At 42.6% G+C, this 66682-nt stretch overlaps 1 protein-coding gene and 1 long non-coding RNA gene across 4 annotated transcripts; one reads left to right on the top strand and one right to left on the bottom strand.

Moving 5' to 3' along the window:
* Window positions 1-16000: 16000 nt before the first annotated feature.
* On the bottom strand, window positions 16001-62218 carry LOC125389388 (uncharacterized). 3 transcript variants are annotated; one of them, XR_015736958.1, is made up of 9 exons: window positions 62156-62209; window positions 57934-57964; window positions 56249-56286; window positions 51709-51788; window positions 46167-46268; window positions 34863-34962; window positions 34331-34376; window positions 33839-34026; window positions 16001-16124 (listed from the first exon to the last, which is right to left on the bottom strand). It is a non-coding gene; the product is annotated as an uncharacterized LOC125389388 (long non-coding RNA). The 3 variants fall into 3 exon arrangements; XR_015736957.1 differs by lacking the exon at window positions 46167-46268; XR_015736959.1 differs by lacking the exons at window positions 46167-46268; window positions 57934-57964 and having other exon boundaries at window positions 62156-62218.
* Window positions 62219-63810: 1592 nt separating this feature from the next.
* Window positions 63811-66378, top strand: Pabpc1l2b (poly(A) binding protein cytoplasmic 1 like 2B). The gene has a single exon (XM_087902697.1). The coding sequence runs from the start codon at window positions 64087-64089 to the stop codon at window positions 64774-64776; it is 690 nt and encodes a 229-aa protein (XP_087758823.1). The 5' UTR covers window positions 63811-64086; the 3' UTR covers window positions 64777-66378.
* Window positions 66379-66682: the final 304 nt, after the last annotated feature.

Genomic DNA, 66682 nt, shown 5'->3' with positions numbered 1-66682 from the left:
TATAAGTTGCCTTGAACACCTATTGCATTTTTCTGATTTTTGTCAATGCCCCTTTTTGTTTTACTGTTGCTCTGAGTTGGATATTTTCCCCACTGTGTGTTCCAATTATTTTTGACATGTCAGAAGCCTGGTTGTCTCCTACTTTTGACTGATCTGCTATAAAGCCATATGAACAACAACTGCCTTTTACTGAATTCGCTCTCAGTGGGTGTTCATTGCATGCTGCAGTTCCTGTACCACTTTCCTCTTTCTTTTGACTCTGACTAGGACTGTGATACTTTGTTGTCTAATGAAATTTCTGCTGTTGTCTTTAACCAGAGGGAGTCTAGTGCCTTTGAACTAAATGCAGTAGGTTGTGGGTTTCTGATGTCCCTTGTGTTCATTTCCTATCTATTGTTTGTCCAGGTCCCAAATCAGTTTTCCTTTGTCTGGCCTGGTGGCAGAGGAGCTGGTAACTGTTACCCTTTCTCCTGGGCCAGCTAAGCAAGCGCTAGGTGCTGTAGGTGTCAAGCACTGGAGTGCTCCGGCAAGTCCCAGCAGGGATGTGCTTCCCTTCCATTCCAGCATCCAGGTTAGCATGTTCACTGTCGGGAGGTCAGAGGTCAGCACAGATAAGCTCCAGCTGCCCCTCAGGCCTTGCTCGCGTTCCCATGATTGCCTGTCTTAGTTAGGGTTTCTATTGCCGTGAAAGACACCATGACCAAGGCAACTCTTCAAAGGAAAACATTTGATTGGGGTTGACTTACAGTTTCAGAGGCTTAGTTCATTATCATCATGGCAGGCCATGGTGGGGCATGCAGGTAGACATGGTGCTCTGAGAAAGAGCTGAGAATTCTACATCTTGATCTACAGCAGCAGAAGGAGGCTACATTACTCACTAGGTGTAGTTTGAGCATATGAGACCTCTAAGCCCACCCCCACAGTGACACACTTCCTCCAACAAGGCCACTCCTCCTCCAACAAGGCCACACCTCCTAATAGTGCCATTTCCTATAGGCCAAACATTCAAACACATGAGTCTATGGGGGCCGAAATCAAACCACCACACTGCCCCTGGGGGACTCACCCCTTCGTGGACCACCATGCTCCCCAACTCTGCAATGGTGGTCTTATCTATAGAGTCACACAGACCCTTATTCTCTGGCAAGTTTCTCCACCCTGGGACGAAAAGATCTTTCCACATCCATGTGGGCTCTAAGAGGAATGATTGCAGCCAGGGAGGGAGGGAGTGCCTTCTCCTACTCCTTCAACCTCTGTCCTTTCTCATCCTACAGGTAGGTACTACTCTTTTGTAGCCATGACGTTTGAACTCTTAAAAGTGCTTTTTCACTCTCTTGACTGCTCAGGCAATCTTATATTCCACATAACAGCATTGTCTCTGCCTCCAGATTGGACCCTCACCCGCAAGATAGTCATTAACAGAAAAATTTTCCACTAAACAAAACCCTGTGAAGTTTTATTTGGACATGCATTTTAAATTCCACTCAAAGGTGTTTCATTATCAATGATTCACATCGTTTCTCTTTGGGTGGCTTTTAATGTTAAAAACAAGAAAGAGAAGAAGAAGAAAGCAAGCCAAGGGAACATGCTGGAACCTCTGACTGTGCACTCATTAAAATTCTGCCAGCAGTACACGGTCTTCTCTGCCTTGGTCACTAAACACAGGACACTTGACGGGTTTCACCTATGTTCTGGACTGGAGCCCGGCCACCTCCACTGCAAAACTGTGCCTTCTTGATACTTCACCCCTGATAAAATCAACCATCACCCCAGCAAGATGTCTGCTGCTTACCTCTGTCCACAACCAGATGAGACTCTGTTCTGCAGTCCAAGAACAGGCAAAAGGCCAAGGCCAACGCACTTGCAATTGCAGAAGAGCCAGCATACAATGACCCACATGCTAGCCATGCTCATAGGGAAGGGATGGAGTCCCAGGTCGGTCTTGCTCTATGCATCACTCTATGTGCTGTTGCTGAGACTTAGGCACTCCAACCCCACACCATTGCCACATACAGCCCATGTTTGCGTGCTCTAGAAATTCAAGAGGCAAAAACAACAACAACCAAAACAAAAACATGTCACCAATGTGTCCTCAGTCAGAAATTGAAGTAGTGATGACTATTTTTTAAGTGGTCAAACCCAGTGAGACAAGCAGGTGGAAACAGAGACAGGTGTGACCCGACATATTGGCCAGCACAAGTACATGGATGGCCATCAAATGTGATAGAAGACTGGAAATGAGTTCACGACATTTACTGATGTTTTCAGGGAATAAGCACTCACCAAAGGTGTTCACATGCAGACGGGCATCCTGGCTCTGGTTGCCAGAAAAAAAATACAGGATGTCCAGGCAGACTTGAATCTCAGAGCAGCAGCAAAGACTTTTTAGTGTGTGCTTTTTCTGTGTGGAGAGGAAGACTTGTAGGAGGCAATTTCAAAATCCTGAATAAGTATTATTTAGGTGAAAATCAGTGAGCTGTTGACCTGTACAGTGTCTGCCCAGTGTACAACAGTTATCCCAGAGAAACAGTCCCATAATTGGAGATATGAAGGAGAATTGCTATTGCCATGTTATCTGTAATAACTGGTAAAGTGAAAATAATTAGTAAAATAAAATGTTCATGATAAGAATGTTTTTTTCTTTTTTTTCTTTTTTTTTGCCTACTACTCTATGTGGATCTACAGTGGATGGTGGGAGGTTGTGTGTGGGTCGTTCTGCAGGCCACCGGGGGCACTGACTGACGGTCACAGAACTACATGCAGTGCCGGGCCAGGAATCAAACTCGGGTCCTTGGGCAGAGCGGTCGGGCGCTCTGCCCCCTGAGCCGTCTCTCCGGCTGGGAGAAGAATGTTTTTAAACATTTCCATTGTGCTTAAACACCACATACCAATTAAAAGATCTAAGCATATATATTGAGAGAGATGAAGAAAATATATATTCATATATACATACATGTATATATACATTGACATGAAAATATATTATTTGGTTACCAATGTGGAGTAGTGATCATTGTGGCAGACATCTGTAATATCAACAAATGAGAGGGACTTGCAGGAGAATCAGGAGTAGTACAAAGCCAGAATCTTTTCCACAGTGATTTCCAGGCCAGCCTGGGTTAGATGTGACCCTGTCTCAAAAACAGTTTCCTGGAACAATTTTATATCGCTTCAGTAACAAAAAAGAGCAAGTATCAGATGACAACTGTTGTGTGTGAAAGTACATTAGTTAGTGTAAGTACACAAAGGTCAGGCTAAAGGGACACACTCTGATCTCTTAGGGTGAGCATTGAAGTATGCACTGATATTTTTGAGTCTTAGTGCAAGTATTATCTAAACTTACCAAATTACACATCTACATTGCTTTAGGTCTGGATTTGTGAAGATTGTTGACGTATTTATCCCGAAGCAGCAAATCAATCCTAGACTAGGCATTCTACCTTTGGGGAATGGGACTAGGTCTGACATGGGGAACTCACTGTGTAGACCAGGCTGGCCTCTACTTACTGTGATCGTCTACCACTGCCTATCATGCTGGGGTTGCAGGCATGTACACAAATACCTGGCTTTAATTAGTGTATCTCTAGATCATTCGTATTTATGCATGTTTCCCTCATTTCTTCTCTCTTCCACCATGACATAACAACAGGTTTATGCACATTGCTCTCCCACCTACTAGAAAATCTTCCATTGATATGTTCTCCACCTTTTTCTTCTGGGAAGCTTGAAATATTGAGGATTGTTAACCGATGCATTGTCCAGAGGTGATGGCATAGTATGGCTCTAATAAGCCCCAACATAAAATGACCATTATGAATAGAATTCTAAATCTTTTAAATTCGGCAATTAATTTTAGGAACACACGATTACCAAGTGCAAAGTCTTAAATCCAACTAACACCATCAAAACAGAAACAAAATAAAATCAAGAAAGAGGGAGAGATTGAGGATTTGAGTGGAAATATAAAGTCAGAAATAAAACTTGCAGACAGACCTGTGTGAGGGTAGTTTTGTGCTGAGATGATTCAAATTGAAGCGTCAGTTACGTCCTGTAAAACGCACAAGTGCAGGTGGGAAGTCTACAGGTAGCTGATTATTGCAAAATGCACTGGAGCTTGTAGCTAAAGCACAGATCAGAACAGAGATAACTTAAATCACTCCCAGAATCCCCCATGTTCCTTTCTAATCAGTACTCACTGCTTTCCCCAGGCATAGCTACCTTTCTTCTTTGTATCAGCATAGATTAGTTTTGCCCATTCTGTACCCGTTTACTTATTGAACCATTAGATGTTCTTTTACCTGACTTCTTTTTCTCAGTATAATGATTTTAAGATTCATCAACATCATGCAGATCCATAATACTTCCCTGTTTCTAACTGCTATCCAATTTACAGGTGAATATATTCCACCCTACTGCAGAGGGGATATTCTGGCCAGCTGCCAGGTCTCTGATTCCCTGTCCTAGAAGATGTTTAAGAAAATCAAGATAATTCACACACTTCATCTAGCACTAGGTTACATGATATGAATATTTACTGCTCACCAGGCACACTCAGCATGAGGTTAGCCGCTGAATATGGCAAATGCTGGGAAAACATTCGAGACAGGAAAACCCCGAGAGGTTTTGAATAGTGCTGAAGGAGCTATCAGTCTCTTGCAGCACATTACAGTCTTGGAAAAGGGAGGCAGGAAATCTGGGTTAGCAGATCGCGGGGGGAGCTAGCAAGGTGGGATATGGGACATGAGTTGTCAGAGGCAGGGCAAATCAGCCAGTTACAGTTCAAATATTGTATTGCTCGGATTCCTTTCATATGTGGGGAAGAGAAGTATGTTACAGCATGTAAGCATGAGAAACCAAACAGCCATGTGCAATTATATGGTGCCTGATCCATACTCACGGCAAAGAAGGTGGCATGATCACCAGAGCAGACAAGAGGTCTGACATTAGGAGATGTAGCTATAGTGTTGTGTACATGTTGATTAGCACAGGGCTACCCCTAAGCAGTAGCTTCTCCACAGGAGGTCCCAGGGACAAGATGGAGCCCTAATATTAATGGGGTTTGTAGTCCTAAGGTGGGAGTATGTATGTAAACCATGTGAGGCGTGCTTTACTACTTGTGATGTGGAGAACAGGGGAGAAGACGACTGTGACCCAGGAGCCTGGTATGTGGGTGTTGTCTGAGTCATAGTCATCCTTTGGGATTGATGGGTTGGCTGGATGTGACAATGGGCTTTGAAGGCTAGTCAAGCTCTGGAGCCAGATCCAGGAGATTGTTAAGTTCAAAAGGTCAGTCATGAAAACTAATATGAAGATGGGTCAGAGGAGGACTACAAACACAGGACCACATTATGTCTTGTTTGGCCTGATGGCTGTTCAGCCTGATAGTACAATGCGCCCTGTGTGTGATAGTGTAGAGGAATATCTGTACACTGCAGGTAGGGATACTGTGGGTGCAGTATTGTATAGGTGGGCTAGCAATTAGCCACAAAACCAGGCCCTAGATACTTATGTGCCCATAAGTCAGTGGGTACAACCAGGCCAGTGCTAGCTGACAATCCCCACACCAATGTTTTCAAGATTTTAGAGAGTTCTCTGTGTATTCGGTGTCTACCTGTAGTGATAGGCACCTTCTATCTTCTTGGCTCAGAGGCAGCCCAGATTTAGGACTGAGGGTGGTAAATAAGTAGCATCAGTTATGCTATTATAAAATATTAGTATCAGAGCCACCTTGGGGTCTTTTCTACCTCTCTGCAAGACATGCATGGTACTAGACTTTAGTCTATAAACAATATACAGTATATATACAAAACTATACTTCCTGGCAGAAAGGACTTGACAACAGATAGCCTTTAAGCCCATCATAACTGGTGAGGGTTTTAGAATAGTAACACCTGCTTCTGGAAAAATACTGTCAGATGTTGCTCTGTTCCAAGTAGGGTCAGGTATCCCAGTCTCCTATGTGTACTGGGTACAGATGTCATTCCTTTGTGGATCAGGCTAGCCCTGAAAGAGAATACAAACTGGAGTAGTCAGATCCTAGGATGCTAGGGCACCAGTGAGACTCCATGGCATGGAGCCCAAAAATGTCTCCACTCGAGGTTCAAATTTTGAGAATCTAAGAAATCCAACTGAGGTTTGTTTGGCTTGCCCAGTATTTAGCAGGGTCTCTTTTATTTATCAAAACTTACATTGTGAGTCAGGACATGGATGCCAGATGTTATCAATGCCACTTTCAGGGGCCTCTGATCATCACAAAGTCCCAGAGAGTCGTGGTGATGATTGTGTACACTGAAGTGGTCTGTTACTTCTGTTTACAACGACCTTACTTTTAATTAATTAATTAAAAATGAATACTTTTATTACCCGAGGAAGGATTTCCTCTGACTCACAGTTTCAAAAGGCTCAATTGATCATGGTTGGCTGTGTTTCTAGGTCCATGGTAAAGCACAGGATTGTGACAGCAGGATTAGGAGGCAGAGGAAACAATATCTAGTGGAAGACAGGAAGTAGTGACAATATGAGAGAAAGGGGACCAAGGATCATGTAGTGCAGGAGGTTCTTCTGTTCATGTGTGGCTTTCATTGGTTAATGAATAAAGGAACTGCCTTGGCCTAGTTGACAGGGCAGAACTTAGGTAGGCAGAGAAAACAGAACCGAATGCTGGGAGGAAGGAAAGCAGAATCAGGAGAAGCCATAGATCCTCCACCTCAGATGGATACCGATTAGAATCTTGCCAGTAAGCCACAGCCACAGCCACATGGAAATACATAGATTAATAGAAATGGGCTAAATCAACATGTAAAAGTTAGCCAATAAGAAGTTAGAGCTAATGGGCCAGGCAGTGTTTAAATGAATACAGTTTCCCTGTGGTTATTTCGGGTGTAAGGTAGCTGGACAGCAGGAACAAACAAGGGGCCCTCTCCATACAACAGTTGGTGCTTCAACGTGGTCAACTAACTCTATGTAAAACCTGAGAGGGCTTAAAAAGGAATTTTAGAAGAAAAAAATATAGAGAGAGAGTTTAACACAGCATTTTGCTGTTTGATGGCGGCGTGCCATAGCTCCTTTAAGAAAGAGTTTCCTGACTCAGCAGCTGCAGCAGAAAAACAGCCGCACGGTTTTATAACAGCAGCTTCCTGGGTTGTGCCACAAGCGTGAACTCCAGCTATGAAGCATTTAAATGACATTTGTGGGCCCGGGTGTTTCTGTGCCCACTAGTGTTGGGAGGAAAGTGGCAGAGACAATGCCTGTGGCTCAGCGTTCCCTGCCTGGGCAGGGAGCAGGATCAGATCTACAAGGCATGCACAAGCAAGAGAGCATGGTGGATTTCTGCTGCCATACACAGAAATGTTTCCAGGCTGTGCAGTGTTCAGCATGGCAGATTTGACTGTAACTCGGATAAAAGGGGTTTGTGTGCTGCATGCTTATTCTCAGGGTTGGACTGCTGAGTGTGGCTCCTGCCTGGCGGCCCCAGAGCTAACACTGGTGGTGTTTCCACTATTTTAAAATTGGAGAGAGGCAGAGCCAACATCCAGAGCAGCTGCAACCAAGATGCTTAGCATTTTAAAAGCTCTTCAAGACAGTAGAGAATTACAGACAATGCAATAAGGACAGATTCAGACATAAAAGACCTAAAAATAGGTCTCAGTGTTGTATAAATGTATATAGGTTTGAGAGAGAAAAAAAAAGAGTATAAAGAGCATAAAATAAAGTTAATGCTTTAAAAAAGGGTAAAGTCTTTAAAGAGACAGAATACAGATAGTGATAAATTAAAAGGAGTAAAGAAAAATAAGCCATGTAAAAAGGGAAAATTCACAAAGAGTCTGGATTCTGTATATTATTGTGTTTCTGTATATTACTGAATTTTTTGACGTGAAGGAGCTAAGTACAGAGAAACATTTCATGGTATGGGCTGCTAAGCTAAACCAGCAAGTATATTATAAAGGAATCATGACTTCCAAATTTGAGTCTAAGGATAAGTTGCTTTGGAAAAGAGGTTCTTCTTTTGTTTTCACAGAAGATGAGAAACTGTGGATGCCTCCAGGCAAATATAGTTTCATGGACCAAGGTTTCCTGAAAAGCTGCCATAAACACCCTCAAAAACTTACTTTGTTCAACTGCTGACTGAGATGAACCTAGCACACAGGATACACCATGAAAGACCTGATTAACAGTTCCCCCAATCAGCATGAAGCAGTATGGATAAAGCTACACCCATATTCCCAAATATTGTTTATAAATGTTCATTTACATTTAAAGGGATATATGATATAGATATGAATAATTTGCATTAGTATGGATCTTGTTTTATTGATATAAATTTAAGGTCAATCTTGTTATATGTATATTTCTTCTCTTGGTTGAGGTATTGTGATTGTGTAGTTCATTTAAAAAAATGTAATATGTAATTAAGACATATAAGTTGTTAATTGATAATCATCTATAATAGTCAAGCTTGTATCATGTTAGTTAGATTTTCTAGATGTATAGAGACATATTTCAGTTAGATAAGTATTCTTCAACTCTTTCAGAGACCTTCAGAATATGGCATTTAAATGTCTTAATAATTTAGGACATTTCATGACGGTGAGACTTGTCTACTCCTGGCAGCACCAATGGCGTCAAGAGGAAGATGGGCATCAAAGAGGCTCCTTAGCCATTTGGGCAAGAAACTGCTCTATCCTGAACTGCTGGACTGGACATGCAGTACCCATAGAAAATGACTGCTGAACTTGGTGAGATAATCTTTTAGGGTTCTGCGAGACATTCTGCAGGATACAGAAGAAAGTGACTAAATTGGCTTTGAAATTTCCTGCTTCATGGAAAAGTCTTCTGGATACTATGGGCCTGTAGGCTGAAGATGGATGCCCCAATGGTACTGAAGAACTTTAGGTGACTGTCCAGGCAGCAAGAAGTCTCTGTCATTTCTAGATTTTTGGAAGTTGCTTACAATGCACTTCCAGTTTACTTAGGTAATATTATATCCTTCTGAAGTCTTTGACAGAGTTGAAGAATAGATAGATAGTTATAGTTATAGTTCTCCTCAGTTATGATAAAGGATAAAGTAGATATAAATATTGTAACTGTAATTCTTTTTTGATACCTGTTTTGTTATATGTAATTTTACTATGTTAAAGTTAAAGCCTTCCTTTTTGTTTAAACAGAAAAGGGGAAATTGTTTAGCAGGTTCTTCTGTTCTTGTGTTTCTTTCATTGGTTAATGAATAAAGGAACTGCCTTAGCCTAGTTGATAGGGTGGAACTTAGGTAGGCAGAGAAAACAGAACTGAATGCTGGGAGGAAGGAAAGCAGAGTCAGGAGAAGCCATGGATCCTCCACTTCAGAGGGACACTGGTTAGAATCTTGCCGGTAAGGCACAGCCACAAGGCGATACATAGATTAATAGAAATGGACTAAATCAAGATGTAAGAGTTAGCCAATAAGAAGTTAAAGCTAATGGGCCAGGCAGTGTTTAAATTAATAGTTTATATGTGGTTATTTTGGGTGTAAGCTAGCCGGACAGAAGGGAAAACAAGGGGCCCTCTCCATACAACAATCGTGTCTCTCCAATGACCCACCCCAGTAACCTGGTTCCTTCAGCTAGATCTCTCCCAAAACTTTTAAAACCTCTTCACATAGCAACACCTCTGGGCACTAGCCTCTCAATACAGGAGCTTTTGGGGAGGAAGGCGGGCATTATGTCCAATCCATAACAGGTATTGTTATATACTCTTACTGACACGGCTTTTAATTACATGGTGCAAAAATCATGTCTTGTTTCGATTCAGATGGTTCCATAGAAATGCATGTAATTTGAGGCTCTGTAAAAATTAAGGTTAAAATTCGCTGGGCATTACAAAGGAACCAATGGACTACCAAGGTAGCAAAGGCCAAATGATCCTGGGTGGCAACTTAATTACCATGGCCCTGTTCATTATGTAGAGATGGTATCCTTGAAAAAGTCTGGGGAAGCTAGATCACTGTGTGATTGAAAGACTATTTTGGTTGGAAGACTATTTTGGAATTAATGTCCCCATGTTTGTCCCAGAAATAGGACTTGTGGATCATGGAAAAGCTCAATTATGGATGTACTCCAGTTCTGAAACAGGTTTTCCTGGATTAAAGAGGCTGAAACAACCTAAATGAGGGATATTCTAGTGTCAGAGGACTTGTTTGGATCTATTAATATCTCAGCTCCGAGAGCCTTTGTACTTAACCTTTTCAGAAACCCTTTTGGTTAAAAGGGTTTCTTTGTATTTGAGATCAGCATGCAGTGGAGTCCGGGATGGCCTTGTGGCTACCCAGCAAATACAGTTCATCCAGGCATTTCCTCCTTTGTTGTAGTAGGCTGCTTGTTTGTTCCCAGCTGCCCAGAACCAAAATAATCACTCAGAAACTATATCATTTAAATGACTGCTTGTCCTATTACCTCTAGCTTCTTATGGGGCTAGCTCGTAAATCTTAATTTAACCCATTTCCCTTATTTTATATTTTACCACGAGGCTCGTGGCCTACCAGCAAGGTTCCAGCTGACAGCTCGCATCTTTCCTCTCTGGTAGCTCCATGGCGTTCCCTGACTCTGCCTTATTTCACCCAGCATTCAGTTTAGTTTTCCCCGCCTACCTCTATTCTGCCCTGCCAGGCCCAAGACAGTTTCTTTACTAACCAATGGTATTCACGGCATACAGAGGAAATCCCACGTCACCCCTTTGTAGTGTTAGCTTTCCTCTGAACTTTGAGTCCTGCTCTTAAGAAATAGGTGCTGTATCTCTGCAGCTTAGCAGGCTTGCCTAAGGTTAAAAGGTCATTTACTCCAGAAGTAGCAGATTTCTTGAAACTACTGAAGTTTAGCACAACTGCAGTCTGTGTTCATCAAACCATGTTCAGCTGCCATGAACCCAAACATGGTATGACAGAATCATCTTCTCACAAGCCCATAAAGCCTAAATGTAAGAGGAGAAACTGGGTACTAGTCTGGAGAATATAGTGTTCTAGAAGACCCATTGCAGGAGGTCAGAAGGAATAGTCAAGAGGTCATTAACCAAGTGATCACACGAAATACAATCTGATTGAGTTTAGAATAGGACAACCACCATACAAAATTAGTGCTGAAAGGAATAATAACCTATGAGACCCTTACAATTCACTGACTGAGTGGGATATTTCATCAGCATTCCATGTTTGAATTGAGACAACCATTGATTCCATCCCTTTCCATTTTAAAAAAAAATAAACCGTTACTATAAAAATACTTCCAAATACAAAACACCACATACGAAAATAAACCAACCCCAAGGCCTATACAACTTAATGAGGAAAGCTGTGAAGCATGATATTACATCTAATACTTTCAGTAGCAAATATATATTATCCACTTACTCACACACACACACACACACACACACACACACACACACACACACAAATTCATGTGCACTGGCTAGTTTTATGTTAACTTGACACAATTGAAAGTCACTTTTTAACAGGGAACCTCAATGGAGAATATCCCCATTGGTTTTGCCTGTGATGCAGTTCCTTGATTGATGGTTAATGTGGGAGGGCCCAGCTTATTATGGACAGTGCCATCCGTGGGCTGATGGTCCTGGGCAGTATAAGAAGGCAGGCTGAGAAAACCATAGGAAGTAAGCTAGTAAACAGGACTCCCCAATGACCTCTGTATCAGCTCCTGTCTCCAGTTTTCTTCCCTGTTTATGTTCTTGCCCTAATTTTTACTGAACATGGACTGAAGATGTGGAAATGGAAGTGAATAAACCATTTCCTCCCTGAGTTGCTTATGGTCATGGTGTTTTATCACAGCAATATAAACCCTAACTAAGACACTATGACAGAATTGGGACTAGAAAAATAATTATCTTTATATCCCCTTTCCTATCTTGTGTCCATTCCCTGAATCCACTCCTTCTTCATCCCTTTATATTAAGCTTTCTTGTTCTTATTTCTTTGTGGTTTACAGTACCGTACATGTACACGTTGCTACAACAGGCTTCATGTTCTTTCCAGTTTTTTTAGACCTTTTGAAATGGATTTATAATAACAATATAGTCTTATGGCATACAATGTAATAATTTGTCATATGTATGTACTTTATGATGATCAAATCACAGAAAAACTAAAATTTCCATGTTCTATACACGTAGCATTTTTATAGTGGGACCCTATAAACTTTGCTCTTGCAGTTGTTTGTAAGGGGTGAACTGCATTCACACTAGTGTGTGGTTGGGAGGCAAAGCCTTTCCTAAGCAACTGTATTTAAGTACCGGGTGCGTAGCCTCATCCATCCCCCTCCTCTCTTGCTCTTGGATCATAGCTTTGTGGGTGAGCTTGGTATTATCAGTCAGTGTCATACAGCCAATGGACAAATCAAAAAGGAAAATCAAATGGACAGTGTCAGATACCAGTATGTGCGTCTGCAGAAGTTCACAAACAAGTAACACTGTATAACCTGTGCAGGGTATATTTAGGAGTGTGTGTGTGTGTGTGTGTGTGTGTGTGTGTGTGTGTGTGCGCGCGCGCGCGCATGTGTAAAAACAAATAATGAAACACTGTTGTGAATTTGAAAGTAAGCAAGGAGGGGTATATTGGTGGCAGGAAAGGAAAAGGGAAGAACTCAACCTGTGTATATGAATCAAATATTCAGTATTGCTAGAGTAGCAGCTCAGTAGCTAAGACCACTGGCTGCTGTTAACAGGACCCAGGTTCAATTTTCAGCACCCACGTGGTTGCTTACAGCCAGTCCCAGTGGATCTAGTTCCAGTGAATCAGCTCCTTCTTCTGGCCTCCACAGACACTGCATATAAGTGATACACAGACACACATTTGGGCACAAAACTCATGCACACAAAAAAATGAATAAAAATCTCAAAACTACCCACTGTGCAACTGAAACACTTCTTTCACCCTACTAAAGAGTGACTCCAAAAAAGCCAGAGGAAATATCTCACATAAAAAGTCAAAAATTATACTTTGTTGAAGTTTAAAAGTGCCTTTTAGAGATCTTGTTAAGGCAATGAAAAGTAAGGCACATAGAGAGAAATGATTTTTGGTTCATATATTTCATAAAGGAATTACAGTTAGAATATGTCCAGAATTCTCATGACTCAATCATATGAAAGCTAGCAATCCATTAAAAAAAAAGAGTGAGCAATTTATTTGAAGAGACATGTCACTAAAGAAGATACATGGACTTTTAGGTATGTGTATGGCAAAGTGCACTTTATGTAAGTGTCCGTTAAAGCAGCAATAACATTCCAGGTTGAGCATGACTCAAAATTCCCTTATGAAGTTGGTGGGGTGTCAAATGGTTCAACCACAGAAAATGTTTGGTAGCGTCTTTAAAATTAACCACACACCTACCACATGAACCAACCATTCTCTTTCTAGGTATTTACCTAAGAGAAATGAAGCCATGTATCTTTATTGTCACCTCGACACAATTGCTCATAGCTGTTCACTTATGAAAGCTAAAAAACCCAAACCAGTCTCCCACAGTCTCCTTCGTTGTGAAGTTATTCAAGACTACAATGACCTTCTACTCACATTGTATAAAAGCAATTCACACAAAGGGAGTTTCCCAAGAGCCAGCGGAAGCTCTCATCGTGTTGGCCTCAATCATGATGCACATCTGAGACCCTTCGGGTGTCTCTACATATTAGTGATGCATCTGACTCACAGCTTGTGAAAATTCATGTAGAATTAAGCTGCAGTCTTGTTGAATCTCTCCAACATTGCTTTCACTTTGTTTTCCTAGGATTAAGGTTCCTTAGGAGTTATTTGATTTAGAAACCAGAATTGCATTGTTCTTGTCAAATCCTTTTCTGACCTTCTAACGGTTACCTTTAAATACTAATATCTTGAGTGGCATTTGTCCACAAGATGAAGTAGTCGGTCCAGTGAAAGAAGCAAATACCAGGTCAGTTCTGTCCTCAAGGAGGCACTGGGGCTGAGGTTCTTGAAGGACTCCTGAGGCAGTGTCCCTTTGACTTTTGTTGCTCAAGTAGCAACTGAAAAACCTGTCCAAACTTCCACAGCCTTGCATTGTTGTTCCAAAAACTAATCTATTTTCTTTGCCTCATCCAGAATCCACTGGTTCTATGACCCACCCCAACTCCTCCACCAGTGACAATTGGCCTTCCACCAAACTTCATCGGTACCAAGTTACACAGGCACCATCCTGGTACTGGATTGGACTCAAGGGGACATATAATCTAAAACCGCATTGCTTCCTGTTGACTGAGTTTTGTGTCCTGCTCAGTTCCCACAGTCATTAAATCCCAAAGAAATCACACAGAGGTCTACATTAGTTAGAAACTGATTGTCCCATTAGCTCAGGCTTCTTATTAATTCTTATATCCTATATTAGCCCATTATTCTCATCTATGTTAGCCACGTGGTTTGGTACCTTATTCAGCGAGGCAGTCACATCTTGCTTCTTCTGTGGCTGGGTCAGGACTGCAGACTAGGACTTCCTTCTTCCCAGAATTCTCCTGACCTGCTTTTACTTTCTGTCTGGTTGTCCTGCCTATATTTCCTGCCTGGCTACTGACCAATCAGCGTTTATTTAAAATATAATTGGCAGAATACAGACCACTGTCCCACACCACTCCTGAAAGGTTGTCATAAACAACCTCAAAAAATTTCTTTGCCCGACTGCTGACTGAGATGAACCTAGCACACAGGATACACCAAGAAAGACCTGATTAACAGTGCCCCCAACCAGCAGGAAGAAGTATAAACAAAACTACACCCATATTCCCAAATATTGTTTATAAATGTTCTTTTACATTTAAAGGGGGACATAATATAGATATGAATAATTTACATCAGTATAGATCTTGGTTTATTGACACAAATTTAAGGTCAATTCTGTTATATGTATATGTATTTCTGATCTTGATTAAGGTATTGTGCTTGTGCAGCTCATTTAAAAAATGTAATGTATAATTAAGAAATACAGGTTAGGATTCGGGTCCCCGCGGGCCCAGCGAGGGGGAGCTAGGACTCTCCCCGACCCCATAGACTCCCAGGTCAGCCTGCTCTGCTGGCTCCACCCTGCTAGCTTCCCCGCCAGCCATCCCAGCTTCTATCCAGAGGGCCTTCGGAGTGGTGAGTTGATTCGGGTCCCCGCGGGCCCAGCGAGGGGGAGCTAGGACTCTCCCCGACCCCATAGACTCCCAGGTCAGCCTGCTCTGCTGGCTCCACCCTGCTAGCTTCCCCGCCAGCCATCCCAGCCTCTATCCAGAGGGCCTTCGGAGTGGTGAGTTGATTCGGGTCCCCACGGGCCCAGCGAGGGGGAGCTAGGACTCTCCCCGACCCCATAGACTCCCAGGTCAGCCTGCTCTGCTGGCTCCACCCTGCTAGCTTCCCCGCCAGCCATCCCAGCTTCTATCCAAAGGGCCTTCGGAGTGGTGAGTTGATTCGGGTCCCCGTGGGCCCAGCGAGGGGGAGCTAGGACTCTCCCCGACCCCATAGACTCCCAGGTCAGCCTGCTCTGCTGGCTCCACCCTGCTAGCTTCCCCGCCAGCCATCCCAGCTTCTACCCAGAGGGCCTTCGGAGTGGTGAGTTGATTCGGGTCCCCGCGGGCCCAGCGAGGGGGAGCTAGGACTCTCCCCGACCCCATAGACTCCCAGGTCAGCCTGCTCTGCTGGCTCCACCCTGCTAGCTTCCCCGCCAGCCATCCCAGCTTCCATCCAGAGGGCCTTCGGAGTGGTGAGTTGATTTGGGCCCCCGTGGGCCCAGCGAGGGGGAGCTAGGACTCTCCCGGACCCCATAGACTCCCAGGTCAGCCTGCAGTGCTGTTTCCACCCTGCTAGGCTCTCCCACCTGCCATCCCAGCTTCCATCCAGGTACAAATTTCTATATTTCTCCCCTCCCACTGAGCCCATAAAATTTCCCCAGCTCAGCTGCCTTGCACACTGGGCCTGCTCTATAGGGGCATCCCGGAAAGAGGCAGTGCCTGTGGTTCAATACCCTGCTTGGGGAAAGGTAGGCATTCTATCAGTGAACTCCCTGCCCAACAAGGGAACCTGACCCGATACCAGAAGTTCCAATAGAGAGCATTTGATCGAAGAGATGGGCAGACGCCAAGGCAAGACCTCCTCCAACAATCTGAAAAACAACATGAAAATATCAGATCCCAATGACCCTACAACAGAAGGATTTGAACACTCTAACCCAGATGAAGTGGAAAAAAGTGCCATTATGAAAGCAATAGAGTCCCTTAAACAGGATATGAATAACTCCCTTAAGGAACTGGTCGAGAAGTATAACAAAAAGTTTGAAGAAATGAGTATAGAAATGGATGAGAAATATAACAAAAAGTTTGAAGAAATAAGTAAATCCGTGAGTGATACCCTGAGAAACCAAGAAAAAACAATCAAACAAGTAAAGGAAACAGTCCAAGAATTGAAAACTGAAATGGAGGCAATGAAGAAAACACAAAACGAGAACCGGCTGGATATGGAAAACCTAGGTAAACGAGCGGAGACTACAGAATCAAGCATAACCAATAGAATACAAGAGATAGAAGAACGAATCTCAGATTCTGAAGATACCATAGAGAAAATAAATGCTCTGGTCAGAGAAAACGGCAAATCCAACAAATTCTCTTCACAAAACATTCAGGAAATCTGGGACACAATAAAAAAACCAAATCTAAGAATAATAGGGATTGAAGAAGGAGAAGAACTGCAGATCAAAGGCCCAGAAAATATATTCAACAAAATTATAGAAGAAAACTTTCCCAACCTAAAGAACGATATTCCTATGAAGGTTCAAGAAGCATACAGAACACCGAATAGATTGGATCAGAAAAAAACATCCCCGCGCCATATAATAATCAAAACACAAAACATAAATATTAAAGAAAAAATTTTAAGAGCTGCAAAGGAAAAAGGTCAAGTAACTTATAAAGGTAAACCTATCAGGCTTACACCGGATTTCTCTATGGAAACCATGAAAGCCAGAAGATCCTGGATAGAGGTACTACAGAAACTAAGAGACCATGGATGCAAACCCAGACTACTATATCCAGCCAAGCTATTGTTCACTATCAACGGAGAAAACAAAATATTCCAGGATAAAAACAAATTTAAACAATACGTAGCTACTAATCCAGCCTTACAGAGAATATTAGAAGGAAAATCACTACCGAAGGAATCCAACATTCCCAACACGATCTACAATAACTCGAACATCTAGCGACCATTCACAAGCACAAATCAAAGAAGAAAGACACATACACTCTACTACTTAAAAAAAAAATGACCGGAGTCAACAACCACTGGTCATTAATATCACTTAATATCAATGGACTCAATTCACCTATAAAGAGGCACAGACTTAGAGATTGGATACGAAAACAGGATCCAACATTCTGCTGTTTACAAGAAACACACCTCAACCACAAAGACAGACACTTACTCAGAGTAAAGGGTTGGGAAAAGGTTTTCCAAGCAAATGGACCTAAGAAACAAGCGGGCGTGGCCATTCTAATATCTAACAAAATCGACTTCAAACTAAAATCAATCAGAAGAAATGGAGATGGACATTTCATACTCATAACTGGAACAATTCATCAGGAGGAAGTCTCAATCCTGAATATCTATGCTCCTAATATAAAGGCACCCACATATGTAAAAGAAACTCTTCTAGAACTCAAGGCGGTCATCAAACCACACACACTAAAAGTAGGAGACTTCAACACTCCTCTCTCACCAATGGACAGGTCAATCAGACAGAAACCAAACAGAGAATTGAGAGACCTATTGGAGGTATTGAATCAAATGGACTTAACAGACATCTATAGAACACTCCACCCAAATAGGAAAGAATATACCTTTTTCTCTGCAGCTCATGGAACCTTCTCGAAAATTGACCACATACTCGGTAACAAAGAAAACTTCCACAGATAAAGAAAAATATTAGTAACTACCTGTGTCTTGTCAGATCACCATGGACTAAAATTAGAATTCAACAACAATGCTCCCCCCAGGAAGCCAACAAACTCATGGAAACTGAACAGTCAACTACTAAATCACCCCTGGGTCAAGGAAGAAATAAAGAAAGAAATTAATCTCTTCCTTGAATTTAATGAAAACAAAGACACAACATACTCAAACCTATGGGACACTATGAAAGCAGTGCTAAGAGGAAAGTTCATAGCACTAAGTGCCCAATTAAAGAAAGCAGAGAAAGCACACATTGGAGACTTAACAGCACACTTGAAAGATCTAGAAAAAAAAGAAGCTGATTCACCCAGGAGGTCTAGAAGACTGGAAATAATCAAACTGAGGGCTGAAATCAACAAAATAGAAACAGAGAAAACAATCCAAAGAATCAATGAATCAAAAAGCTGGTTCTTGGAGAAAATCAACAAGATTGACAAACCCCTATCCAAGTTAATCAAACGGCAGAGAGAGAACATGCAAATTAATAAGATCAGAAATGAAAAGGGGGACATAACCACAGACACAGAGGAAATTCAGAGAATCATTAGATCTTACTACGAAAGTTTATATGCCACAAAGTTGGAAAATGTAAAAGAAATGGACATTTTTTTAGATAAGTACCATATACCAAAGTTGAACCAAGAACAGGTGAACAATCGAAATAGACCTGTTAGTCGCGAAGAGTTAGAAGCTGTTATCAAACATCTCCCTACCAAAAAAAGCCCAGGACCAGATGGTTTCAATGCAGAATTCTACCAGAACTTCCAGGAAGAGCTAATACCTATACTCCTTAACGTATTCCACAATATAGAAACAGAAGAGTCACTGCCTAACTCCTTTTATGAAGCTACAGTTACCCTAATACCAAAACCACACAAAGACACAACCAAGAAAGAGAATTACAGGCCAATCTCACTCATGAACATCGACGCGAAAATTCTCAATAAAATACTGGCAAACCGAATCCAAGAGCACATTAGAAAAATTATCCATTATGATCAAGTCGGCTTCATTCCAGAGATGCAGGGCTGGTTCAACATACGCAAATCTATCAATGTAATCCATCATATAAATAAACTGAAAGAAAAAAACCATATGATCATCTCACTAGATGCTGAAAAAGCATTTGACAAAATTCAACACCCATTTATGATAAAGGTGTTGGAGAGACTGGGGATACAAGGATCATACCTAAATATAATAAAAGCAATATACACCAAGCCGACAGCTAACATCAAACTGAATGGAGAGAAACTCAAAGCCTTTCCACTAAAATCAGGAACGCAACAAGGCTGTCCACTCTCTCCATACCTCTTCAATATAGTGCTTGAAGTTCTAGCAATAGCAATAAGACAACATAAGGGGATCACGGGGATTCGAATTGGAAAGGATGAAGTTAAACTTTCATTATTTGCTGACGATATGATAGTGTACATAAGCGACCCCAAAAACTCTACCAAAGAACTCCTACAGCTGATAAACACCTTTAGTAACGTGGCAGGATACAAGATCAACTCCCAAAAATCAGTGGCCCTCCTATACACAAAGGATAAAGAAGCAGAGAGGGAAATCAGAGAAGCATCACCTTTCATGATAGCCACAAATAGCATAAAATATCTTGGGGTTACTCTAACCAAGGAAGTGAAAGACCTATTTGACAAAAACTTTAAGTCTTTGAAGAAAGAAATTGAGGAGGATACCAGAAAATGGAAAGACCTCCCCTGCTCTTGGATTGGGAGAATCAACATAGTAAAAATGGCAATTCTACCAAAAGCAATCTATAGATTCAATGCAATCCCCATCAAAATCCCATCAAACTTCTTCACAGACCTTGAGAGAACAATGATCAAGTTTATATGGCAAAACAAAAAACCCAGGATAGCCAAAACAATCTGATACAATAAAAGAACTTCTGGAGGCATTACCATCCCTGACTTCAAACTCTATTATAGAGCTACAGTATTGAAAACAGCTTGGTATTGGCATAAGAACAGAGAAGTCGACCTATGGAATCGAATAGAAGACCCAGATATTAACCCACAATCTTATGAACACCTAATTTTCGACAAGAGAGCTAAAGGTATACAATGGAAGAAGGAAAGCATCTTTAACAAATGGTGCTGGCATAACTGGATGTCAACCTGTAAAAAAATGAAAGTAGATCCATATCTATCAACCATGCACAAAAATCAAGTCCAAATGGATTAAAGACATCAACATTAATCCGTCCACTTTGAACCTGATAGAAGAGAAAGTGGGAAGTAGTCTACAAGATTTAGGCACAGGAGGCCTCTTCCTAAGTAGGACCCCAGCAGCACAGACAATAAGAGAAACAATGAATAAATGGGATCTACTGAAACTGGGAAGCTTCTGTAAAGCAAAGGACACTGTCAGTAGGACAAAAAGGCTGCCTTCTGACTGGGAGAAGATCTTCACCAACCCCTCATCAGACAAAGGTCTGATCTCCAAAATATACAAAGAACTCAAGAAACTAGGCACTAAAACTCTAATTAACCCAATTAAAAAATGGGGTACTGAACTTAACAGAGAATTCACAACAGATGAACTTCGAATGGCCAGAAGACACTTAAGGTCATGCTCAACCTCCTTAGCGATCAGGGAAATGCAAATTAAAACCACTTTGAGATACCATCTTACACCTGTCAGAATAGCTAAACTCAAAAACACCAATGATAGCCTATGCTGGAGAGGATGTGGAATGAGGGGAACACTCATCCATTGTTGGTGGGAATGCAAACTCGTGCAGCCACTGTGGAAATCAGTGTGGCGGTTTCTCAGGAAACTGGGAGTCAACCTCCCTCAGGACCCAGCAATACCACTCTTGGGAATATACCCTAAAGATTCCCTAACATACTACAAAAGCATTTGTTCAACTATGTTCATAGCTGCACTATTTGTAATAGCCAGAACATGGAAACAACCTAGGTGCCCCTCAATAGAAGAATGGTTAAAAAAGGTGTGGAACATATATACATTAGAGTTTTACTCGGCAGTTAAAAACAATGACATCTTGAATTTTGCATGCAAATGGATGGAAATAGAAAATGCTTTACTGAGTGAGGTAAGCCAGACCCAAAAAGAGGAACACGGTATGTATTCACTCATAAGTGGATTCTAACCATAATTAAAGGTCTTTGAGCCTATTATTCGTGATCCTAGAGAAGCTAAATAAGAAGATGAACCTGATGAAGATTATTTAGCTATCCTCCAGGAGGTAGGAAATAGACAAGAGTCCCAGGTAACCTCGGGTGCATGGGGGGGTGGGAGGGTCGATGGAGGGGGAGAGGGCTAGAGAGAAGGGAGTAGGGGAGGAACAGGGAAAGCTTGGTGGCCGGGGATGGGGGGGGAGGGAGGGAGGTAGGATGAATATGGGATCAGGGAACAATATATTTCAACTAAGGGAGCCATTTTAGGGTTTACAGGAGACTTGATTATATATGGGATCCCAGGTCCAAGGAGAAATCCCCCAGATTGCTCTCTGGACAGAGGAGAGGGTGCCTGAATCGGCCGTGGCCCATGACCATACTGATGTATATTTTGCTTATCACCATAGATCCTTCGGCTGGCGAAGGACGGCTATGCAGTCGGAGGCCCACATTGGAGCAACGGATTGAGCCCCCCGAGGTCCGGAGGGGGAGCGGAAGGAGGAGGAACATGAAAGACGAAATCAGTACTGCGAGGGATGCTATCACCCACTGATACAAGGGAACGGATCTGATGAGAATTTACCAGGGCCAGTTGGACTGGGACTGAACGAGGACGTGATCTAGCCAGATTCTCGGAATTTGGCCGGATTCTCTGACTGTGGCTGGCCCGGGGTCTTTCTGAAAAGCCATTGACTATGACACTGGGACCTGTTTTTTCTGCATATGCTGGATTTTGGGGATCCAGTCTGTTTGGACGCTCGCCTTCCTGGACCTGGAGGGAGGGGGAGGGAGCTGCAGCTTCCCACAGGGCAGGAAACCCTGACTGCCCTGGGGGACGGAGGGGAAGGAGGGGGGGAGTGGGGGGAGTGGGAGGGTGTTGGGAGGGGGGGCGGAAATGGAAACTTTTATAATTTAATAAAATTTACTAAAAAAAAAAGAAATACAGGTTAAAAGATAATCATCTATAACAGTCAAGCTTGTAGTCATGTTAGTTAGATTTTCTAGATGTATAGAGATATATTTCAGTTAGATAGGTATTTTTCAAATCTTTCAGAGACCTTCAGAATATGGCATTTTAAATGTTTTAAGAACTTAGGACTTTTCATGACAATGAGACACATCTGCTCTTGGCAGCACCAATCTACTTCAAGATGAAGATGGGCATCGAAGAGGCTCCTTAGCCATTTGGGCAAGAAACCACTCTTGCCTGGACTGCTTCACTGGACATGCAGTGCCCACAGAGAGATGACTGCTGAACTTGCCTAAAGGTGAGATGGTCCTTCAGGGTTCCAGCTTCATGAAAGAATCTGTGAGATGTTCTGCAGGACACAGAAGAAAATGACTGAAAACTGCCAATATAGGTGGAACTGTCTTTGAAATTTCCTGCTTCACGGAAAAGTCTTTTGGATACTATGAGCCTAAAGGCCAAAGATGGATGACCCAATGGTACAGAAAAACTTGGGGTGACTGTCCAGGCAGCGAAATGTCTCTGTCAATTCTAGAGTTTTGGAAGTTGCTTACAATGTACTTCCTGTTTACTTGGGTAATATCATAGCCTTCTGCAGTCTTTGATGGAGTTAAAAATTTATAGTTATATTTTTCATTAATTATGATAAAAGACAGTGTAGATATAAGTATTGTAACTCTAATTCTTGCTTGATAACTATTTTGTTATATGCAATTTTACTATGTTAAAGTTAAAGCCTTCCTTTTTGTTTAAACAGAAAAGGGGAAATGGTGTAGGAGGTCCTTCTGTTTGTGTGTTGCTTTCATTGGTTAATGAACAAAGAAACTGCCTTGGCCTAGTGGATAGGGCAGAACTTAGGAAGGAGGGGAAGACAGAACTGAATGCTGGGAGGAATAGAGGCAGAGGAGGAGAGAGACACCATGGAGTCACCAGAGACAGACATGCCAAATCTTTCCCGGTAAGCCACTGCCATGTGGCGGTATACAGATTACTAGAAATGGGTTAAATTAATATGTAAGAATTAGCTTAAGATATTCTTAAGAAATTAGAATAGAACATAAGAAATTAAAGCTAATGGGCCAAGCAGTGATTTAATTAATACAATTTCTGTGTGGTTATTTCAGGGCTGAGCAAGCCAGGTGGCCAGGATGAACAAGCGGGCCCTCCTTTTACAGCTTCCAGGACAAATACTTCTTTAGCTCCTGTCTTCTCATTATAATGCTAACATGCACTTATCCCTAATTTGTATGCTCTCACTAGAGAAGATTTTAAATGTCTTTGGTCTTTCTAAGTGTGCTTCAACATGACACAAAACTTTTATTTCAAAGACACCTTAAAACAAGAACTAAGTTTCCCTATAGAGGTATCTTTACTGTTTTTTATAAAGAGAGTTGATTTAAGTCAATATAGGAAGCAGTACCTTCTTCATTTCAATTCTCTTGAATTTAACAAACATTGGCTATGCTTCTGTCATAATTGTCAGAGTCTACATTTCTGTTAAGGATCCATGATTTCACTCTCTACTGTGTTTGTGTATCTGAATGCTTCTGTATTTATATATTTTTTCTGACTGTACGGGAACCTCTGTAAAATTGTTGTGCAACTGTAAATGTCTGTAATGCTTGACTCTTACGCAAAGGCGCAGCTATAATAAAATGAGGGTCCAGTGCCTAGTGCATAGCCCTGGAGACCTATATACAAGTAATGGTATATGGCCTGAGCAGGTTCCATTTAGCAGAATGTATGTGTGAAGGTATACATATATGCATACAATAACAATTACTAAAGGAAACAAAAGAGGCCATAGATTTGTAGGAGAGAAGGGAGGAGTATATGAGAGGGATAAGTGGAAGAAAATGGAAGGAAGTAATGTTTGTGGTTATATTATAATCTCAAAAATAATAGCTGGGTGGTGGTGACACATGCCTTTAATCCCAGCACTCTGGAAGCAGAGGCAAGTGAAACTCTGAGTTTGAGGCCACCCTGGTCTACAGAGTGAGTACCAGGACATCTAGGGCTACACAGAGAAACCCTGTTTTGAGAAAAACAAATTAAATTAAATTAAAATTGAAGTACAGTACAAAAATTCCTAGTGATATATTGCAGTGTAGCCTAGTGTGGTGGTTTGACTAAGAATGCCCCCATAGGCACATTTAATTGAATGTTGAACCATCAGGGAGTGGCACTATTTGAGAAGGATTAGGTCATAGGGCAATGCTAGAGACCACTGGTGTGGTCTTGTTGGAGGAAGTGTGTCACTGGGGATGGGCTTTGGGATTTCAAAAGCCCATGCTAGGTTCAGTCTTGCCTCTCTCTCTCTCTCTCTCTCTCTCTCTCTCTCTCTCTCTCTCTCTCTCTCTTTCTGCCTACAGATTAGGGTGCAGCTTTCAACTACTTATCCAGTACCATGCCTGCCTGCATTGTTCCCCACTGTGGACTAAAACTCTGAAACTGTGAGAAAGCCCCCAAGTAAATGCTTTCCTCTGTAAGAGTTTCCTTGGTTTTGGTGTTTCTTCAAGGCAGTTAACAGTGACTAAGACACTGAGCCAACACTGATTGACTGGTTTAGATGCTAGTTCCAAGGATATTTTCAATACACATCTTATGTACTGCTGAAGGAAGGCATTGACAGCAAGGAAACCCTCAAGGTCCTTTCAGACACCTGGAAGTGTGTTTTGTGCAAGTCTTTCCACCAATGACCTATGAAAACGTTCACAGTATTTTCCAGTTTTAGAACAAGTACACACTCTTTTTAAGCTAATTTTTACATCTTTGTGTGTGTGTGTGTGTGTGTTTCTGCGTGCATATGTGTGTAAAAGATGAAAGTCGGAAGACAATATGTAAGATTCAGCTCTCTCCTTTTACCAGATGGATCCCAGATCAAAGTCTTGTCCTCGGATTCAGCTGCAGGTGCCTGTACCCACTGAGCCATCTTGTTGTCTCTGATTCTGTGTTCTTGATTAGAAAAATCTCAGCAATTATAAAAATGTGGATGTCCTGGATTACTATCCTGTATCTTAATTTTATCTTTCCAACAGGCATCAAAGAATAAGGAATGTAGCCTTTGCAACTGGCCAGGCTTAGGTCATGGTTTCTTGCTTAGGCCTTGATGTTTTCCTGCTGAAACTAAGTGACCACACAGAGTATTTACCTCAAACAAGGCCTCTATAAAACCACGAAAAACCACTCCCTTCTCTCAGCCAGCATTAGTAACTACTGCATTTTCTCATTGACAGCTCTAGCCTGTGGCTCTTCCTTCCTCATAGATTAAATTAACCATGAAGGGCAGGAGAGGTGGTTCAGCTCATTAAAAGCATCTGCTATTCTTGCAGAGGACCCAGATTTGGTTCCCAGCACCCACATGACAGCTCACAACTGCCTGTATCTCTAGTTCCAGAGAATCTGATACCCTCCCCTAGCCTCCATGAGTACCAGACTTTTAATTGGTACTCATGTACATGTAGGCAAAGCACATATCACATACCTATGTTATAGAGTGTGTACCTGCCCTGGAAAAAGACCATAGATGAAATTCAACTATAATTACAAGATTTAATGATTAGTTGCTAGCAGGATGACAAACACTCAGCCCAATTTTAGATTATCATGAAGGAACAGTATACAGAAGTTTTTTTGTTTTTCGTTTTATTTTTTGATGAAAACTACAAGACCATCAATATCTACACGAGCAAGTAAAAAACATGGTCTGTTCTACAAAGTGCTTGAGGACTAAAAACAATATTTGGGTGTTTGTGCAAGCAAGTTACAGAAGTCAAAAAACTAACTAGGGATGTCATAACAAGTAGATAGTCAGGGATGTACACTTTTGGGAGGGGAGTCACTGAGTTGGGGTTACTGGGAACTTACCAAGATGGATACCTAGAATAAAATGGGATTGCTTTAGAAATCATATTCCTCATTAGGCCTAAATAATATTAATCAAATCATTCATTCACATTTATGTAGGGCTATTGGTTGGTAACTTAAATGTGTTGATATGCATATATATATATATGTATATATATGATATGGTGTATGTGTGTGTGTGTGTGTGCGTGTGTGTATTATGATTCAAGGGCCATGGGTAACATCCAGAAGTAACAAAAAGAGAGGATTTTAATCAATTGCTTTCTCCATTGTCTCTGGGAGAACGAGTTGGGTGGTTTGAATTTAGGGCCCCTGGTATCTACAGTGTTTGACATAGACATTTACAAATGAGCGTTAGTATACGTAAAGCTGTGAAGCACAGAAAATAAGCACTAGCTTTATCCAGGTAAAATGCAGTAACTATTAAGTAAGCCATACATTCAGATAACAGCCTCCAATTTTGAGTAACCCTTTTAGTAAATGTTTGTTACTATGGTTTTAATAGGTATTTGTAATACTGAAGGAGCCTAGAGGCCAGTATAAGCTTTAGGATATTAAAGCATCACAGATAGCTGTTTGTCCATTCTGCCAGAGAGAAAGAAAGTGATTCCTTTTGGTAGAGGGGAACTTGTTCCCTTTGGCTTTAATATCCTAACCTTTTATTAATGGTAAGGGACAACATTGTCTCTTCTGTAACTGCTTCTCAGCTGAAATTAGCACATCACTGTCAGGGCCCAGGGATGCAGGAATGCTGGTCAAAGGCAGGGAGGAGCAGGGGACATCTGGTTTGCTGGCTTGTTTCTGTTGGACCACCTGGGGCTAGCAAAGGGCAGTAGATCTGGAGTAGTTTGGGATACTGAACTGAAGCAGAGGCTCACACTGGTAGACATTCCCGCAGAAGCCTCTGCTTTCCGTCTGCTTCCCAGCAAGGTCAGGGATTACTGGTCCCGCAGGACACCTGAGGTTGGGGTTTGGAGCGGTTTGCAGTCTTTAGTTGACTGGACATCTGCTAGGATAGATATAGATGAAGGACAGAAGGGAAAGTTAAGCAGTTTAGGGGAAACTCTTTATTTGGGGTGTATATTTGAAACTTCCAGGCCTATGGTCCTGGTAATCGGAGCCATGGAAGAAATCTCAAGACCAGCAGAAGGAAAAAACTCACCCCGAGGATTAGGCAATAAGTGGGGAAGCTTAGGCTGTTGATTGACATGACTTATCTGGAGTACACTTTACCTACACCATTTGGATTCACATTATGACTTCCTGAAGTTTACATGTTTTCTTTTTCAGTTTACAAAAAGAGGTCTTAATATGACAATAGAAGCTAGGGTGGTTACATAGGGAAACCCTGTCTTGAAAAAACAAAAAAAAAAAAATATATGACAATAGAATAGGAAGAGGGAAAGAATTTGAAACATGTTGTACTTTTATACCTTAAATTATTGTTTTAGACCTTTGTAACTTGCATTTATGTACATTAAATTACATTTGTAGACTCATAATTTATTAAATCTTTTATGTCCATAAACCTTTACAATTTGCACCCTAAATAAGTTTCCTAGATTCTCATAATGTATATAAATTTTAAACTTTTTATTTAATTAGCTTTGATGAGACATGGATGGTTGATTATTGAGAGCAGTCATTGGACAGCAAGTTTTAAAAAAATCAATGAATATTAAAAGTTACATTGAAACTATGTCATGAGTTTCTCTCTTTTAGTGTGAAACCTGTCAGCAGGGTAAACTATGTGGCTCTGCCTTTTTCAGCAGGAGACCTAGTAGCTCTAGAAACATTAAGGCCTGACTTTTACACATGAAATGGATTGACAACTCAGCTGCAGCCATTGGGAGAGGACCTGGGTGCTTGCTGTTATTAAAATGATGAAGCTACAGTAGCCATCAAGATTATCAGAGATGTGAGAAGGATAAATCTGAGAAGGAAGTATAATCCAAATGGTCTCTGAGTCAGTTGAAATGACAGAGATTTTCCTAGATGGCCACCCTAGGTTCCTACCTAGGGTGTTGGAGGGCAGAGGTCAGTGGTCTCCAGCAGGCACATATGACAGAATTAAGTCTCCCACTGCCACATAGGCCGTGAGCCTTCAGCTGCCAGACCCAGAAGATCTGTGAGACGTTGTTGTAGATGAGGGACTTCAGAGACTGGCATACCTTATCAAGGCAAAGAGGGGCAATCAATTCTCTAGTACCCTGCTTGTCCACAGTTTGGGTAGGGTCCTGGTGAGGAATGAGGCATTTCTTAGCCCAGTGGTTATAGTGTTACCACAATCAATTGGAGTCATCTGTGTCTTGCCATTTTCTTGGGAGGGAACCTTAGGGGTGCCACTAGGATCTAGCAGTTTTGTCTGTCATAGGGAGTTTTCTATTTGTTTTCAATACATCCTGACTGCAGATTCTCCTCCTTCCGTTCCTCCCATTACCCCACCACTTCACCACCCCTCTTCCCCTAGATCCATTTCTCCTCTGTTTCCCTTCAGAAATGAAAAGGCATCCTAGGAATATCCACCAAATACAGCATAGGAAGATTGGCTACGACTAGGCACAAACCCTCCTATCAAGGCTGGGTGAAGCAATGCAGTAGGAAGAAAAGTGTCTCAAGCGCAAGAAAAACAGGCAGAGACCCCATCACTCCTACTGTTAAGAGTGCTACAAAAACTCCAAGCTAAACAACCACACCAGATACTCAGAAGACTTAGCCCAGACTTATGCAGCCTCTACAGTTGCCACTGCATCTCTATGGACCCCTATGTGCCCTACTTAGTTGAAATCTGTGGACCATGTTCTCCTGATATCCTCGACTGCTCTGGCTCCTACATTTCTTCCTGTTCCTCTTCCTTGGGGTTCCCCAAGTTCCAAAGGGAGGGACCCATGGAGATCTTCAATTTGGGCTCTCTCTGGGCCTAATGTTTGTGTGTGGGTCTCTGTATCTGCTCCATCTGCTGCTGAGAAAGCCCTTTGATGACTACTGGACGAGCCACTGGTCATGTTTGTCTTTTCAGGTGTTAGTTACCTCTCTCAGGATGATTTTTTTCCAGTCTCATCTCTTTGCCCACAAATTTCACATCATTTTAAACACCCGAGTAACACTCCATTGTTGAAATGTACTGCATCTTCTTTGTCCATTCTTTCTTAAGAGTTATTATTTACTAAGTATAGTGTTCTACCTAGATGCCAGAAGAGGTCATCAGAAGCCATTACAGATGACTGTGAGCCACCATGTGGTTACTGAGAATTGAACTCAGGACCGCTGGAAGAGCAGCAGTGCTCTTAACCCTGAGCCGTCTCTCCAGCCCCCATTCTTTGTCTGCTCTTCTGTTGAAGGACATCTAGATTGTTTCCAGTTTCTAGATATTATGAATAAACCCACTATGAACGTAGTTGAGCAAATGTCTTTGTGGTAGGATGGAGCATCCTTTGGGTGTATGCTCAAGAGTGGTGTAGATGACTCTTCAGGTAGAATGGTTCCTAGTTTTCTAAGGAACCTCCATATTGATTTCCATGGTGGTTTTAAGGAGTTTGCACTCCCTCCAGCAATAGAGGAGTGTTCCCCTTGCTTCACATATGTAGGAAGATTTTGTTATTAAACATTTAAATACCATAGTCAGTAGAACTCTGGGGAGTTTGAGGGAAGTCGTTTAATGTATAAAGTATACCTGATTTTAAATCAACTTTGCTTTTAGTTACTTGCTTTAGGCTTAACCTTAAAAATATAGGGATAAGTCTTGTCCTGCTGCACTCATATCCAGATGTAGAACTCTCAACTCCCCCTCCAGTGCCACGTCTACCTGTGCATTACCATGCTTCCCGCCATGATGACAATGACTCAACCTCTGAACTGTACACCATCCCCAATTAAATGCTTTCCTTTATAAGAGCTATCATAGTCATGGTGTCTCTACAGCAATAGAAACACTAAGACAGCACCATTACAGAAAATTGTAGCTTTCGTATGACTCAGTTTATCCAAATAGCTAAAGCTTAACCAAGTTAGCAAAGACAAAGAGGCTAGATCTACCTTTTAAAGTCAGTTGTTTACCTGAATAGAACTTAGGAATTTATAAACATTATTTATTACATATATTTTATTTATTAAACATGGGTTTTTTCCTAAAATTTTGTTTTAGGACAAAAATCAGCACATAAAAATCTATCTTAATTTAAACTACCTTGGAGAACTGTTGTTGCCTCCTTAGTCTAAACAAGAGATAAAAAGAGTTGATTTCAAGTTGCATATAAGTATGTAAAAGCAAACTAAGATTACCTATATAGAGGCTTCTTTGAACTATTATCTTTTTTGTTACAAGTTTTTTAAGCTAACTTTTTGCTTGGAATTTTACACACACACAATGGTCTTACAGATCCTGAGAGAAAGAAAGTTTACATTTCAGCAAGAGGTTTGAATATTTGTGACCTTGATTGGGAGAACATTTTTTTTGTAAACAAGAACCAAGAAGGGAGATAGAGGTCAAGTAGCTAGACATCCTAATTTTTATATAAATCATTTTTATTAAAATATTTAAGCAACATGATACATTACAGTAACAAATTTAACATTTGTTGAAATAGAGTTTCCCTAAGGAGGGTGTTAGACAGTATCTGGAACTTTACCCAGTATATAGAATAGCTTTTTCATTTTTGTGTAGTTGGACCCCTCTCCTTATTCTTAGTTTTTAACCTGAATGCCTTAGGATTATTTTTTAAAGAAAACGTTGAGGTTTCATTCACTATCAGCTGGGAGACGTGACTGTATACTTAGGTGAAGTTTCGCTGACCTTGCCTATCCCTTTTTTATGAAGGAATATTACCTTTTAACAAGTCTAGGTCTGATGGTTTTAAGCAGGCCTATCTGGAAGAGTTATTGAGAAATTTTAGACAGAAGGCTTCATTTTATTTTATAACCAGGTTGTGTCGCCTGCAGATTGGAGGCAGACAACCTGAAAAGATTAATAAGCATTTTTTTTCTTGTAAAGTTGCAGAATAATATAAGTATCTATAACATAGAGGACATTATGCAGTAAACTGTAAAAACCAGGTATCTATGGGAACTCAGAAAATGTTGGTGTCAGCTTATTTTTGTTTCCTTAAGCAAGCTTTGTTCAGGAAGAGGGAAGCTATAACTCAACTCCAGAGCCAGCTTTCCAATAAAGTAGAACAACACAAAACAATACTTCAGTATTATCTATGCATAGAAGAAACCTGAATCCAGTGATCAGAGAGAAATCCTTGGCATAGGCCACCTACAGCAGTGCAGCCAGCAGTGGGCAGCGGAACAGGGAACTTATGGTGCCAGGAAGGGCTGTCTGATAGGAGCACCCACACTGTCCCATCCCAGCAGCACAGGGATTGGTGGTAGCCAGTGTTGTTGGCCATGCCAGAGGAGCAGCGATTTGCAATCGAAGGTCCAGGTGTCAGCCCACCAGAAGGGAATCACCTGATGGGACAATCTCATTTAGGCAAGGCCACAGGACTGCAGACTCCAGAATGCCTTTTGCTTCTGCTGTGCCTTTACATGCCTGGTGCAGCTCCCTTTTCCTGATATCTAGCATGGTGTGAGTGGACGTGGGGAGATCTCCACTGCCTGTAATATAGTGTGTTTATCTCTTGGAAGCATTCCATTCTACTGGGCATTTTTACCTGTGGATTGTCAAGAAGACAACCCCTATCTAAGCTGTACTGTCTAATTTGATAATAATAATAATGATAGCTTATATAGATATTTTATGAATAAAAATAAATACGAGGACATATTTCACAGCCAGGGTTTGTGAGTCTCACCTAAGGAGCTGCATGGATTGTAACTCAAGTTAATGACTAACAGTTGAATCCCAACAGCACAACTAGTTTAAATTCTTTTAAACCTAATGTAAGGAGATGTGTTCAGGGGTCTTGGTGTGCATCACAGCTGAAACAAAGCTTTCAAAATGACAAAGTTAGACTGAGATGTTTTGTTAAATAACTTTGAGGTGAAAAATCCAAGAAGACAATCTAAAGTTTTAAAAAGGCACATACTTGAATGCAGAACTCTTTAACGTCAGGGAACAAGAACAAAGCAGTCCAATTATTACTGACCGATGTACTCTCCTTTCTAGGTTTGGTGGGAATGCAAACTTGTACAGCCTCTTTAGAAATCTGTATGTCAGTTTCTCAGAACACTGGGACTCAATCTGTCTCAAGACTCAGCAATACCACTCTTAGGCATATACCTAAGGGAGGCACATTCATACTACAAGGACTTTTGCCCAACTAAGTTCATAGCAACATTATTTATAATAGTCAGAACTTGGAAACAACCTAGATGCCCCTCGCCCAAAGAAAATGTGGTACATTTACACAATGGTGTATTACTCAGAGGAAAAAAAACCCACAATGACATCTTGAAATTTGCAGGCAAATGAATAGAACTGAAAAAAGCCATCCTGAGTGATGTACCCCAGACCCAGAAAGACAAACATGGCATGTACTCACTCATAAGTAGATATTAGACATAAAGAAAAAGATAACCAGGCTACAATCCACAACCCTGAGAAGCTAGGAAACAAGGAGGACCCTAAGTGAGACAAGCCTGGAAGCCCCTGAGTGAATTGGGATCACAGGGGAGAGGATGAAGAGGGGTGAAGGGGCCAGGGGAGGAGAACATGAGCGAATGGGAAGGTTGAGTTGGGGGTGGGGGACAGACAGGGAGAGCAAGGAGAGAGACATCTTGATATAGAGAGCCATTGTGGGGTTAGGAAGAAATCTGGTGCTAGGATGACTCCTGCTAAGACTCTTAGCAATAGTGGAGAGGGTGCCTGAACCGGCTTTCCCCTGCAGTCAGATTGATGGCCATCCTAACTGTCATTCTAGAACCTTCATCCAGTAACTGATGGAAACAGAGATCCACAGCTAAGCACTGAGTCAAACTCTGGGAGTCCGGTCACAGAGTGGGAGGAGAGATTATATGAGCAAAGGGGTCGAGATCATAATGGGAAAACCCACAAAGACAGTTGGCCTGAGCTAACAGGAGCTCACTGACTCTGTCCTGAGCTGGGGAACCTGCATAGGACCATACTAGGTCCTCTGAATATGGGAGATGGTTCTGTGGCTTGGGCAGTCTGGAGGTCCATTGACAGTGGGACCAGGATTTATGAACTGGCCTTTTGAAGTCTATTCCCTATGGAAGGGTACCTTGCTCAGCCTCAATACAGGGGAGAGGGACTTGGTCCTGCCTCAACTTGATATGCCAGATTTTGTTGACTCCCCATGGGAAGCCTTACCCTTTCTGAGGAGTGGGTGGGGGATTTGGTGTGGGAAAGATGGTGGGAGGGGGAGGTGAGGGAGGGGGAAATGGGGTTGGTATGTAAAATGTAAAAAAAAACTTTTAAATAAAATATTTTTTAAAAAGATAGCTAACAGAAAGCTGTAGAGAAGTGACTGGTACACCTTAAATGGCAGGCTCCAGGAAGTCAGTGAGAGGGACAGAGATGGAGCAGGCTAGATGGAGCAAGCTACATGGGGGGGGGGGCTTACATAGAGACAGCCAGGAGGGGTCTGTCTAGCAGAAATACTGAAAACGTTGGCACGTGCAGCTCAGGGGCAATTTGGCTGCACCCAGTCTGACTCCCATCTCCCATCTCTCCAACAAACTGGAAAACACAAGTCTAATAGGCAAAAGAAAGCCACATAAAAAGACAACAGTGTTATCAGGAAAAGACCAGAGGAACTCAAACATGTAGTGGCCACCTTCATTCATATACCAAGACCAGAAGGGCAGTAGGGTGTCCCCTCAGCCCCAAAGAATGGGTCTACAATCATGCCCGGTCTTGCTTTTGTCTCTCCAAAAGTACAGATTCTAAAACAGAACAGAGTAACTCACCGATCAGTCAGCACTTCAGAAGCACACTGGCCTGCAAGTCTTCCTGAAGACTGAAGTTTGGGATCCTGTGGGTCTGTCAAGTCCACCTTGGACTTGCTCCTCTGGGGCCTACCACAGACCCTTGACCCTGAGTCTAGACTCTCCCATGGATCACACTGGGACATCCAAATGTATGGAGCTCATGACCCCTGGGAAAACATAGAATCAATCCGAGTATAATTAAAAGATGTATTGATTAGTTGTTAGCAAGATGACCATCTCTGAGCCAAATAAGGAAGGGTTTTTTAAAGGCAAAATCCACAAGAAGATCTTCAATATGTACACAAGCAAGCAAAAACTGATCTGTTTTGCCTGGTTTAGTTGCTAAGGCAATTTTGAGGTGTTTGCATAAACAAGTTACAGAAGTCAAAAAAGTCATATCGTAACAAGTAGATGGTCACAGTTGTACATTTTTGGATGGGGGTCACTGAGTCAGCGTTACTAGAAACTTACCAAGATGGATGCCTGACATAAAAGGCGGTTTCTTTAGCCGTCATACCTGAAAAATAATAAGTAAATATTTAAAATTTACCATGATATAGAGTCACAGGATGTCCCTAATCTTTAATAACATCCCATTTCAAGTGAAACCCAATTTGATGAAATATTTCAGTCCTTTCTGATACCCTCTTACTCACTTGCTGCTCTGTTCCCCATAGGATGCGTCCCCCCTTGTTACAGATGCGGGCAGGCACGCCCCTGGTACCAGGGGTGAGTGAGTGTCTGATGGAAAACTAAATGGATGGATGGATGGATGGGTGGATGAATGGGTGGATGAAAAACTAGAAATGAGGGAGCAATGAAGGGATAGGGAAAGGAAAGGAAGAACCAATTCAGGTCTTTCTGCTCTGTTCCTTGGCCCAAGTTATACTTGTCACTGTTGTACATCGCATCATTTCCTAAGGGCCCTGCAGTGATCATATGCCTCTTAATATGGGGTTTTGTTTTGAAGGCAGTCTTGAGTTCTATTATACAATATTCTGACCTCACACTTTTTCCTTTTCCTCTTCCTCCCTTGTTGATCATCATGGCTCCTATGGCTTTTCTGGTTCAAGGACTTCAACATAAGGACAGATATACTGAACCTGATAGAAGAGAAAGTGGGGAATAGTCTTGAACTCATTGGCACAGGAAAAGACTTTCTTTAGAACACCATTAGCACAGGCACTATGATCAACAATTCATAAACAGGACCTCCTGAAACTGAAAAGCTTCTGTATGGCAAATGATGATTTGGACAAAGAGCAAGCCTAAAGGATGGGAAAAGATTTTACAAACTACACATCTAATAGAGCATCAGTATCTAATATATATATAAAGAACAAAAAACATCAAAAAAACCCACCAGATAGCGAGAAAACATCACAATTTTCTTTCTGCTTTTTGTTAAATGGCTTCTAAGTCTCTTCCTGAAACCACAGCCTCTTCCCAAGGGTGCAGTCTTGCATACCTCTTTAAACCACATGGTGGCGCTCAAGCATAGGGAAATGAGGACTTCTTTTTTTCTAGCTCAATATCTGGTCACTAGTTAAATTCTGATTTCTGTCTTTTGCATCCCACTGTACAGCTCCTTGGTTGTATTCTAATGAGGTTTGTGGTATCTGTCATGAGTCATGTTCCTCAGAGGAGCAATGATGGAGGGCTCAACAGAAAGCAACTATGACTATAGTAATAACATACGTGTGAAGGGTTCCTAGCTGGTAGCACCAAAATGAGACATGTTTCTAGATTATTTATAGCACCAAATATACTAAAAATACTATGTAAATTGTTGCTATATTGTAATTTTTGGGGAACAATATAAAAGTAAAATCTGCACATTTAAATGCAAATGTTTTTTCAAGTATTTCCAATTTGTGGTTGATTGGTTTTCAAGTTTCAGAAACAGAGAATATATAGTTTTGAAATAACTGTTATCTCTTGGTACTTTTTTGGTTGGCTATGTGCAAAAAATTTTGAAGTATGTTTTTGCAACCTGAATGATTTCTTCATGATCTTCTCACTCCATTTTAGTTGTGAATGGCATACATGACTTATTTTTGTTTTTGTATAACCTACTTTCACATGATAATGATTCCCATTTGATCATGTTATATAATCATTTTAATATGTTGTTGGATTTTGTTTGCCAGTTGGTTTTTTGTTTTGTTTTGAATTCTATTTTGACCCACTACATTTAAGTAGAGCCTTCTGTGTAGGCTTTGGTTTGAAACTATCCATTGGAACGTGGGCAACTCACCAGTGGTTATACCACTAAAACCTATCACTACCTTTCATTGGCAGTTTTTTTTTTTTCTGGTTTCATCTGGTTCTATGAGTGTTACCACATATAATGAATTTAAAAATATTTGCTTCTTTATTTTTTTTCAGAGTTTGAGAAGGATCCATGTTAATTATGTCTAAGTGCATTGTGGAATTCACCACTAGATTTGTCTCCTCCCCCTTACCAGGAGGGTTTGAATTATTACTTCATTCTTGTTAGTAGGTATCAGCATGCTCTGCCATGATTTTTCTTCATGATTTACTCTTAAGAAAGAGTGTTTTTCTATATATTTTTATATATCAACCAGTTGGTATAAAATTATTCATAATATTTTATTATCTAAGTATTATAAAAGCAAACTGGTGTCTTTTCTTTCTGTTATGATTTTAATTATTTGTGCCCTTTCCCTTTTTTATTAGTACCACTAAACACTTCATGATTTTGTCAACTGCTTTGAAGAACTAACTGTTGATTTCTTTGGTAGCCTCTAATTTTATAAATTTATTTTTACATATATGAGTCACTGTGTATGTGTATGTATGTGTGTGTGTATACCATGTGAATGTCTGGTGCTTGCAGAGAGCAGAAGAAGGCATTTCATCCTCTGGGACCAGAGTTATAGATAGTTGTGAGCTGTCATGTGGTGCTAGGAACTGAATTTGAAAGAGTGCTGCAAATGTTCTTAACTACTGACACAACTCTTCAGCCCCCATCTCTAATTTTTCATTCTATGTTATAATCTTTATTTTCCTATTTTTTCTAGTTTTGTATTCTGCTTTTATTTTGTTTTTAGCTATTAATATAATCTAAAAAGTTTGTATTATTGATGAGAATTTTCTTTTTAATCTGTTACTTCCTATGTTATATTTCCCTTTTAGCATTCATTTCACTGCATCTCTCAAATTTCACTGTTTTGTGTGACCTTTCAAAACATGAAAACGGGAACCCAAATGAATCACTACTAGAGGTGCTTTTATTCTCATTAGTGTGTACTTTATGAAATTAAAAGCCACACACACATGCACATACACAGTTATAATTATTACATCTTTTTAATAAATTGTTCCCTTTATGTCAGTTTTATTTTGACTTCCATTTGCTTGAAATATTGACTTTCCTCTTGACTCATTCGGTGGGGGCCTTTGTCTATGATGTGTGTTTCTTGAACACAACAGATAGTTGGGTGCGATTTTGCTGTGGTATAATCCTTCTGTGCATTGTGAATATGTGTTGCTCTCATTGATTGATAATAAAAGCTGATTTTGCCTATAGTCAGGCAAAATATAGCTAGACAGGAAAGCTAAATGGAGATACACAGAGAAGGAAGAGAAGACTCAGAGAGAGATGTGAGCCAGTCACCCAAGAAGCTAGCAGACCAGTAAAGCCATGGCAATATGGCAATACACAGGTTGATAGAAATGGTTTAATTTAAATGTAAGAGTGAGTTAGTAATAAGCCTGAACTATAGGCCAAATGTTCTGTAATTAATATTAAGTCTCTGAGTGATAATTCAGAAGCAGTTGCAGGACAGGGAGGGACAGAGAAACCTCCATTTACATAGTTTTTCTTTAATTTTGTTAGTTGCATCTTTTAAGTAATAAGTTGAGACTGTTTATTTTTAAGATTATTATAGATGTAGGGGTGGAGTGGTGGTTTGAATGCAAATGTCCCCCAAAGGAAGTGGCACTATTGGGAGGTGTGCTCTTGTTAAAGTAGGTATAGTCTTATTAAAGGAAGTGTGTCACTATGGTTGTGGGCTTTGAGGTCTCTTTTGCTCAAGCTTAATTCAGTATGACACTCAGTCCACTTCCTGCCACCTTCTGATCAAGATGTAGCCAGAACTATGTCTGCCTACACAATGCCATGCTCCCTGGCCATGATGATAATGTACTAAACCTCTGAAACTGTAAGCCATCCAATAAAATGTTTCCTTTTATAAAAGTTGCTGTGGTTATGATGTCTCTTCACAGTAACAGAAACCTTAACAAGGAGGTGGTTTGACTGAGAATGTATCCCTATAGCTCATATATTTAAGAAGTCAGTCTCCAGTTGGTGGGACTAATTGGGAAAGATTAGGAGGTGTTATCTTGTTGGAGCAGGTATGTCACTGGGGCAGGCTTTGATGTCTTAACTTTGATTCCAAGTTAACCCTGTGCTTATAGATCAAGATGCAAACTCTCAGTTCCTGATCCAGAGCCATGACTGTCTGCATGCTGCAAAGCTCCCCTCTGTGATGGTCATGAACCCATCTCTGAAGTAGTAAGTCCCAAATTAAACATTTTTTTTAATAAGCTTCCTTGGTCATGATATCTTAGCAGAGAAATAAGAAAGTAACTAAAATTTCTTGGTACTCTCTGGAAATTTGAGTCAATTTATTTTGTAAGTTGAATTGCCCTGATCACAGAAATATTTAAAAACTACGATAGATGTTTATTAACTCCTGTAATTTTTTGGCTTTTTTACTGGTTCTTTGGATTACTATCTGTTCATTTATTTCTACCCTATTAATATTAGGGTCTATTATTTTCCTGTGTTAGGTTGATGAATTCCTTCTTAGCTCTCCTTTGTCAATCTATTTTTCTCATAAATTTATTATTTCCTGTGCTCTGTGTATAGTGTAATCCTTTAAATAGTATCTGCACTACTACTGGCTTAGTGTCCATCTAATTACCCTAGCTTGTACTTGACCTGAGATATCCTTATTTTTCTGTCAATTTAAAAATATATCTTTCTTGGATATAGCAATCTTGATTGGCAGTTTTACAACTTGATATGTTATTTCATACCTTCCTGGATTTTTCTTGATGATGAAAACTATGATGTTATTCTAATATGTTTGTCTTTATAGGTGAGTGGATATTTTTGTTATATATTTTGATAATGGTTTTCTGTTTTATATTTTTGACATTTTGACTATAACATGTCACGAATGTGTCTTCATATATATGCATATGAAGTATATGTACATGCATATATGTATTTATGTGTAAAAGCCAAAAACCTTTTCTTATATAAATGTGTGTGTGTGTGTAATGAAATGGTCAACATAGTCTTTAAGGAACTCTTAAACTTTGCTCTAGAACTTCAGAAGCCAGGCCTCTTTTGCCTGTGCTGTGCTCAGCATTATCTTTTACATTCACTTCCACAACTAATTAATATTTAAATATACAATGGCTTCTCCAGGCCAAAGTCCCAAAATCCTTCCATGATCCTCCCAAAAGCATGGCTCGGTCTGTCACAGCAAATACCTCACTTCTGTTAACAATTTCTATCTTAGTCAGCATTCTATTGCTGTGATAAGACACCATGACAAAAGGCAACTTGGGGAAGAAAGGGGTTCTTTCATCTCACATCTTGTAGTACCTCGTCCTGGAAGTCAGGACAGGACCTCAAGGCTAGAATTTGGAGGCAGAATTTGATATAAAGGCAATGGAGGGAGGAGTGCTGTCTACTAGCTTGCTTCCTATGGTTTCCCCAGTTTACTTTCTTATAGACCCCTTGCCTTGGGATGGCACCACCACCTACAATGGGCAGGGCATTCCAACATAAATCAATAGTTAAAAAAATGCCCCACAGTTTTTTCTCTGGTGCACTGGATGGTCACAATTTCCATGTATGTTTCCAGTGTTTAATATTCTCAGACAGAAGTGGGGAGAGCTGTCTGCACTAGTATTTAAACTTGAAGGTGGGTACTCTACTCTCTCAGCTCACCAGAACTCTGGCTGTTTCTCAAATTCAAATCTTGCCTGTTGGTGTTCACAAGTCTATGTTTTTACTTGCCTAGTTTGTAAAGAGAGTGAGGGAATTGGGTTTGGGGATACAGTAGTGCTGAAATTTTTGTTCTTTTTGGTGAAAGAATTTAGTGATGGACTATTTCTTGGGAACAATTCCTTCCTTCATTCCAGCCTAGAAGCAAGAAGGACAGTTCTCAAGTCATGTCCATGCATCTGGTTTATAGAGTCCACACAGATCTCCCATATAAATCACTGTTCCTGCAGAGTTTGCTTCTTGATACTGCCTTCTTTTCTTCTGTTTGTGACCTCCAAATGGGCTCTTCCTTCTACTCCATTTAGTGTTTTAAGTTGGACTTTGTTTATTTTGTGAAGCTAATATTTACTATTACTAGATCTTAGTCCACTTTCTTCTGTCTACTGTTTACTGTGGCCCTCTCTTGCCTTTCCAGTCTCTCACCTCTGTCTGCAGTCATGTATCAGATATTTCCCTACAAATTTGTCAACTGAGCCATGCCACTAGTGTTCATTTTTTCTTGTTTATATTCCATAGAGATATTGTTTGCGGTTTCCACGGTAATTTCATAAAACATCTAGAAATTGCAGCAATTTCTTCAAAATTCGTAACAATTTAATCTCACACAAATCCTATCATTCACATTTCCACATCCTTTATATTATTGATATCACAAATTATGCATTGCACATCCCATATTTTGTAATATAGATGAATATATAATATAGATGAATGTCTTAAATATAAAAGAATTCAAACTGGAGCCACAAACTAAAGTCAAAACAATATAGTTTTATATTTGACTACATATTTACTTTCCCTGGGGGAATTTATACTTTTATATACCTTTGAACTCTCTGAGATCTTGTAGAGCACATAGTGAGGAAACAGACTCTCTTGGTTTTTATTTTAATGTGACTGTCTTAATGTATCTCTAATTAGTTAAGGGTGACCTTGGTATTCTGACCCTCCTTACCCATGTGTTGGGATTACAGGAGTGCACCACCACCCTCAGTTTATGCAGGGATGGTGATCAAACCTAGGGCTTCCTGCATACTAGGAAAGTATTCTACCAGCTGAACTACATCCTAGTCCATTATAGGAAAGCTTTATTAATGGGGTTAGAGAAATTATAGATCATTTTGTGGAGTGACTCCAAGGTGGTAACTACTATATATATCTGCTGTATATCTGTTGTGCAGTGTTAGGTATGAGGATCAGGAAAATAAGCCAAGTATGTTGTATTGTTATAACTCAAAGCAGGTGGTCATTAGGAGATAGCTGTACAAAGCAGGTATATGAATCAATCACACTGAGAACTGGAAGGGTATAGAATATTGTAATCTGTTTCACTCTTGATATTGAGCTTTTTCAAAGTACAATTTACATCAAGGCTATATAAAAGTAGGAGAACTTACTGATACTTGATTCATAATAAATTAGAGAATTGTTTTCTCTTTAATTTTTTGGAAAGAGCTTGAGATATACTGCTCTCTGTTGTTATTTGGCAGATTTTCTAGTAACCCTATATATAGTATCTTTCCTTTATTGGGATTTTTTTTCTCTGTTGGAAAGTTCTTTCATTACCAATTCTCTTTCATTACTATTATAATCTCTATTCTCAGCCATTTTAATTTCCATATAAATTTTAGATTCATTCCTTGAGTTTTTTCTAATTCATGGCCTCTTTTCTCATTAACTGTTGTTACATGTACACATACATGTGTGTACGTGCATGTGCACACACACACACACACACACACACAAAACCTGCTTAGTCTGTATAATTTTACTTTTCTTTATGTTTTCAGGCCTGACCAATTGGTATTGGATAACCAGTTGGTGTGTTCTCCCCAGGTAGGACTGTTTCTTCCATTGTCAGCATTCTTTAGTTGCCTGTAGTTCTTTGTGTAGTGTTGAGACCTCCTGGCTTTCCCCATCCACTTTAGCATGTACACTGTTGCTGTCCTTGTTTAGCTCATGAATAGATGGTCATTTTGGTGAGACTTTTATGGGTATGTAGCCTTCATCCCCCATCAAAGAAACTTCTCTTTGCAGAGAATAGACTATTACATAGCAGACATAGACTATTACAAAAAAAAACACAACCGATCAAAACAGAGTTGTGGAGGTTTGTTCCAACAAATACATATACAATAAACTCCTGTGAATAAGGCTGACGGTTCATTGTAGAAGAAAGGGCAGAAAGAGTATAAGAGCTAGTGGATCTTGGAGTTTTTTTAAGACTGTGTTTCCTAGGAATGTCAGAAGTTATACCTATGGTGTCTCACCAACATGACTATTATTAAGTTTGTAAATGTATTTTTATTAACTCTTTGTCAGATATATAGCATGTTAATTAGTTTCCTATCACTGTACCAAAAGTATTTGATATGATCAATTTAATGAAGTAAAAGATTTTATTTGACTCACAGTTTCAGATCATCTTTTATTTTTCTTATTTTATATATTTAAGTTGTACCATATAATGTTTGATACATACATGCATGTATGAATACATATATTCAAACGGATTTTCAATGAAGCCAATTAATATATTTATCATCTCACATAGTTCAAAAAAATTAACATTCTTATGGTAAGAACATGGCTTCTGATTTAAAAAGAATCAAATGCACCAAAACATAGGCAGGGAAAAACTTACTAGGGTCATGGGGAAAATATGAGGATACATGAATCCTACATGTATCCTACAAAAGGCTACATTTTTTATATGGGATCAAAAACTTTAGGTAGCTAATGTACATCATACAGAATATAGTTAATAATGTGTTTTCAGGACAATAGAGATGACTCAACAGTTAATATTACTGGCTGCTCTTCTGCAGGACCTGGGTTCAGTTCCCAGCACCTACATGTAGTCTCACACTCATCTGAACTTCAGTTCCAGATAATCCAACACTGTCTTCTGAACTTTGAGGGCACCAGACACGATATGGGATTCCCCTCTATATGCTGTGATTATGTTTTATTGTCATTGGTGAATAAAGAAGACCCCTGAAGCAAAGGTCCAGATGGTCCAACATCATAACAACCTCAGGACTTCTGGCTGAGATGGATCTACCACACAAGATACCCCATGAAAGACCTGATCAACAGTGCCCTCAATCAGCAGAAAGTAGTCTAGAGAACAATGCTCAGATTCCCTAAATGATTATTAATAAATGTTTGTTTGCATTTAAAGGAGGATATGCTATAGAGATGAATATGTTGCATTGGTATGGATCTTGGTCTATTTGATACAGATTTAAGGTCAATTTTGTTATATGTATATTCTGCTCTTGTTTGGGTATTGTGTTTGTGCAGCTCATTTAAAAATGTAATATATAGTTAAGAAATATAGTTTAATAGATAATTATCTATAATAGTCAAACTTGTAGTCATGTTAGGTTTTCAAGATGTACAGAGATCTATTTCAGATGGAGAGGTATCCTTCAAACCCTTCAAAGACTTACAGAATATGACATTTAAAATGTTTTAAGAACTTAGGACTTTTCATGACAGTGAGACACATCTGCTTCTGGCAGCACCAATCTACTTCAAGAGGATGATGGACATTGAAGAGGCTCCTTATGGAGTTTGTTGGCCATTTTGGCAAGAAACTGTTCTTGCCTGGACTGCTTTATTGTATGCTGTACGAACTGGACATGCAAGACCTACAGAAAAGTGACTGCTGTACTTGCCTAAAGGTCAGACAGTCCTTCATGGTTCCTGTTTCATGGAAGAAACTGCCAGACATTTTGCAGACACAGAAGAAAGCAACTGATGAACTTTGACAATACAAGGCATAAGAGATCTTCAAATTTCATGCTTCATGGAAAAGTCTGCCAGATACTATGGGCCTATAGGCTGAAAATGGATGCTGTAATGTTACAGAAGAACTTTAGGTGACTGTCCAGATAGCGAGATGTCTCTGTCAATTCTAGAGTTTTGGAAGTTGCTTAAAATGCACTTCCTATTTACTTAGGTAATATTATATCCTTCTGGAGTCTTCAATGGAGTAGAAAAAAATAGCTATAAATATAAAAGATAAATTAGATATAAAACTTTAGACTCACAAAAAATAGGATAGATGAGAGAGTATTTTCCTTAGTTTACCAAATGTAAATGAACTAAACATTTTAACTATAATTTTTGCTTGATAACTATTTTGTTGTATGTAATCTTGCTATGTTAAAGTTAAAAGCTTCCTTTTATTTAGACAAAAAAGGGTAGGTGATGTGGGATGTATGCTGTGATTATGTCTTATTGCTATTGGTGAATAAAGAAGCTGCTTTCGGCCAATGAATTAACAGAGTAAAGTCAGTCTGAAAATCTGAACAGAGATGCAGAAAGAGAGTAGGCAGAGTCAGAAGAGATGTCATGCAGATGCTGAAGGAGAAAGATACCTGCCCCAGAACCTTACCAGTAAACCATGAACCTCGTGGTAAAATACAAAATGATGGGAATGGGTTAATTTAAGATGCAAGAGTTAGTTAATAAGAAGCCTGAGCTAATAGGCCAATCAGTGTTGTAATTAATACAGTTTCTATGTTATTAGTTGGGTCATAGCAGCCAGGAAACAAAAAGAGCAGCCTCCTACTACACCAGATACACACATGATACACAGACATACATACAACATACCCATACACATAAAATATAATTTAAAAAATCTTAAAAATGTGTCTTCTACTGGATATCACTGATTAGGTTTTATTAGTGTGAAAGGGAATATGATGGATACATGTAGACACACAATTATGGTGTGCATGTGGAGGATAGAGAACAACTTTGTGGAGTCAATTCCCTCCATCCACTTTTACCAGGATCCCACGGATATAACTCAAGTCATGAGACTCATAGGGAAAACGTCTTTAACCATTAAGCCATCATGCCTGATCTCATTGATCTTTATTGATTTGAAAATGAGAGTCTTATACGGAAATTTTTGTTTTGTTCAGCATTTGTTTAGCATTTGTTTTGTTCAGTTTTCTTTGAGCTTGTACAATCTGTGGTTTTATATCTGATCATGGGGAAAGAATTATGTATTTTAAAAAATAGATAAAATAGAATGAGTTGGAATTGATTATTCCCTTCTCCGAGATCAGAATCTGGGAAAATGCTAGTAGGTTAGTATTTGGTTACATAGATTTTCTGAAGTTAGAACTTTTATGACAAACTACATGAAGTAGACTTTAAAATGGGGACTATCCTTTTACTCAGGCCTAAACAATGAGGTAATTTCCCACTGATTTTTAGTGAGAACCTAGGTGAATTGTACAAGGTGAAACTCATAAATATTTAGGGACCATTCAAAATTGGATCCCCTATGACTTTTCCATGTTGTATGTATAATAATTTGCCATTATAGTTTACCTTTCCCTATTTTTTTTCATGGGATTCCATATTAGTTCATGAGATTCTGCACTAGTGTATTACAATTTTTAATATTTCTGCCATTTTCTCCAATTTAGACACAGTAGTTTTCATCAGATATCCATATTACTGACATAATATTTTAAAAAATTATTTGTTATTTATGTGTATGTGTGTGAGCCTAAGAGCTTATTTGTACTGTGTGCCTGCAGGAGACTGTGAAGAACAAATGAGGATGCTGGAACTACCGGAACCGGAATTACAGGCAGGTCATTGATGCCATGTGGGTGATAGGCAATACATTTCTGCTCTCTGAAAGACAGGAAGCCATCGCTCCACACATGAATTTCATATCTTGTGTCACTGTCAGTTATAGGAAGAATTTCTACTTTGTTATAGTATACAATTCAATTATACTAATAAATTTGAGTGACTAGAATTGTGTTGAATTTATACACAAATGCTATAAAAATATTTGTTTATAGGTGTCTTTTTTACATTTTACTTATCTGGCCTTGGTAACTTTAATATCCAAGGCCATCTGCTATTTCCATACTCTAATTCTTTAGTTCCCTCCTCCCAGACCAACTGTCAAACCACAAATATAACCAATCACATACTATCCTGCAGGTCTCTGAACGGTTGAATACACAAATACAAATCAAATAAACCTTTTAGACCAAAGAGCAAAAGAGCATGATTGATAGTAGCCATAAATTAGAAACTTCCAAATGTCCATCAGAAGCTGAGCACATAAACAAACTGCTGTGTAACTAAGCAGGAAAACACTAGACAGCAAAGAAAGCAGACAGAACCTTAGCCAAGACAGCAGAATAAGAGAATCTCAAAAGTAATTGCTATTAGGATTGAAAGAAGCCAGATGCTTCAAAAGGCCCATACCATGTCATGTGTGTCTAGGTGGGGATTTGACAATCAGCATTTGTGCACAATCCCAGAAAATACGAAGAAGCTCTCATTTCCCGAAAGCATATCTGTGTTTGCCTAGAGACAGGGAGGAGAGTATCAGGGTGAGGGAGAGGGAAGTGTTGCCAAGGGCTTGAGAACATGTTCTTAGTTGTGGAGAATATTCTACCTGCCACACGACAAACGGACCCAGTTGCATACATGAAATATGAAGTCAGCTGACAATTCCAAGTATTAGGCTTAAGCATGGCAGTGACAACCTCACAGATTTCCAGGCTAGCAGTTTGAATATCTCTGATGAAAATATTGAGTATTCTTATAATCTAATGCATACCCCAGCCATCAAAACCACCATTCTGGCCAGGCACTGGTCCTGACTTCCCCATATGAACCATGACCCAAGTGAGGTGGGAGAATGTCTACAGGAAATCTTCACTCTCCATACAGACACATACTACGAGCCCAGACACGGACTCCTAACATATATATAGTGTGGACCCCCACTGCCTCATTTTCTGCATCCTGGGACCCAGATCCATGACTCTGAGACTGTTTTACTAGGCTTTTCCTCACCAGGGGCCTTCCTGACACATTGCATAAAGCCATATTCCTGGTCTTAACCATGCTAAGTGTTGTTCTGCAGTGTCTGAGTCATCCTCTTCCCCATCTGCCACACTGCCCAAAGGCTGGACATGGTTGCCATGGCGATCTCTCCAGTACAGAGCTCTGAGGATAGGTCTCTGGCCCCAAAAGATGTAATTTCCTGCCTGCTAAGGCGTCATGAGCACACTTCAAGGGGTTTTTAAGAGTCTAGGTGCAATGAAAACATCGGCAGACATTTAAAAATAAATCAGCTATCGCAAAGAGTTATTTGATTAAAAAATTATGACTCACTTTCCCATTGAAAAGAGAAATCATTTGTTCAGAAGTCGTAGAGGGACATCAGCCCCACCCTCATTGCAAGATAAGCTCCAGAAGCCCCAGCACATATACTGTGGTCTGTGTGTGCAGAGGAGAGGGTCAGGACATGAAGGGTTCAGGCTAGGTAAGCTGCCTTGGTAAATCTCACGGGAACAAAGGGAATAGACAGATTGGGAGCCTTCCATTGTATTCCAGAATCATAGGGCTGTGCAAGTACATATGGCATTGCCAAGATGGGACATTCAGAGTATAATATCATTATATGATAATGGGCTCTGAGACCCCAGGAAAATCCTGGGGAGGAATCTGGGGGGTTACAGAGGAAAATAAACAGGACTAAGAACTGGAAAGGAGTCTGGTTCCAGGCACAGGTACTGCATGCAGTATTTCAACTGATCACAGGCTCCATGTTATGCACTGCTGTTAGCAGTGTTCTTGTTCACATCTGCATTCTCAACCTGAGTGCCTACATCACTATTTAGTGGACAACTGGAGAACCACAGGATCCATATTTTTTGTGGCACTGTATCTGGGGCCCTCCTGGCAACAATATCACTTTCCATTTGTTGATTCATCTGATACTAGTTCAGAACACTATGGGAGAAAGGGAGGGTAGGATGAACATTGATGTGAAACCATTCCTGTGAGGAATTGCCCTCAGCCATAGAGCAGACACTCTGAAATGCTCTGTCTGCAAATGTCCTACTAAACAGAAATTCAACTAAACATCATATTTTGCAGAGGCATCATCCATCTGATCTCTCAAGACTTTTTCTAATCTTATGAAATAAGGTGATATTCAAGGAGCTATGAGGATAGGGGCCCTCTGAATGTTCAGGACTGACCAGGCACTCTTAGATTCCTCTCCAGAAGAAATGGTAGCGTGAAACTTACCACTATGATTAACTAGGAACCTGAGGCCGATCTATAAACTTCACAATCTGACTAAGGGATAGGAGCCATACATATGGCCTACTCCTTGGTTGCCTCACAAATTGGCTATCTGGTAATCTTTGTATACAAGAGAAGAAAATGGGTTCTCCAAAGAGGTTGCTCTAGAGTCTAGAGTCTAGGCCTTGCTAGCATCATTAGTGACAGGCAGGATTTGTGCTGCACTTACTCCTCCGCCAGGTTTTGGGAATTATTTGAGAATTTGAAGAAGTGTGAAATATACAAGACATATGAGCAAATGGGAGAAAGGGGGTACTGGGTAGGGGAACACAATGGGGAAGGAGACTGTTAATTTACTATTCCCGCAACAAAACACCATGACCAATGTAGGGCGCCTTCATTTCCTGCCTCTCAAGCAGCTTCGGCCCTGCCCCAAGGCGCTTGGCCTGCTTTCCCGAATGGCGCTATCCAGCCGCCAATCGTGAGCTGACTCGTAAAATCAGGAGCGGCCAGAGCCATTCAGACTTGGACACGTCTCAGGCTTTGTTCTGCACGGCTTATAAGCCATGCGCGCCAGGGTCCGGGGTCCTTCGCCATCAACCTCAAGTTGTGCGCTGCCAATAAAAGTACATTCTAAGAAGAATCCTGTTGCGATCGTCTCTTCTGCTGGCGGAGGCGGCGTGCCACAGACCAAGGCAATGTATAAAATAAGCATCTAATTCAACTTACACTTTCAGAGGGTTAAAATCCGCAACGATAGAACAAAGGCATGACAGCAGGAACAGTAGAGAGCTCACATTTTAAACCTCCACAAGAAGGAAAAGAGACAAACTGGGAAGGGCATGGGTTTCTGAAACCTCAAAGCCTGTCTGCAGTGACACTGCTCTCTTCAACAAGGCCATACTCCTAATCCTTCCCAAGCAGTTCTAACCACTGAGAAAACAAGTATTCCATACACATGAGTATATGGGGGTCACTCTCATCGAAACCACCACAGAGGCCATGGGTGAACAGTGAGAAAATTGAAGCCTGGAATTAGAGGAATGCGTTCTCAGAGGATGAAGAACACAGACAGGATCAGGATTTTGGAGACGTGTTGGGGTTAGAGTGGACAGGGCTCCTGCAGAGCTTTCTGGACAGGATGGTCATGGATTCAGGAACTCACGATGGGGCCACACACTAGTCGTCTTTTCAGGATACCAATAAGGGTGTCACTCCAGTGCCACTGTTGTTTGACATACAGGTAAAGCACATATGGAAGGTCACCAGGAGTAACCGAATAATGGGCTTAAGCAGTCATCTTCTAGTTTGTATTCTGTTGCCGTGATAAACAACATGACCAAAAGCAACTTGGGAGGAGAGGATTTACAGGTTATGGTTCATCATCAAGTGAAGCCAAGGCAAGAACTCAAGGCAGAAACCGAAAGGCAAGAACTGAAAAAGAAACCATGGAGGAATGTTGTGTACGGGCTTGCCTCCCCTAGCTTGCTTAGTTACCTTTGTTATACAATCCGGGATCACTTAACCAATTTTGGTACCACACGCTGTGGGCTGACCCTCCCATATCAATCAGCAGTATAGAAACTCAGTATATGAACCCACAGATATGCCCAAAGATCAGTCTGGCGGAGACAGTTGTTCAGAACTCACTCATGGTTTTCTGGACTTTAAAAGGCTTGGGTAGTTCTACTACTCCAGTTCTACCATCTGCAGACAAAGTTTATCTGGTAGGCTCATGCCCGTCAGCTCCATTCTACAGCTGTGAGTGTCTTACGTGGCTGTCCTAAGGTCTGGGAATCTCCCATATCCCTGGGTATTCACTGCAACTGAAACTAAACTTTCACCAGTGACCTCCTACAGTGCCAAGTCTCAGCTGCTGTTCATCATGACTGTTTTGCCCTTCAAAACCAGTACCACATGGAGGAGACTGTACTATATTTTCAGGCTTGACCTCTGGTTTAAGAACCAGCTTTACCCCCACCCCATGCCCCGGACCACAGTTCTGTGTGCTGACCCTGGGAAAACACCTCTCAGATGACTTCACGCCAGTGATGATTGTCTCTTGTTAATCACAACAGATTTTTCAGTCCCACCTAACAAGCATCACACGTGAACAGTGTCGCAGTAAAGCAAAGGTTTCTTTTCAATGGTGTTGGACTCTTGTAAATCACAGCTGATTTTTCAGCCACAGCTGAGAACCAGAAAGTACAGGTTCTTACTTCAAATATATCACATGAATGGACCATGAATAGGGTCTTTGAGGGATTCTCAAACTTCCATCTTACATTTGACAAACTGTGCTTCCTTCATCTAATTTGTCTCAAGTTATCTCCTAAGCGGCCACAAAATAGTCTGAGTCCTCAAATGGTTTTTCCATCCCGCAGCCTCAAGTTGTCCACCTTCCTCCCACAAGAGTCTATGCCAAAAGCAACACATTCAGGTCCATTGCAGAAACAACTCTGCTCTTCTGGTACCAATTTCAGTTCTTGTTTACTTTCTGTTGTTGTGATAAACACCACAACCAAAAGAAACTTGGGAAAGAAAGGGTTAATTTGGTTTACAGGTTATAATCTATCATCAAGGGAAGCCAAGATGTCAACTCAGGATAGGAATTAGGAGGTAGGAATGGAATTAAAGACTGTGGAAGAACCCTTCTTACTGGCTTGCTTCCCCTGGCTTTCTCCACTTGCTTTCTTATACATCCCAGACCCACCCGCCCAGGCACAACATCACCCACAGTAGTCTGGGCTATTCTACATCAGTCACTAATGAAGAAAATAACCTATAGACATTTCCACAGATTAGTCTGATGGGGGTAAATCCTCAATTTCACTTCTTTCCCAGGTGACTCTAGCTTGTTTCAAGTTGACAAAAACTAACCAACACAAGCCACAACCGCTTTTGGCAGATTTCCACAATCAAATCTACAGCTGGAATGTATAGAGGGGAAACTGTTTGGACACCAGTAACACCTGATCTTGGGGTACAAAGATGGCAGCTCTGAGGCTAAGAGGTCAGCATGAGGAATCAGAATACAGTGGAGTAACTTCCTGTCAGCAATATCATGAAGTAGATACCCAGAAGAAGTGTCCCAAATACAAAGCTTAGGAAAAGAGAGGGCAGCAGGGTTAGACACTTGTTAAGGTGGGGGACTATCAGAGATCAGGTGGCCCACTCAGCATCTATGGTCTTGAAAATCTCTCTTTGGTCCCAGTCCCTTCTGCTGTGCCTCAGAAGGGATTTGGGATCATCAAGATTACACATAAAAACTAATACAACATGATAAAGTTTTCCTTCCCAGTTCTCTGATAACAGAATGAAAGTCATACATTGAGCTTGCAGGCTTGAATGCTCCACTATCAACAATGGAGACTCAAGGTAGATAACTGTACAACTAACTGAGTGCACACTTAATGCCAATTTTGGATCTACTTTCTTTCCCATATATGGGAACCTAATGAAGGTCCATGATTTTTAGTCAAGTCAATTTAAACTTTAGCAAAAGCCATTGATGCATAGCAGAAAATGGCAAAGAAAGGAGCTCCAAAGGCAGATAAGAAACAGCCAAAATGTCAGCCAACTCTTTTGGAGCTTCAGAAACCAATTAAAAGCTCACAGAAAAAAGAGGGTATTAAACTGAAGGTGGCAGGCAGACAACAGAGCAAATACCTACAACAGCTACAGAACCACAGTTGAGAGCACAAACCTTGACACAAGAAATTGCAGCTGGTTGTGATGCTTGCGGATGTTCTGAGAACTGGAATGCAGGGTTGAGTACCATCCCACCTAAAGACAGAGACATTAATTATTATTAGTCACTAGTGCCAGGGACAAGAATTGAAGCTAAAGTGAAAGAGAAACCAAATGAAAATTTTCTGGTAGATGACGGCACAGAGTCTAGAAAAATACGGAGAGCTGCAAAAGCCCGAAGCTTTCTCAGAGGACTGACCCATAAGCTCTGAAGATTGGGAAGAGTGCAAGTAGTCTTGAATATGAGTCCTTTTGCAAGCTCTGAGAGGTTTTCTTTGGTCCCACGGGCACAAGGAAATCCACGTTTCTGGTCTGAAACCTAACTCAGTGGTAGAGTACTGAGGAGGTTTGAGTGAGAATGGCCCCATAGATTCCCATTTGGTAGAACTGTTTAGGAATGTGTGATGGTTTGGTTGTCAACATGACTACATTTGGAATTAACTAAAACTCAAATGGCTGGGAACACCAGTGAGGAATTTTTTTTAAAAAAATTAAATCAACTGACGTGGGAAGATCCACTTTTAATATGGATCTTTGGAGTTGGAAGATCCACCTTTAATCTGAGCCACACGTTCTGTGGATAGACTACATAAAGGGCATTGAAGAAGGAAGCTTGCCCTCTCTTTGCCTCCTTGTTCTTGCTCTCACCAGCAAGTCCATTCCTAACACTGCATTAGAAGCGACTTCTTTGGGATTCTGGCATATACAGCCAAGGCATCCAGCCTCATGGACCGAACAACTACTGGATTCTTGAACCTTCTGTTGGTAGATAGCCACTATTGAACTAGCTGGACCGCAACCTGTAAGTAATTCTAATAAATCCTCTCTCTCTCTACATACATAAATACACACACACACACACACACACATTTGTATACTCTGTTCCTCTAGAGAGACCACCCAACCAATACAAAGGATTAGAAGGTGTGGCCTTGTTGGTGAAGGGTATGTTAGTGGGGATCGGCTTTGAGTTTTCAAAAGCTCATGCCAGGCCAGTCTTCTCTTTGCTGTGTACTTCTGGATCAGATGTAAACTCTTAGCTACTGCCCCAGCACCCTGCCTGCCCGGCTTGTGCCATGTTCCCCACCACAGTGGTCATGGACTCACTCTATAACTGTAGGAAATCTCTCAATTAAATGCTTTATTTATTTATGACCTTGGTCATACTGTCTTATCACATCAATACAATAGTAAATAGGACAAGCACTAAGCTAGCATAGGTGAAGCCCTGGATTTAAAAGATCCCCAATACCACACACACACATACACACACACACACACACACACACTCACCACAATCTGAATAATCATTAGCTGATCACAAAATTAACAGTATATAGTTTCATAATTAATAAACAGAGCTTCCAGTGCTCATCCTCCCTTTATCCTATTGCTCCTCCTATGAAATGAATGAAATTCTGTTCTTTTCTTTTTTGAGATGGGGTTTCTTTGTGTGACAGTCCTGGCTGTCCTGGAACTCACTTTGTAGTCCAGGCTGGCCTCGAACTCACTGGGGTTCACCTGCCTCTGCCTCCCAAGTGCTGGGATTACAGGTGTGTGCCATCACCACCCGGTTGAAATTCATTTCTATATTCAGATTATCCAGTGTCCACTGTGGACAACTAAACTGAATCAGAGCTTCTAACATGTGCCTCAGTTGGAAAAGACAGGACCATGGTTAGAAATTATATCACTCAGAATAAAACTCAAAGTCCTATGCTAATGGTATTTGAAGTTGGGGCCCATTCTCTCCCCTCTTCCGCACTTCCCTCCATTACCCTTTTCATACACATCCCATTTTGGCTGCCTTTGGCAGCTTGCCTTGGAAGATGCTACAGGTTTACCAAAAAAGATAGCCAATTTGGGGTAGCTAACCCCAGGAAGAGCTCTAGGTTCCTGGATGGCTCTCCAATTTGGAATCACACACTTCATCAGACTTGCCACTGCATGACAGAAACAAGTTGGCCCAGAGGAAAGATGGTAGTAAAGAAAAAGACATCATTGGTATGAGCTATCTCTGCTGAAGCTATCTCTGTCGCGACCATAGACACCTTGATTCAGGATACTTTATGACATGAATCATCGCAGACAAGTGAGAGATTCTGAAAAAAATGACATGATCTCCTAAGCACAAGATGTTTTCCAGTTCAGCAAATTTCAAGAACAAAGATCATTACTTCCTAACTTTATTCTTCTTACTGACTTGTATCCGTAAGTGCAGTTTGTACCATATTACAAAAACAGTAGGCAGGGCAGTGCTTCTCATCCTTCCTAACACTCTGACCCTTTAACACAGTCCCTCATGTTGCAGTGACTCCTGACCATAAAATTATTTTTTACTACTTCTTAACTGTAATTTTACTACTGTTATGGAACATAATGTACTTATCTCGTGTTTTGTGTTTTCTGATGGTCTTAGATGATCCCCGTGAGAGGATCCTTTGACACCCAAAGTGGTTGAGACGCACATAACTACAGGCTGGCAGCCCTGAGCTCTGATTGCTAGTCATCAAATTGGTAGTTATAAAAGCAAATGCATTCCTCTGATTATTGTGAATACAGACAGTCAGGTGAGCTAAATGAAGAGTTGGGTAGAAGACCAGCTAGCAATGCTTAGTTTACAAACCATGTTGGAAAATACCATGGAATTTTATAAAGAACTTGAACACTTGAACCTACAATAAAATTCGATCATTCTATGCATAAGTGTCTTCCAAGACCAGGTTAAGGCATACATTCAGAAACCTTGTAGACAGATACCCAGAAAAGCTTGATTTAAAGTAGCCATAGATTAGAAACTTCCAAATGTCCATCAGAAGCTGAGCACATAAACAAACTGCTGTGTAACTAAGCAGGAAAACACTAGACAGCAAAGAAAGCAGACAGAACCTTAGCCAAGGCATCAGAATAAGAAAATCTCAAAAGTAATCGCTATTAGGATTGAAAGAAGCCAGATGCTTCAAAAGGCCCATACCATGTCATGTGTGTCTAGGTGGGGATTTGACAATCAGCATTTGTGCACAATCCCAGAAAATACGAAGAAGCTCTCATTTCCCGAAAGCATATCTGTGTTTGCCTAGAGACAGGGAGGAGAGTGTCAGGGTGAGGGAGAGGGAAGTGTTTTCAAGGGCTTGAGAACATGTTCTTAGTTGTGGCGAATATTCTACCTGCCACGTGTCAAACCGACCCGGTTGCATACTTGAAATATGAACATTTTGTCGTGGATCAGAAATATATCTCAATACAGTCTCAAAAAGCCATGGGAAGAAAAACCACCTAGAAAATCATTAAACTCTCTGGAAACAGGAAGTCACTAAACTCGTTAACCATTGCTGTCTCTGATACAAAGAAAGAGGGATTCAGTGCTGCAATACCACCAGAAGAAACAATGTTAGAAACGGTACAAACGTGAGTCAAGATGAGAAAAGCACAGCTCCGGGAAGTGAATGAACCCCAAGCAAACCTATATGAAAGGCTCACAAAGAGAAAGCGGCTTCCAAACGACAGACAGACAACTTCTAAAAGGCATGTGTCTTGGATACTTTTCTACTTCTGTGACAAAATACCATGAGCAACGCAACTTATGGAAGAGTTCACTAGAGCTTGCTTGCAGTTTCAGAGGATTAATCCATAACTATAATGGTCGGGAGCATGGCAGCGGCAGGAAGGTTGCTGTTGGAGCAGTAGCTGGGAACAAAGATCTTGATCCATTAGCAAGAGGCACAGAAACGGCCAACTGGGAATTTGTGTGGGCAGGAAAAGCAGCTCAACACTAGGGATCCCTGTGTTCTCTGAACCCAGAATATGTGGGTTCTGTGGGGACTGTTAATCATTAACCACCTGTGCAGCCGTGGCCTCTGTAGTGACAGCACAGGTTTGCTCACAGCACAACATGGTGATTTTCACGATCAACAGTGGAACAGAACTGCCTTGTGTTGAGCCATCTCCCAGATTCTGCACTCAGGAAACTCGGTTGAATAGCACTGGACCAAAATGTTGTCAAGGATAAAATGGAGATGGTGTGCATCCATAGACGATTGCAGGCTGAATATTTAATGACCAATTGTCTGCCTGCCCTTTGAGGACTTGCATGTGTAGGGGACAGATACATGGAGTGTATTTGGTGATTGAGGCACTGAGTCCAAGTTGAACTCACATGTACAGAGCGGTCAGAAGATCCTGGGACAATGAAAAGGATAAGATACAAACCCCCAAGAGGGTTCACCTCCTTTATGCCTTCTGGACAATATAGGTGTAGAGGAGGAGGGGAGGCTCCTCATCTTGACTGACTGAGACCTTACCACACTGAGAGGGAGTCAATGGTCCGACTGTTAGGCAGAGCGGAATCTGAACTGACAACAATCTATAGAACTCACACTTTAGTAACCCATGAACTGTCGCTGCATAGACTTATTAGACACCGGTAATATTGTTCCAACGATAGCACAGCAGCATCCAAAGGAACCCAGTACATTTGCACTACAGCAAAGCATTACCTTTTGTGGAGTGTGTCCAGATGTGTCCCAGTAAGATTCTGAAAGAGAAGACAGAAAACATTCCTGACTCAACATTTTGTTGGGCAGGTAGGTAGCTTCACACATCTTGGGTCCTTTTCTTGGGGACAGAAGCACCAGGCTTTCATAGGCTCATTTGCAAAACCCTTGGACCAACTTGACAAAAAACAGTGGATCCTAAAGTTGCTCTAGTTGGGAGAAGGTCTACAGAGGGGGTTAGCTATATGAGTTCATGTCAGAGAATCAGGCAGTGGCTTGGAGTGAGATGTGGCCTTTAGCAATGACTGAAGCCAGGAGGTCAGACTCCCTCCACACTGACTCTTTGATCCTGGTCAGGGAGAAATGTCCAGACATCCAGGGGTACAAGAAAGAAAACCAGATGAACAAGACATCCTCAGGACAGGGGGAGAAGAGATTCATAAACAGTCTATTGTATTGGGCATTGAATGCATGCCAGGTGCTGGGGAAAAACATGGGCCATGCATGACCACTTTTCATGCTCATAAATACCTCTCTGTACAGCCTAGGACTCCAAAGGGAAGGAAAAGCAAAGAGAATACACTAACGTGTCCAAGGTGAGCCCCTCTCCTAAGCCACTGCTGCATCTCAGGCACAGTTATGTGACACTCCTGTAAAGTGCGCATGATTATGACAGACAGGCCCAGTGAAAACCTGAAACGTGATGGAAGGTGAATTGGTTACCAGATAAAAGAGTGTCACCAGAGAAAAAAGCATACAGAGGATGCTTGTGGCTGTGACACAACCCTGAGTCCTGAGCCCTCTTGGCTTTTGGTTTCAAAGTGGGATTAGAGCAAAGGGACCACCCTGAAGGAAACTGTCAGAATCCTTCTGGAGAGCTTCAAACGTACCAACTTCAGGAAGGAACGAAAGTGCAAAGGCGTAAGTCTTAGCCCTAAGTTCTGGCTCCAAGTCAGCTTTGTTCCCAGGTCCACCTCCTACATGTCTGAGGTAGCAGGTGGCCAGCAGTGCATCAGAGCAGCAAGAACTGCTTCTTAATATCTCCGGCCCATCCTGAGAACAAATGCCAACCTTTGTGAGACCTGACTACTCAGGCAAGACAGAGAGCAAAGAGCCAAAGGGGTTCCCAACTTCAGGGACGGGGTAGAGCAGGGAGCACAGACAGAAAGTAAGAGAGGAGGGTGAGAAAAGGGGAGAGAATTAGAATGATTAGACAGTGATAGACCGAGGTCTTACTTCTTGTTATAGACACACCCAGAAAAGACCCAGGGTCCACTCTATGAAAACCAGCGTCAGAGAATCACAAAGGGGTAGTTATTTGATTATGTATCTATAATACTTTTGTCATCTCAAAGGACCAAAATTTCTGGACTTAAAAACAAAGTGTTTTGTTGTTGTTCTGTTCTGAATGACGGGTGTTCTGAGACCAGCTGTAACAATGTAGCTTTAAACAAAGTGTCTACTATTTCAAGAAGCTAGAAGCCCTCAGGAAGTGCAGGGCTCACAGCTCAGAGCAGCATAATGGGATTCTCAGAGAGCTTCACTTGGCCAGGGTATTGAGAAGACAGAAGTGGGTCTTTTGGCAAGGGCCCATCATATTTCAGCCATGCCAAAAGTTTACCCGTGAGTCAAAGTGAAACAGGCAGCCATTCTGTCATTTAGGACAAGCCAAGGATGTAATAACTCACCTTCACAGATGAGTCCCACCACTGACTCGAGCTGGGAATTTAGAGGAAAGGAGTGACCAGTTAGAAGACTATAGCGGCAATGCAGGGACCATGATGGCAGTGGAGTTTAAGAACGTCCACTGGCATTTGATAGTCGGTGGCCACAGAAACCGCCTAGACTCTGAATGGTGTCTCCAGGTACATGTGGAGAGGGAGGACATAGTGAGGTCTCTCTGCCACTGTTTCCTCATCACCCTGGATGGATGCTAGCTATTGTTATCCTTTGGAGAAGACTTCTGGAGGACACTCAAAGAAGAGGAAGGTACAGTGTTGTCTGTTGACCCACGCCTTACTCATTCTGTCTGGCATTTCAGAGGTTTTGTCAGTGACTTCCTTTAAGGCACTAGAGAAAGCTGTCTCCTTTATTGTAAATTTCCTTGGGAAGCCATGCACTAGCATGCACAGACTCATGCGTCAGTCTGGAACGACACACTGCAGTCTCATGGGTGAAAGACTGTCAGGTGGCAGGAGCCTAGCAACTTCTCTCTCTGCGTATCTTCCTGCCCTTCTCGTCAGCAATACCTCCCACACACAGCAGTCAGAGAGAGAGAGAAATGAGTCAGTGTGGCTCTGAGCACTGCCCAGACTTAGGGATCGTCCTGATTCCTCACACCATCTGAACAAGACCGGACCTTGATCTGGGCAACTGCCCACCCCTGTGCCCTCCTCCCTAGTTCCTTCCCTCTCCCCTCTGTTACACTAAGCTCCAGATACCCTGTAAGTTCCACTAACACTTGGCGCTCCTGCCCCAGTGACTGGGTACATTTGTCTGTCTGGCAGGCTTTCCATGCAAGACTGGCAGCTCATTGACTTCAGAGACACCTTCCCTGGGCTCCGTGGTGCTCCTTTAACAGACTCCTGGATCTTAGAAAAGCGTGCAAGCAAACATCTTCTTGATGGCCCTGAGAGTTTTACCTCTTCCTTATCATTTTCCATGTTTTCTGACAAGTCTATATTGTCACATTTTCGGTGGAAAATAAGCTCCCTGAGTACAGGGACGACAGCCTAGCTAGGAAAGGGGGACATGGTCTCTAGCCTGACCCATCAGGGATACTCGTGAATCATAAGATGAGGGGCATCACTGGCACTCTGTCCCATTGAAAGGCCCTCTCCTCCCTCTAGGGACACTCCACAAGGCTCTTTTCTTTACCCCATCACAGTGCTTAGTATTCTGAACACTATTGCTTACAGGTGGGATAAACTCCCCACAGAAGAAGTGCAGAACTGACGTCATGAAGCCTGCAGAGAAAGGACCTGGACAGTCTCCAGCTGCTGTCCTGGTCACCGTACTGGTCTCTCTATTACTGTGGTAGGGGATCTTAAGGACTGTCTCTAGGACCAAGTTGCAGACTTTGGTGACATTTCCCTGTACCCATGTCACCGATGTCTTTGGGTCAGTGTTCATATCTACAAAGGCCGAGTAGGATCCTAGGGGACCCTGGTCCTGTATTGTCTCAAGTTCGTTTCCCTTCTCATAGGTCTCCTGCTCCCATGAAGAGCAGATCCTCTGCTATGGTCATAAGGCGCCATCATATCATCCAGCCCTGCACACCAATCATGGCTTTACCTATGCTGGCCATCTTGGATAGACACCTGAAAACTTGAGGCGCAGCTCATCTGTCTGTCCCCTCTGCCTGCAAGCATCCCACCCCAGACCACTAGGTGATGGCCACTGACTCCTAAGCCATGGGTCCCTGTCCCTTGCTCTGTTGGGACAAGCTCTACCAAGCCCTAGGTCCCTGCCCCTTGTTCTGTTGTGACAAGCTCTACCAAACCCTAGGTCCCTGCCCCTTGCTCTGTTGTGACAAGCTCTACCAAGCCCTAGGTCCCTGCCCCTTGCTCTATTTGGACAAGCTCTGTTTAGGTGCAGAGGGCTGGGCATTTCCAGAGGGCAAGGAATGGATGGCACCTGACTCCCAAGTCCTAGGTCTCTGCTCCTTGCTTCTACTGGTACAGGTTCTGTCTAGATGCAGAGAACTGGGCTTTTCCACAAGGGAAGTATCCTATCTGCATACCCGCTTCTCAGGAAGAGATGGAAAGTCCTGCCTCACACCCCACAGGGACTAGGTCTCATTCTCAAGTTCATGTTCCCCTATCCTGAGTAGCTTCTACCATTAGAGAAAGCCACACAGAAAGCCTTGTATAAACAAGGTGGACTGGGTTGCTGTGGCAGGACCCTGTGCTGGCATGTGAAATTTCGTGGTCACCATACTCTGGTCACACAGACCTGATGGGATGCTAAGCACAAATGGCTAATAAATACTTGAGGCAATGTTCAACCTCATCTGGGGGCAATCACATACGAAACCTGCCATAGTCCATCTAACCCAACTCAGCATGGACACTGTGAAGAAAAAAGAGGACAAGTGGCCATGAGGATATGGGGAAAGGGGAGCATTTTTCCCCATATAGGGGATTCACTGCCTAGCCGAGTGTGAACTTGGGGAACCACCATGGGAATGATTATGATGACTCCTCACAAACTAGACCTGTCGTTGTCACTCATGATCATAGACTCCAAAGACTCTAAATCGACACACCACAGAGATGTTTGTGCATCCTTGGCTATGGCTGTGCTATGCACAACAGCCAGCACGTGGGAAATGCTAGATGAACCTCTGGGGATGCATACATGAACAGAGCAGTGTGCACACACACGGGATGGAACTGAAAGCAGCTGTAAAGAGGATTGCCATCATAGTACAAGAAAATGGATGCAACTGGAGACCCAGACTCAGAAAAATACCCGTATTTCAGCAAGCATCCAAGATATAAAACTGTGTGTATGTGGGGGGGGACTAGTGTTACTGCAAGAGCATATATGTGCATATGTATGCGCTTGCATGTGTGTGTGTGTGACTGTTGGGGGAGAGGGAGAGAGAGTGAGGGAAGGAGGAAGAGGGAGGGAGTGAAGCAAGGAAGGCCAGACTTAGCAGGAGGGTCATGAGTGCGAAGAAGAGCTCTTAATGTAGCCAGGAACTAGACTACAGGATACAAAGCAAAGGGAGGGGCTAACTGGAGAATGAAGGGGATCAGCTGGAGCAGTGCTGGACATGGCAGATGGCAGGGGTGATGATGAAGTAGAACAAGGCATAAGGAATCCTGTATGAAGAAGTCAACATCAAGCCTATTACATTTTGCTTTCCATCAAATTTCACTAAAAAAAAAAAAAAAGCTGAAAACACGCAGTCTTCTTGAGGGAAATTGTACAATGTAAAGAAGCACCTTGGGTTACTATAGGGGAGTCTAGAAGTCTTGAGGAAAGACACCATGGTTTGGACATTTCAATTTTTAAAACATATCCACATGATGCCACTGGTTTGTGGTAAACACGAGGCCACGTCTGAAATGGTAGTGCAGACAGAGGGCAAGTTGGTACTGACTCTCTTGGAGCTAGTTCTGTCTGACCATTTTCTTTATGTTGTGCCACAGATTTGTGTGTGGGAACCCACACTTGTATTTGCACTGATGTTCAAATCACTCTCTGCCATTTTGATCACTTCACCCCTTTATTGCACACGCTGAGTTGGGAGCAAGCCCACTGATACAGTCTCCTAGCTACCTTCCACTGTATGCATAGCCCTGGAGACTATCCAAGCTAGGTCACGTGGGTGCTGTCACACCACTGATCCCGGGACAGGCAGTAATTCCTTTGCCTGGATGCCTTCCCTCCTGCCAAGGCATGGAGCAGTTTCACTTCCTTTCACAACCCACTTGCGCATTCCCTCTCGAGCACAGCTGCCTTTGAGTCCTACCAGAACTCTCAACATCTGGTCCTCCTTTCTGGACTTGGGACTCCAGTCCCTGTTTTGGTCCATATTCTGCAGATTGTCAACTTGCCTGCTCCCTCAGCATTTAGCTCTGTGTGCCCCCATTGCTCTCCACACCTTAACATATCAGCAGTCACTGCTCTCTTTCCACACTCCCAGCCCCCAGTGCCAGAAGAACTAGCTGTTGACTGGGGACTCTGCATCTCATCCTAAAGAGATGTTTCAAGTCCTGTCTCATTTGCCTCCTGGGCAGGGATGAGCACTTCCTGGTTCTGGTCAGGGACCTCAGCACCTCAAAGGCATAGCTAAGAGTGAAGGAACACCTGGGTCTGGGCCAGACCCTTCTCAGTCCCCCCCACACACACTGCACAACCCACCCAGTGCCCCCCCACCTCCAGTTGGCTTTAACTTACCTTTGAGGGCTGCCCTAGAGACTAGGTGCTCTTGATTTTCACTTCCTCATGGCAGAGGGAACTCCAGGTCCACAGTAGTCCAGGGGCTGGGGTAGAGACATGGAGAGGCTGAGGATGGAGTGGAGAGCCATTTCCAGTCCAGGTTCTGTGCTCCCCAGGAGAAAGAAGCTCGAAGGCAGCCCATATTCCTCTGTCTTCCAGACCTCTGCATCCCCAGGGACTGGCACAGGCTGCATGTAGAGTATTTGTGGCAGGGCGTTATGAATGAGCACACATTCTTTATTCTCTCTTTTGCAAATGTTGCAGAGTGGGGGTGGGGAGTGGGAAGGGGGAACAGACTCAGAAAATGGCTCAGCAGGCTGCGTGGGGAGCTGGGAAGACTCATGCTTTCCTGGGTGTCAGTGGTGGTGGTGACATTAGGTAGTGCCTGTGTGTGTGTGTGTGTGTGTGTGTGTGTGTGTGTGTGTGTTGTGGGAGGGAGAGAGAGAGACAGAGACACACAGAGAAACACACACACGAGATAGAGAGAATGTTGTTGCTATTGGGTCTGTGTGTGTGCTGTGTATGTGTGAGTGTTTGTGAGAGAGAAATGCTGTTGCCTCTATGTGTGTGTGTGCGCGTGTGTGCTGTGTATGTGAGTGGGTGTGTGAGAGAGAAATGCTGTTGCTTCTCTCTCTCTCTCTCTTTGTGTGTGTGTGTGTGTGTGTGTGCGTGCGCGTGCGTGTGTGTGTGTGTTGTGAATGTGTGAGTGTGTGAGAGAGAGAAATGCTGTTGCTTTTCTCCCTTTCTCCCTCCCTCCCATCCCCCCTCCCGTGTGTGTGTATGTGTGTGTGTGCATGCCTGAGTGTGTGCTTGCCTCTTTTTGCTGGGCTGGAGACCCCCTAATGTTGAGACACTGCTTCTAGGCTCCATCAGGCAGGGCTAGTCTGGCTTCAAGGCCACCCCACCCACCCTTGCAAGGTTCTTGCTTGAATCATGGCAACCTTCCTTTATGGGGGAAGGGGCAACCCCCGCGCCCCCGCCCCCACCCTGCACCAGTTGAAGACATGGAACCTGAATTCCTCTGGTCCAGAGCGCAGTCCGGTCCCTGGCATCCTCTTTCCCAACGCGTGGGCGCCCCAGAGGCTGCGCACTGGCACCCCCACCCCAAGCTCACCCCGCCCCCGCCCCCGCCCCCGCGCCCGCAGCCCCGCAGCCCCGCAGCCTGGCAGCCCCGCAGCCTGGCAGCCCCGCAGCAGCCACAGGGGGAACCAAAGAGACAGGAGCCTTCCCAGCTGCCCGGACCACAGACGCCAACACCCCCCCGCCCCCCACCACACGCCGCCCTCCCGCCCGCGCCCCGCACGCCAGCCAGCCCACGAGCAAGCGGCGGCGGCGGCGGCTGCAGGCTGCGGAGAGCGGGCTGTGCGCTCTAGCGGCTGGCGCTCGCCACCCCGGGTGACCGGGTCCCGCCTGCTCGGCCAGACCGGGGTCCCCATCCGCAGCGCCCGCGCGAGCCCCCGGCCCGCGTTCCGGCGCCCACCGGCTCTCGCCGCCTCTCCGTCCCCTCAGTTCGCGGAAAGGGAGGTCGCGGCAGCGGCCCGGCGGCAGCGGTGACCGTGGCGACCGCGGCGACAGTGGCGGCGGAGGTCGCCGCAGCGGCGGCTGCGGCGGCCGAGGCTGCGGCGGCGACCGTGGCGGAGGCGGTGGCGGAGGCCTCCGTGGCGGAGGCGGAAACAGAGGTGGAGGTCGAGGTGGAGGCCGAGGCCGAGGCCAGCCTGGGGGAGGCGGCGGCCCTGGCCGGGGAGAAGGCGGAGGCCGCCGGCGCGGCCGCGGCGGTGGCAGCCACCGAGGCCAGCCTGGCGGAGGCCAGCCTGGAGGAGGCCAGCCTGGCGGAGGCCTCAGGGGCTGCTGCGGAGGCTGCTGCGTCGCCTTCCTACGGGAGGGTGGACATGGATGAAGAGCTGGCGGCGGCCTTGGCTGCAGAAGAGGAAGAGGCAGCGGCCGGGGGCTCCTCCGATGGGAACCCAGACTTTCCCACCGCCTCGCTCTACGTGGGCGACCTGCACCCCGAGGTGACCGAGTCGATGCTGTATGAGAAGTTCAGCCCAGCCGGGCCCATCCTGTCCATCCGCATTTGCAGGGACAAGGTCACCCGACGCTCTCTGGGCTACGCATATGTCAACTACCAGCAACCGTTGGACGCCAAGCGGGCCCTGGAGACCATGAACTTTGATGTTATCAAGGGCAGGCCGGTGCGCATCATGTGGTCCCAGAGGGACCCGTCGCTCCGCAAGAGCGGGGTGGGCAACGTCTTCATCAAGAACCTGGGCAAGACCATCGACAACAAGGCGCTGTACAACATCTTCTCGGCCTTTGGCAACATCCTCTCCTGCAAGGTGGCCTGTGACGAAAAGGGGCCCAAGGGCTACGGGTTCGTGCACTTCCAGAAGCAGGAGTCGGCCGAGCGGGCCATAGATGCGCTGAATGGCATGTTCCTGAACTACCGCAAGATTTTCGTGGGGAGATTCAAGTCCCACAAGGAGAGAGAGGCTGAGAGGGGAGCCTGGGCCCGCCAGTCCACCAGTGCCGACTTCAAGGATTTCGACGATGACTCCGATGACGAGGCCACCTTCCGATGAAGACATCCCAGGACCCAGCCAGTAGAGCCAAATCTTGGCTCCCACCCCGTTTACAGCCCCCACCCCCCCAATCCCCCAACCCACCAGCAGTGTATTGTATTGGGAGTGCAGGTTTCTCTCTCCCTCTCCCTCCCTCCCTCACTCCTCACCCCTCCCCTCTCCCGTTCCCCTCCCCCTTTCCTCTTTCCTTCCCTCCCTCTCTTGCCCACTCTCCCCCCCCATCTCCCTCCCCCCGCCGGCGCGAGCTAGCTTCCCCATTCCCTCCCTGCTCTCAGCCCCCCTCTTCCCTCTTCTATCCTCTCCTTCCCTCCTTTCTCTCCACCCCCAGTAAGCTCCCCCCCCCCGAATAATCCCACTAATCTGTGCCATTTGAGAGGGTAAAGGCTGCCTCTTCTCCCTGTGGTCGGTCTGATTCTTAAAAGCGTTTTCTGTCTCTTTGTTTACTGCACAGGTGATGCAATTTCCTGGTAGAAATATCTGGAAGGAGAAGGAAGTCTGATGTGGGAGAAAGAACCAAGAGTGCACTTGCTTCCCATCATCCTAATACTCAGAGAGAACCTCTTTTACCTTCTTTGGTGTGCTGTTTTTCCAGGCTCTCTGCTACCCCTTTCTCCTCCTCTCACCCCAGACCCACCTTCCCTTTTAACATATTCTTGTAGAGTGGTTCATGTATGTGGTGTTTCTTAACCTGCTTTTTTCAGCGACGAAAACCAAACAGAAATCAACGCATTGAACTTCTTTCCATGCTATTCAACAGGCTTATGGAATATCATCTTCAGTGCCTGCAGAGTGCTCCTGTGTATCCATGGACCTTAACATTTCTGTAATCATTCCCGCATTGTTGGACATTCAGGTGGTGCCTAGTTCTTTCCCTGTGTTTAAAACCAACACTGCGTGCCCTGATGAGTGAATCCTTCCTTGTCAAGCCAAATCTAGGCTAGCATCCTGGATGGCCTCTCCTTAACTGTGGACTTGCAGGATTCACATATAGACGTTTCAATGACTTTCCCTGTGTGTTGCCAAAAGGCTCCCTTTCATAAGCATTGTACCAGCTTGTATTTGTGCCAGCCAGCCAGTGCAGCTAGTAAAAAGAAAAAAAAAAGAGTATGCCCATCTCCCCTGCAGTCTCATGGTGCACTGTAACTCTGTGTGTGTGTGTGCGCGCGCGCGCGTGCGCGCGCGTGCGTGGGTGCGCGCTTGCAGGCGCGCGTGCAGCATCTTGAGCTGCAAATGGTATTTCACTGTCGTTATTTCACTGGAATTGAAAGCTGTTAATCGCCCTTTTCTGCATTCCCGCTTCCTTTCCTTTTCCTTCTTGCCAGAAAAATAAATCAGCTACGTTGCAGGAAAAAAAATCACTAAGCAGATCATTTAACAGAAGAAACTGAACGCTCTCAGCTATTAAACCTAATGAATCCCATGCCTTCTTGAATTGTACTGATCTGTATGTGCCCAGTGTTTTTCATGTGATATAAATGTGTATTTAATATATAATATTTCAATATCTGCTTTTTCATGCATAAATATAATATAGATTATAGACATAGATATATAGATATTCTTGAACTTCCTTTCATTGTCATTAAATATTCTTTTAAAATATTTCTTGTGCTTGTGTAGTGTTCCCGTGTATTAATGAGCCAAATTTATGGGCTTCAGATTATACATGCTTCTATATCAATATTTCCACACAGATTTGGGAATATTTATTATTTTCACTGCTCCTCTTTCTTCCACTTGCCTTTTTCTTCCTTATCTACATCAGTGCTCTTAAAAATGAAACCTAAAGAAAGTTCCCTTATACTTAAGGTTTTTTTTCTTGATCATATATTGTCCAAAGTAAAATAAGGTATAAAGGGAGGTCTAATTCTTTATGTAAGTGTCCTTCTATTAGGGTAATCATATT

This window comes from Myodes glareolus, chromosome X (genome assembly GCF_982192425.1).
Source record: "Myodes glareolus chromosome X, mMyoGla1.1, whole genome shotgun sequence".
NCBI classification, from domain to species: domain Eukaryota; kingdom Metazoa; phylum Chordata; class Mammalia; order Rodentia; family Cricetidae; genus Myodes; species Myodes glareolus.
This window is presented reverse-complemented; position numbering and strand designations above follow the sequence as displayed.

Coding starts and splice junctions, on each gene's coding strand:
- Pabpc1l2b (XM_087902697.1), top strand. CDS start 64,087: ATGGATGAAGAGCTGGCGGCGGCCTTGGCTGCAGAAGAGGAAGAGGCA.